We start from the raw sequence: 72,089 nt of genomic DNA, 5'->3' as shown, positions 1-72,089 counted from the left end.
CCATACAACCCTTCTGTTTTTCAGTTTCAGTATAGTATTCAACAAATTACATGAAATATTCAACACTTTATTAAAAAATAGGCTTTGTGTTAGATGAACTTGCCCAACTGTAGGCTAATATAAATGCTCTGAACATGTTTAAGGTAGGCTAGGCTAAGCTATGATGTTTGGTAGGATAGGTGCATTAAATGTATTTCCAACTTACCATATTTTCAGCTTATGATGGGTTTATCGGGATGTAACACCGTTATGAGTCAAAGAGCATCTGTATAATGTTCTTTATAGTTTCACTTGAACTTGTTTCCTGGGGGAAGGGGGAATGACGAAGATATATGTCTATGAAAGAATGAATATTGATGATACATTATGTAAGGCTCAATGCAAGTTGTGAATTCACCAGATGCTTGGAAAGTCAGCAGCTTCTTTATGATACATTTCCTTGGCCTAAGCTTGGATGTTTTCTAGTAAGCAGTTGCAAAAGCAAGTGGAAGGACCTCGTGTAAGTGTTGTGTGTGCACGTGCATTTGTGTGTGTGTAAACTCCAGCTTGCATAAATGAGGAATGTGTGAGCAACTTTCAAATCTTTTAACTGAATGATGAGCTTGGATTTTACAGGAAATCAAATTAGAAGCTGAAAAAACCCTGAATCCTTACTAAGCAAGCTGGCTTTTAGGCAATCACTTTTACAGGAACCAGGTCCTTACTGCTAAGTTTGCTTAGCAACACGTTTTCTTGATGACGGTTCTCAAAGCAGAGGGAAGTGAATAGAGGTTTGATTAACCACAGGCCATAATGGCTATATCAGTTTCTTTTGTAAGTGAAAGATTGTCTTTGCATATTCATAAGGAGGTCTCTAAGCAGCACCGCTGGAGCTGTCAAGGCCTCTAAGCTGTGTTGGATTAGTAAGTGTATGGGAGGCCTCCCAATGGGTGGCCCTGGGGACATTTTTTCACAATCAAGGAATTCAGATTGTACAGAATTTACTCACTGTAAAAGTTGTTAGGCATGGAAGGAGGTTATAGAATTTATTTTTCCCATAGATCTTTCAGAACAGGACAGAAACTCACTGAATAGGTTGGATTCAATACAATCCTAAAGCCTTTGAAATTAACTATTACTAGGATGGAAGGGCTAAAGGAAATGTAGAAACTGAGAAGCATGAAAGTCAATCCAATTATCTCAGCAGCTGGGGGTGGGGGCTAGTATATTAATTGAACATTGTGTGGGATTAAGGATATATTTGAGGATAATACAGATTTTCCTAATAATGTCCTACTGTAATAAGTTTGGCCATTACAGACCTACCCTGTTAAAAATGTATTGATACCAAAGTCCCCTGAATTAGGAAAATAAATGTAAGGCTTATTATTATTCATACCAGTGTCAAACACTTGTTAAAGATACTTTTATTTTATTTTTAACATTTTTTAAAATTTAAAGTTACTTTAAAATGCATTATCTCATTTTATCCTCTAAAGAGGTTTAACTAAATGATGAGGATATGGGATAAATTATCTACCTCCTGTCTTCGAATTATTGACATGGCTAAGATTAGAACCCATTGCTCTTCCCACTAACCCACATTGCTTCCTTCCAAAAACTTATAATCGTGGCATTGTCTAATTCTGCAGTTTTATAAAAGCTTTATTATGTCAAAGACTATTGCATTGTAGAGATTTGAATCCAGTTCATCACAGCTATCTATCTAAGAGTAAATCAGAAAAGAATTTCAATACCACGGGTTCTACTCCAGCCTACATTTCATGAAATCTAGGAGAAAGGAACACATTCACACACATTTTGCAAGGGATAAATGTGAGAGTAAGAATTAGACTCTCACAGCAGCGTTAAAACAATTCTTACTCGAGATGCAGACTTAGCTCAGTGAATACACATGCTGAGCATTAAAGGCTTTTCGGAGAGTTGGTTTTGCCTGTGAGCTCCTAAAGACCATTTTTTGATCCCTAAATTCAGCTTACAGGAACCTTTAAACAAATGTGTGCTGCATTATTCTCATTATTCAATTATGACAGTCTTTCCCCCAGCATTTTAATTAGCACTCATTTACTGAGAATTAAACTGTCATTTTAGTTGAACTCAAAGGAGTACCCCAGGGACATGCATTCCACAAGATAATAAAAGCACCATATAATTCTGATGCTACAACAATTTAGACTGAAGCCACGACAGGGTTTTTCTGTCAGCCATTTCGGATCGAACTTAATCATTGCTGCTTAATGTTGGGGGGGGGCATCATTCTATACTTGAAGATTTGATGCCTAATCCTGTTGAATCAAGAAAATCTGCTCTTTGATTCCTACCTGATGCTCTTAGAAAAGTCAAAAGGAAAGATCAGCATACCAGTGTTAGACATTTGGCTTCCAACCCTAGTTCTGCCAGGGTTGCTGTTTCCCAGGTAGTATGGGCCCTGTTTTCCCACAGGTTCAATGGGTACTGTGGTGACTGGTTGCCAGCTGCTTTCTAGACCTGCCCCTACCTCCTCAGGCAATCACCTTTTCTTGGCATCTGTGACACAAAATATTTCATGTCTGAGTTTAGCAGGAAACTCTAACAGGAATATAACCTGAAGAAGGACTGTAGAATTTTTCATTGATACCCCCTGAAAATGCCATTTCCTTTCATTTTGGGGATTTCAAGGTGGAACCAGTGGTTTTTCAGCCTACTTGAAATGTATAAAACCTTGGTTCATCTTACATACTTTTAGTTTCTACTCTGTCAGCCAAGTGGTTCACCGATTTTGAAAAACGGAATGTCCTTAGTTGGTTAAAACAAGCATAAAGTCACAGGACCACAGAACTGTAGAAGAGACACAACTCTAGCAATCCAATAGTGTCCAGTGTCCCCATTTTAAGTCCAAAAGACTGAGGGTTAGAGAAATTAGATGACTTTCCCAGGGCTAAATAACTGAATTTGTGGGAAGTGAAAACTAGAATGTTAGTATCCTCCTACAAACACACACGCACATGCATGCACATGCACGCACATATATATTTCATTCCTTTATACCTGTGAGGCTGTATATTGTAGCAGGGAGGAGCAGGAACTCTGGAGTCCAGATGCCCCGGGTATGAATTCTGGTTCCAACACTTCCTACTGAGCAGTTAAGTAAATGTCCTAACTTTTGTGAGGCAGGTGGAGTATCCCGTATCTGAAATGCTGGGGACCAGAAGTGTTTCAGTTTTCATACATACATATATATTTTTTTATTTTGGAGTATTTGCAAATACTAATATGAAAATCCAAAATTAAAAATGATCCAATGAGCATTTCCTTTGGGCATCATGTTAGAACTCAAAAAGTTTCGGATTTTTGAGCATTTTAGATTTTGAATTTTCAGAGTAGGGATGCTCAGCCTGTAGTAATTCTCAGTGTCTAACATGTAGTAAGAGCTCAAAATATTACCTGTTGTTATTCCTGTATCTCCCTGTTTTCCATGAGTCCTTAGAGGCACAGTAGAGTAGCAAGGAGCCATTTGTGTTTTGTCTGCCTCCCGGCCCTTATCTTCTGCCACACCGAGTGCCACCTCTTTGTGCTTTGTGTCTGCACCTCGCAACAGCCATGCAAGGTAGGTGATATCAATCCATCTTTAAGATGAAGAAGTGGGCACAGAGAAATAATTTGTCCGAGGTCCCCTAGCCAACAAGTTAGGATTAGAACCCAGTTCTCTTTGATTACAAAATCTGGACAGCTTCCGTATATGCCATGTTGATATCACTTATAGTTCTAATTCCAGACCTTTCTGATGCTGGCTACTGTCTTGGGGTTTTATTTTTGAGGGCGAGGGGTGGGGGGGGGGAGGTGTGCATCCTTCAAAACATGTTTTGAGAATACATTCTACTGTTGTCTGCTGAGATGGCTTAACCTCTAAACCTTTTCATCTTTTGCAATATTCATCTTTCCTTGCGTCAGCTTCCCTGGAAGTCAGTTAGGTGTAGAAAAAGTTTAGAAGTCCTATGAGATGAAAGGGTGGATTTGTAATATGAGTAAGAGCATCTTTCACTTTTCTATTTTTTCTTGAGGCTTTAACAAGACAGAAGCAAAGAGAAACCTTCTTTGAAAAATAGACAAGAAGGACTGGTCTGATAGAGGAAAAAGTAAGAAAATTCATTTCTTGCTTCTCACAAAATTCTCCAGGAACATTTGCTCTGCTCTCATTGATGGTCTGCCTCATTGATGTTCCCTGCAGAGAAATAGGCTGAAGTCCAGATCTCTTACAAGAGTTTCAGTTAGATCCTTGTTTCCTTTTAGTTCAAGTGAGTTCTCTTCCTCTCGTGTGTGATTTTGAATTTTCTTGGCAAAGCTAAGAAGGGAAAAACCCTCCCTGAACAGATGAGCATGTCTCCAGCTCATATCGATTGGAGAAGAGGCGCTTCTGCCGCTTGCTTTCATCAGGATCACACAGTTCCGACGTCTGCCCTGCAAATGCGGAACTGCAGGGAGCAGCAAGGACTGAACAATGGTCTCTCAGAAGCCAGTGTGAAGCAGGCACTGGCAAGTTCTTCTCTTGAACATAGTGGAAAAAATAACAATCGATCCATCAGCCAATAAACACTTACACATTTGAGGGGCCAGAGAAGCATCAATGAACAAAATGGCATCTTTGCCCTTAGGAGTTTGTTTGCCTCTTAGTGAGAGGAACAGTAGAAAACACATAAATAGACCAAAGATCAGATAAGAAGGTAGTCATTCTACGGCATATTAAAGGATAAGTTGCAGTTCAGTAAATGCTTTCCTATGTGTTATCTCACTTAATCCTCACAGAGACCTGCTGTGGTTTCCTAGGTAGGCACTAGGAGCTGGGATGGGAGACACATTCTCTCTGGCTCTCTCTTTTCAGCTGTATTCAGCATTGGTGCCCTGCCTTGAATCACCCTTCCTTCCTATCCTGAACATGAGTCTCCACCTCTGTTTGAGCTCTGGGTCATCCTCTTGCTTCAGTCATCATTCTCTCCCTTGGTGATCTCATCCAACCCAATGGCTTTACATGTCATTGCTGCAATGATGCTCCCCCATTATATCTTCATCCCTGTCCTCTCGTCTGAGCTCCAGATTCATATATTTAACTATGTAACTAACTATAGATGGTGTCTTTAATTAGAGGCCTCATAGAAATCTCAGTGTTTAGATGTCCAGCACAGAACCCTTGATTTTCTCCTGCTCCCAAACTCTTTTTTATGACACCCAACTTTCATCCCTCCTGGTCTTAACCCAGAAGAAAAAGGGCATCATTTCCCACTCATGGGCTCAAGCAAGAAGCTTATGAGTTGCCATTCATTTCTGCTCTTCCATCATTTCCATATCCAGTCTTTGAGCGAGTGCTGCTGATTCTACATCTGCAGTGTACGTTGAACTGTTTTCTCCTCCTCATCTCCTCTTGCCTCCATCCCAACCCATGTCACATCATCTACTGCCCGTGTTATTGCAGTGGCCACCAAATCATCTCCCTGCAGCCACTCTGCCCTCCCACCCCACCCTGACCAGCCATTTGCCGGAGTCATCGTTCAAAACAAAACAAAACAAAACAAAACAAAACCAAGCCAGTTCATGTCTTCCCCCTGCTTAGATCATTTCATGACTTGCAATTCTACTGAGAAAACATTTAAACTTCTCACCCTGCCTTAAACACCACATGCGATCTGGCTCCTACCCATCTGCTTAACTCCCATCCTCATTCCGTGTTCCCACTCCCCTCATCACGATTGCTCGGCCCTCCCTGGCTTTCTGGCAGTTTCTAGAACATTCCATACTTTTTCCCACTTCAGGAACTTTGCACCTGCTGTTTTCTTTCCCTGTATGGCTCTCAGCCTGGCTGCTCCTCATTGTTTTGTGCTTCATTTTAAATTTAACGTTCTTGGAGAGGCCTTCCTGGCTACTCTCTCCCCTTTACCTTCTCTGTCACCACATCTAGTTGATTTTCTTCTTCTGGACTTACTTTTGCCTAAAAACACTTAAACTTGTAAGTGTATGCGTAGCCCATGTGTTTCAGGCCAGTTTCCTGAATTTCTCTGCTTTGGGTTAGATGCTAAGTCATCTACTTGCCCTTATTGTACCCGTAACTTCCATAATAGCCTCTCCTGGAATCCAGTCTCACCCAGATTTTGAACAAAAGTAATTGATTTATCCAAAGCACATAGAGGCAAGCTTTCTGTTTGACAATTAAAGTTCTCTTTGCACTTTTCTTCAGCCTTGGTGACAGTGGTAGATAGTGGGTAGGTGAGTTTCAGAGTAAGTGATAAAGAATATGTCTGATGACTGCCCGTGATTGATGCTTTTTGCCTAAGTGAATTCCAAAGCTATCTATCAGTGATTTGGGGTTGGCTACTATCTGTGTCTCTTTTCACTCTCTTTAGTACAACGTAAAGAAAACTCTGCTCACCCTCATGTAGACACAGTATAAGGACTAATGAAGTCTCTGAGCCAGCGAGGCACACTTGCTACTACTCTGAGCAATTCATTCTGGTTTTATTCCACAATGATTTTAAACTCACCAGAGGCAGCTGCTCAGAACAAACATTTTGTAATGTACTTGTTTTCTTTGCTCACTCATAACATTGTCATCCTTGTTAGGTGCCCACTTCAGAGTAACCTTTACTGGAGGGAAAATGAATAGGACAAAGGAAGAAAGACATGACACCAAAAGAGGCTGGTTGGGTCAGAGTGCAGGAGAGGCCGGTATGAACAATCTCTGCTCCCGCCTGTTTTAATTATCTCCCAGCGTAGTTCAAGGCTAGCTTCCCTCTGGCTGTCATGAGTTGTGGCTTCAGCTCATGGTATTTGAGTACATTGAAATTTAACACCACCAACATGGTAATGATGTTCAGTACCACACACTAATTAATGCCAGCCAATGGCAACCATATGAACCTTATAGGAAAGAGATGATGCCTGAGAGGGAAAGGCAAAGTAGCAAGGGGGGAGTAAGGGAGAGCCAGAAACCCAAACTCTGCACAAGGAGCAGAATGCGCAGATACCGGCCACTGTCTATTCTCCTGTCCTTGCAGCTCTTAGGAGATTTTGCCACTCTGGCTTCGCTTCTTCAGAGTGAGGGCAAATGATGTGGTTCACTTTGGAAATGACTTAAAAATAAACACACAAGAAAGCTGCATTCCTTAGGGAGGAAAACCAGGCCTAGAATAGGAGTCCAGTGAAAAACCTACTCTTCACCCAGATCATTTTTCACATGACCACTTAAAGTTTAATGCTCAACAATAATTAATGAATTGATAATTAATCTGAAATTGAAAATCAACCCCCAGTGATTTTTCTCAAGGAAAAGGCTTCTACTGGCTATGTCAGGAAGGTTGTTGCATTGACTGGACTGATAAGTAGAGACAAAGTCGGGATCGACGTCATCTCTGTTGATTCTCTCCACCTCTACACATTCTCAGCATATCACAATAGATGGCACCATCCCAATCAGTTCCTTAAGCTGAAACCCTAGGAGTCATCCTTGATCCTCACTTTTGATCCATCAGAGGTCCTGTCCAACTGCCTACATGACAATTGCATTCATCCACCATCCATCTCTGCCCCACCTGGGTCCAAGCCAATGCTCGCTCTCCTGGACTACTGGACAGGGCTCCTGACCAGCCTCCCATCCACTCATGCCTTTCTACCTCCCATCATCCTTGAAGTAACAGAACATGGTTTTTAATGTCAATCAGATCATGTCACTCTCTTGCTTCACACTCTACGATTGTTTCCCATTACATTTAGAAAAACATCCAAACCCTTCCCTCTGGTCTGTGTGCCCTTGAATGACTTAGCCCCAGCTAATTTTTTCTGACCTCACCTTGTACCCCTCTCCACTTTGCTCATGATCCCACAGCCACACCAGCCTTCTTTCTGTTTCTTGACTATGCTAAGGTCATTCCCTCCTTAAGGCTTTTGTACTAGCAATTCTCTCTGGAATGCTCTTCCCTGAGACACCCTCCAGGCTGACTTCTCTTTATTCAGGACTCAGCCTCAAATGTCACCTTCTCAGAGAGACTTTCACCCTCTACCACCTTGCACAGACACTGTCATCCAGAGTCATGATCACATTACCCTGTTTTGTTTTCTTTGTGGCACTTTCCACTCTCTGAAATTATTTTATTATTTCTTGTTATTTTTGACTCTGTTCTCTAGAATGCGAGGCACACACAAGCTAAGAGATTGTCTTATTACATATTTTATTCTAAATGTCAGCAGCAATGCTGGTTGCATAGAAGGGCTCAGTAAGTAGTTGTTGAATGAATAAATGAATGAAAAGATGAGGCTCATATCGTTTCCCTCCTATCATAGCAGCTATTGCTTTGCATGTATCTGGTGCATTACCTCAATTAATCCTCACAACAACTAAATGACAAAAACGTTACTCTTGCCAATTTACAGATGAGAAACCAAGGCTCAGAAGGATGAGGAAACTTCCCCAAGGTCACAGCAAGTAGAGAAAGAAACCAGTCTGTCCAACTCCAAAGCCCCTGTTTTTCCAACCTCCCACTGTAGTTATATTATATGGATAATAGGCTTTGTGGGACATACTCTAAATCCATTTATTCATTCTATTATTTTTGTCAGCTATTTATTCAGTATCCATCATGTGCTAAGCACTGTATGAGATGTTGTAGATATTGCAGTGAACAAGGTAGAATCCTGGCTTTCATTTATCTTGCTCTCCAATACTTATTTGGCTAATGCTCATAAAAATTATTCTGATTGTATTAGGCTGCTAGAGCTGCCATAACAAAGTACCACAGACTGAATGGCATCAAGAAGAGGAATTGATTTTCTCACTGTTCTGGAGGCTTGTCTTAGACCGCGGTGCTGGCAAGGTTGGATTCCTGTGAGGTGTCTCCTTGGCTTGCAGACGGCTGCCCTCTTGCTGCCTCTACACAGTCGTCCTTCTGTACATACTTATCCCTGGTGTCTCATCTTCCTCTTGTAAGGACGCCAATTGGATTATGGATAATAAGGACACATATTGGATTATTCCTCACCCTTAGGACTTCATTTAACCCTGACTACCTCTTTAAAGGCCCTATCTCCAAAGTCACATTGGGGATTAGGCCTTCAACATAGGAATTTGTGGAGAAGAGGGAGACACTATTCAGAACGTAAAACTGACCATCCAAAAATATGAATTATTTACTTAAAGGTATGAATAAAAGCTGTTTCCAAGTGATTTAGTATTGACATTGTAAAAGTCCTAGATTGGATTCATTTATATCAGTATGTGATACCTATATTATTACAAAGCCCAAGACTATGTTTTATAAACAGCTACAGTCAGTTATTTCTGAGAAAGACCTGAAAAAATCTTATTGTAGATAATAAGGGCACCAGCACCCACAGAGTTCCCATAGCATGGCATGGTGACAGAGGAACACGTTTAATCTCTCTTGAATATAGCCAAGACTATTTCTACCATCCATGTCTTCATAAGTAGGTGACAGAGTTACGCTCATATTGGATTTTCATACCATATCTTCCATGGAAAAAGCTTATAAAGAAGGTTCCAGAGGGATAGTGACTGGAGGTATGAGGCGTGTTCCAGCTGGATTTAGATGGAAAGTTGAATTATCTTTCACAACTGATTTTATAGAACAGAGTGATCTAATAGTTGGCTAAGGCTGGACTATAGTTATGCCCTTTGCCTGGAATACCAACGTAGAAGATTAAACCTAATATTAGAGGTTGCACTGAGAGGTCCCTGGGGAATAGTCATCATGAATAACCTGTAGTGTGCATAATCTACTTGTATTTAATAGAGACCTGATTGCTTATGTTAATTTGGGGAACTTGGAGCATTTCTGATTGGTTTTGGATTGGTGGAAAATGCTCCCCTCCTAACTGATCTAGCCCAGGACACAGAGCTCAGAGGAAGTAAGGTGACTGCCTAAACAGAACAGAAACAACAGCAGCCATCGGTCCCTGGCCCTGCCATGGTTCCCCACAAGGGAAGACCCTGCTGATAACACTCTCTGGACAGGGTTCTTGGAGTTGACAAGGCTTCCAAAGTTTTGCTATGCCCCTGCCCTTTTATACAGTATTACATTAGCATTCTGGAAGAATATACATTCATTACAATTGCTTTCATTGAAGAAAATACACTTGCCAGATTCTCCTGGATCTTGAATCCAACTCAACCCCAGCCAGGCCACATTCTTACAGGACGGGGGAGAAGGAAGTCAGTGCTCAGATGTTCCTGGGTCAGGGAAAACCATCTCCTAGAAAAACTTTAGAAGTATTCTGTGTGGCAAGAAGTTGATGTGGAAACTAGCAATCTATCTGTTCCCTGTACCAGGACAATGCTGCCCTTCCAGCATTTTCAGAACTGACTCCTCATGGTTCAGGTCAGCCATGGTAAGTAAATTAGCCAGCCAAATTGTCCAACACCATGGCAAAGAAAATGTGAGGAGAACATAGCACAATGAGGCACATGGGTTCTGGATTTTGGGGTCATAAATGCATATTAGGAGCTTCATACCAATTGCTACTGTCCCCTGACACATTTCCATTTTAAGGTTAAGTAGGTTTAATTACACTGCTCCTTTTCCCATCCTTGCTTCCTTTTGACATTACATAAGATATTTTAGGAACAGAGAAAGGTTAATGGGCCTATGATGAGGCCTGGAATTAACTTCCTTAATTAAGCCTCCAGAAGACATCTTTTTATTTCTTTTAATGATCTGTCTAGGTTAAAAAGGACCCAAAGCTTCTGTAGTTCCATGTGGGTCCTGCTTGTGTAAGACCTGCACAATTCATCACATGACCGAAGCTTTGTCTCAGATGATGTCTCAGATTCAGGCAACTGTTGTCACCAACAGTGGCGCAGAAGTTGACAGGCAATGGGAAGAAAAACCTGATCAATGTTGTGACTTCTGAAAGTTCACCTTTATGGGTATGAACACTTAAGATTAACTTATTTTTATAGAGTAGATGATTGAATATGAACCTTCTCAAATTATGTTTGTCAAATATTTGTAAGTTACATTACCATGTAAATGTATCAGATAGTCAGTGGACTGCAGTCTAAAATCCTGCCACGAATCTTCTCTAATACTTATGTTCATACTTCAAATTCCTAACTAATCTCTTATTAGTCAGGAATTTTTAATATGTGTTTTTCTTAGGTGGGTGCCAGCTAAACATTCATTTCTTCCCTCTTTTTTCAAATTGGATATCTTTGCGGAGTCATCGTTTACAAGATTTTGCAGAACCCATTTCAACATGATTGGAATTTTTCTGTATTTAAGAGCACTCTTTGTATTCCTAATTCTCTTGGTTTACTTTATCAGTATCTCATTTACATATCCTGATAATATTGGAGAAGAATATATATGCTATAAGCATTCTTGCTCTCCCAAGATGATAATTTTATCAGTATTTCTTAATCAGCGATATGTATCAGAATCATCTTTTTAAATCCTGGCTTTATGTATGTATGTACATGCAGGTCATACTTGGGAAATTCTGATTTGGAGATACAGATTAGAGCAATAAAATTTAATCTGTACTTCTCTAAGTTCCCCAGAGGACATGCTATACATCCCTATCTTATAACTACATTACATGTGCCTGGAAATACAGTTTGCTTTAGAACTCCCAGCTCTGCGCAGTAGATGGCTTCAGCTCCCACTTCCGCAAGTTGTCTGTCCAACCTGATCCTAGAACTGACTGAGAAGAGAAATAGTTAAGACGGCTTCTTCTGACATTGACCTCAACACTGAGAATGAAACAGAGAGCTATTATTATCTGAATTATGCGAATGTGAGTGTAAGTGTGTGCAGTTCATTGAAAAGGCTCATTAGGGACCAATAAAATCCTGAATCTGGTGTTTCCATGGATTCTGCCTGCCAGGTAATAGAACAGTGATGGTTTTTTTTTTCTTGTTCTGTGTGGATACTTAAGTTTGTTAATGGACATCCTGTGTTGTATTACAACGGGAGTTTATGGAGCCTGGGTGTCTAGGAGAATTCTACAGAATGACACATTCTTTAAAACAGTGCCTTATCTTTCCTTTGACCCCATTCAGATATTAGACAGTGTGGATGCCTGTCACCAGTAGGTGTTTTATTCATATTACATACCTTGAGTTTAATTCTTTCTATCAGCATTAATTATGTATTTATATTAAATAGAGCGGAGAATTAATGAGCTTAAGTCTATCTTTTCTTCTCCTATTCGGGACAGGGCTGGAATGAGCAGGTGAATCAGTAATAGGATGGCCAGAGTGGGAGGTGGCAGGGAGCATGGGGTCTGGGGACAGGGAGTGTGCATACCCAGCTGCAATCATTCAGGGCATAATACCTGAAGGGTCAGGTAACTCAAAGCTCTCAGTATCATGGAGCCTGTGGTTATTAGACACAACACCATAATGAGAAACCAAAAAACAGATGATGTACAGAAACTTTTGCATGCCTTGGTTTTCCTCATCTGTAAACTGTAGATAATTCAGTATCTAGTGAAACAGTTTGTTTTGAACATTAAACTTGTAAATACATGTAAAGTACCCAGAATGGTACCTGGCACATAGTAAGGCTGTGCTAATGTGAAATAACATTATTATTATTGTCTTTATCAACAGAAACTGGGATATAAGGTGAGCTCTGGGCCTCAGGAACAGGGAAGGGGAACATGAGTAGGAGACAGTGGTGTGCTAGTGTAGCCTGCTCTGAGAAAGAATGCTGGGCTGGAGCTCCTCAATCTTTCCTGTTCAAAGCCCAAATGGATCTTGGATACCCTTTGAGCTGAGCTTCAAGCAGAGAGTTCAGTGAACCTCAGTGGGGAGATATGGAGAAGCAGAAGTCAAGACCCAATTTCTAGAACTGTTTTCTCCAACTGAACTGACATCTTATCGTTCTTTTATTCTGACAACACCATCAGGCCCCAAGGAAAGAGTTCTAGGACATCTGGGGGCACTGTGGCTTGTGTCCATGTTAACTGTCTTAAGGTTCTTTCCCTAGAAGGTAGGGCTTGGTTGTGCTTTTGGTTATAATTCTGTTGTTCATTAGATGTCACAGGTGATCAGATGTTTAATAAATGACTTGAGGTAGATTGTTTCCCTTTAGGGTAATGGCAGAATTCACATAGATCATTTTCCATATTAGCATCAGTTCAACTCCTTAGTACTCATTATTGGAGAAACTAAAAGATTAATACTTTGAAGATATTTTCACTAGACCTGTGGTTGCTGTGCACTTTTCACAGTTCTCAGGAGTAATTTGATAGCTATTATGGACAATTACTATATTCATTTAGTTATTTAATTCATCAATATTTATTGAGTGCCTATTACATGTTGGCAATGGCACTTGATACTCAAGATACTAAAGAAGGAGGTGACATGGCCCCAAGGTCTTGTAGAATAGTGGAAGGATGTGGACACATTTAGCAACACTACAGTTCCATGAAAGCTCTGCTAATAGAGCAAGTATGATGTGCTATCAGGCTCTGAGGAGGAGCAACTCAACCTCAGCAGTAGAGAGTCATGGTCAAGAAGAGTGTCACAGAGGTAATCAAAAGAATTACCTGGTTTTAAAAGAAGAGGTTTATCTGGGAGAGAAAAAAGAAAAGTATTGCAAGCAAAGAGGCAGCCTGGACAAAAGGTGAGCATGGAACATGTGTGTTGAGAGGTTGTAGTCAAAATAGGAAAGTAGAAGAAATGGGATTGGACAGGTAGAAAAATGCAACATCACCAAAGGCCTTGCATGACATACTTGAACATATTGACTTTATCAGATACCATTGGAGGAATTTAAGCAAGAAGGTAGTATGATCAGATTTGCCTTTGAGAATGTTCTTTCTGATGACAGTTTGGGGGATGCATTGGATGAGAACAAAACATGACACAGGGAGACCAGTTATGCAGTTGAAAGACTATTTTAATGTCCATCTTATGGATGGTAAGAACCTGAACCTAAAGCAGGGCAGTGGGGATAGAAGAGAGGACTCAGATTAAAAAATCATGTAGGAGGTAAAATCCAAAAGGTTTGGTGGCCAACTGGATGTCTAGAAGTGAAGGAGAGATCCCTTAATGCTAAACATATTTACTCGTGGTTACCACAATCCACAATGCATATCTTTCCTCCAAGTCCCCACTAGTTACCCCCCCAAAACTATGGTCCAATAGCTCTTAGAGAAAAAACGGAGGTGATAAACCTGCTAAGGCAAAAGAGAATTCCCTTTAAGGAAGCTTCAAATTTTATTGGGATCCTTTCCTTTTCTATTTAAATACCCCAAACCAAGGTGATCCACTAACTGAAATTTTACAGATGCCACTAATGGTGAAGCCATAGGATCATGTCCTACTTTCTAGACCAGTGCTTCTCAAATTTAGTGTGCATACAGATCATCTGGGGGATCTCTAAAAATGCAGAATCTGATTAAGTGTGTCTGATTCTGTGAAGATTGGGGTTCCCCTTATCTAACCAACTCCCCAGGGGATGCCGATGCACTTGACCAGATTGTTTCACAAGGAGGGAAATATAACTTAGTCCAACAAAATGACCACAACCAGATGGCTGCAATAGAGGGAAACAGCACAAGTCTCAGAAGATTATGCTGCTTCCAATCTTTCCAATCTTGCTTTCAGATCATGCCTGGGTGTGGACTCTTGGGAATGCCATCTGTCTCAAGAAGAAAGCTGGTAAAGTCATATATACTTTCAGCCAATAAGGTTATCATGGTGTGCCACAAAGGGTTTTCTCATCACACTGTCCCTGTCTGTCCACTGAGTAATCAAGCCCGTACTCAAATCTAAAAATAACTCCAACCCATTGGCCTGAAAGCAGTCCCACCTAGCCAAAATGGGATTGGGTAAGTTTTGTTAAACTTGCTATGGGATTGAGGGATATTCGGGGCTAAGAGTTACAAAAAACTGTCACAATTGCAATATTTATGTACCTGTTGCCAGAGGCAAATAAGACTGAAAATTTGTAAACTGTTTCCTTCTTACCTTATGATTCCACAGTCATCCACGTTTGGCCTCTCCTCACTGACTGTGCAGAAAATAAGTTACGGTTTGTTGATATGTGCTTAAATTACAGTTTGTTTATATACGTCAGCTCTTTAATTATGAGAGTGTAAGTGCTAGAAACCAGGAGCAGATGCTGAGGTTGGCATTGCCTGGTGGGAGACTGGCACTGACAAATGGCCTTGGGTGGCTCAGACCCAACCTGGCCTGCTCTGACTGCCTGAAATAGGAAATTTTGCTGTAGGGAGATTGCAGTAGGCTCGGAAATTGACAGGTGTCTGGTATGAGGAAAAGTGCTGTCTTGGGAATTGGGTAAATAGTTCCAGCTCAGCGATAACTGGTTACATGATATTGGACAAGCCATTTTGTCTTTCTTGGTTTCTTTCTCTGGGAAATGAGGAGGCAGGCTATGTCAGTGGACCTCGAACCGTTCTCTGCAGAGCCCCACAGGCTTTCTGGAGGTGCCAAGAGGAGCAGGCAGAACCCACCCAGCTCCTTTCCAACTATGAATCATGCAAATTGCTGGGTCTCCAACGTACATGCCCTTGGTGTCATGGTAACCTTCATCCAGTCCATAGACGTGGTCCTGTTTGTGAGACCATTGATTTAGGTTTTGGACTTTCTACAAGAGTGCTTTCTACACTCAACACTGATAAAATGCTGGAGGATAAGACACCTCCCCCAAAAGGGTAACTCTCATCCTGCCCTCAGGAATACTATGATCACAGATCACACACATGGAAAGTGCTTAGAAGGAAGCATGTTAACTGTAGGAATGTGACGGCATCTGACTGACATATCTCAAAGGTATACCTCATTTTAAGGGCATTGACCTCTGGAAAATCAGCTGCAAGATTAATTTTAGTAAACTAAACCAGAATCAACATACTTAAAAAAAATGCATTTATTTAGGTTCCTGTATTATGAGCTGGGTTTACTTAGCTTGTACAAACACTGGGCTTGTCTTTAGCTCAAAATATTTTCTCTGAGTAGCCTGTAATCTTAGCAATTCATTTAAAAGAGGTTTACCTGTTTTCATTAGTCACCATTGTGTGTTTACAAATGTTAAAATTCTTTCATTGGACTGTACTAAAATGAGAGTTACTATACTAGGATTTCTCTAACCATGATTGTTGCAGGTGGGTTTCCTTTCTCAGGATGTGCAGACATACATGTGCTGACGTGCCTAGGAACAGAGTGCAATCAACGTGGCTATTTATATACAACTTGTACATACACGGAGAGCTTCACAAAGGATTTCCCTTTGTAACACTGGCAACGGTGACTTGAAAATGGCAGGTGCACTTGTCAAATGACTGAATGACCATTTATTTGTTTACTCACTCCATGAAGCTGACCCCATTGCAGAACTCTGTATGAATTATGTTTTTTTCCCCTTTGCAGAACTGAAAAAAAGCTATGTGTATCCTAATAGCCATACCTCCATCCTAATTAACTCAGCCAGCTGGGGCTTCGTGTTTACCTAGCTTAGAAGATCAGTTGTTGTTTTTTTGGCAGAGGTTACACAGTGTGACTCGATTGTCCTGTTTCTTCAATAGGATTTTCCTCTTTGGCTCTTCCCTTGACCACAGAAGAATAATTCAACACTGAGGCTGCTGACAAAAAGGGGCATTTTTGGTGCAAATAGGGGTGAGTCATGATTAGTTAATAGAAACTTGATTTTCAAAAATACCATGAAATCTAGGAGATTTTCCATCATGCTGAATATTGTTCTTTATAGGATTGTATCAGAACATACAAGTGCATGTGCACACATTTTGAATTTGTTTAGATTTTTTCCATATCACAAGCAAACATCTGATTGAAATTGACATCAAAACACTAGTAAATTGTACTCAGTTTCCAATGGGCTTGAAAGCATCTCCAGAAAGTAGAGTTATGTTTCTACCATCCAGGAGATGGGGAATTGGTATTTTCATGCATGATGTATGAGAAAGGTGATTTGTAAACTTTAAAAACTATGGGATTATAGATTCTAGGAAATCTGTTCTGGAATTCAATGAATAAATAGGTCCAATTCACTCAGCTAAGAAAAACATAGGTGAGGTAGCATAAGTTTCTAGTGAAGACATACTGGTACAGGGGAGAAGACTGGGTCTTTCCTCTCCTGCTTTACCTTGAGTCTCCTTGGAGCTTAGTGAACCCATCCAGAGACAAAAATAGGAGGATCAGCCTTACACTTTTCAGCAATCTTTGGAGTTTGTTGAGATGATAATAATGAGAGGATTATAAAGTCTGAAGTATCACAGGTATACAATGGTTCACCATGACGTGACTATGGTACAAGAATAGACATTGAAACCACATGGTCTTTGCAACAATAAAGGGGAAACATGATAGTGGTTTGGACTTGAATGCTATAGTGAGAGGTGGTGGTAAATGGTTAGATTCTGGATCTGTTTTGAGCGCGGAACGACCTACAGGATTTGCTGGTAGATTAAAATATGGTATGAGAAAAAGAGAGGAGCCAAGACTGATTCCAAGGATTTGGTCCTGAGCAATGGGAAAAATGTTGCCGCTTACTGAGATGAGAAAGACGGGGACCAGGAGGAGCAGTTTCGAGGGGAAGATTAAGGACACACTTCTATAAAGCTTAAATTTGTGATGCACACTATATACCCAAGAGAAGATGAACAGTGAGAATTGCACATGTGATTTCAGGAGAAATGTTGGAGAAGGAAATAGAAATTTGACAATCATTGGAGTATAGGTGGTATTCAACATCCAGGGACTGGAAGAGATCACCCAGAGAGTAAATGCGGTGAGAAAAGAAGACAAGGTCCTGAGACTGAGCCCTAGAGTATTTCAACGTTTAGAGGTCAGGAAGATGGGAAGAAACCAGCAATGGAGAACAAAAGGCAACTGATGGGGAGGAGGAGAACTGAGAGAGAGAGTGGGGTCTTAGAGACAAGAAAGAAAGCAAAGAAGGTGTTTTAAGGTAGGGGAAGTGATCAGTAGTGTCAAAGGCTGCTTATACGCCAAATAAGATGAGGACCGAGAATTGATCTTTGGATTTGCAAAGTGGAGGTTATTGATTACCTTGACAAAAGTTGCGATGCTAGAGATATTGGGAAGATAACCTGAATGGAATGGGTTGAAAAGCAAAGAAGAAAGGAAATGGAGTTGGTGAGCATAGATGACTTCTTTCAAGGGTTTTACTCTAGAGGGTAAGAGAGTGCGGAGCAGAGGAATGGCTTGAAGAAAATGCAGGGTCTGAGTGGGATGGTAATTGAATGACTATGGCATAAGCACTGATGAATCAGAATGGATGCTGGTTGTAGGTCTGGAGCAGGGTCTTGGAGGGCCCTGCGGATCCAGGCATCAACCCTTTGGATGCTGGATTATGGGATGTTCAGGAGGTCCCTGGGAAGAGGCTAGGTTAGAAAAGGTGGGAGGTGGGTACTTAGGAGGCTGTGGGTAGCAGTGCTTACCAACACATCAAGACTGTTTCAGTGTTTTAACAATCAGCATGGTAGTGCCCATTTGTGCCAGCTGAGCATCAGCCATGGGTCTATAGAGTGTTTTTTCTTTATTATCTTTACTTTTTAAGATAAGAGATTTTGCAGTATATTTTAATAATGATGAAAATGAGCAGAAGAGAGGGCACATTTGAAAATGTGATGATGTAAGAAAACAAGGTGAGAATTGTAGAAGATCCTTGAGTGGGCAGATGGGGACGGGGCTAGTCACAAGTGAAGGGTTGATTTTGCTAGAAACACAGCCTCTTTGTTCTTTATAACAGGAAGGAGCACAGAGGATAGGAGTGCAGGTATAGGTTAGCTGCTAAGTGGTGACAGGTAGAGGGCAGGTGGAATATTTTTCCTGGTTGCTGCTGTTTTCTCTGTGAAAGACAGAAAATGTATTCCCAATTATTTTCTCTTCCTTAGGATCGCTAACTATCCACATTGTAACAGAGATTTATGTAGAATTCTAGGGAAACCCTGGTCCCGAGACCAATTTCTGCTTTAGAGTCATCAGGAGACATCCATCTCTGGAATGAGTCCCATCTCATTCCATAGATGATGATCAGAGCCCAATTTTCTTTAGAGGCAGGTAGTTTAAAATGGGATGACCCCTGGCCCTCTAGTGCACTGCTTTGATGTGGAATGGCCTAGTAAGGAAACATTTCTTGACTGGCACGGTATTGTATCTAGGACCATCACAGAACCTGACTCAGAGTAGGTGTTCAATAAATATTTGTTGAATGAATGCAGGAAAGAAGGAAGGGATGGACGGAGGGATAAGGTTTTCATCTAAAAGGGCCACCACTAATCTAGCTTAGTTAAATATGTTTCTGCTCAGGAGATTTGCACCTTGTTTATAACTAATTCTTCTGTTGCATGTTCGTTGTTCCCAGATTTTTGCCTAGGCTCAGGAACATGTCTGCAATGGCTGAAGGATGACAGTGTTTGGTTGCTTGCCTCTCTCTCTATCCCTGAACTTAGTACGATGCTTATCTGAGAAGAGAGGCACAGACAGAGAGAAATTTAATGGAAATTTTGCCAGGAGTCTAGTGCCACTTCACAAAATATTGATTAGATGTCTGATTTGCTCTCCCCTGACAATGGGCTACAGGAATAAACCAATGACGTGGGCTCAACTCCAGCTCCTCATGGTCATTCGATAAAGCCAGGCAGCCAATGAGGAGCAGTTACCTTTTGATTGGGCGAGGGGCCAGCGAAGGAGGAACCATCTTAGCAACAGCAGAAAATACTGCACACGCCCTTGCACACACGCACAAACTCAGACACCACGTTACCACCCTGCCACCGTGAACGGTTGCTGATTGTGTCTCTTAAGCCTTTTGTTTTGCCACTGCCTCACTTCCAAAGGACACGTTTCTGTTCACAGATCACACTGCTTACCTGGTCAGACAGCCTATAATCCCTTTTTAATAGAATGCAGGGGCAACATTCCTCTCTCTGCCCTCTGCAACGCACATGTTATTAAGAGCAAACTTTGATCTGCAGGTAAAAGGCACAGGCTTTGTTCTTGAAACGTTCTGTCCTGATCCCTTCCAGGGAGCTGGTCACACTGCCACCCTTCCTGACCCAACATGCGGATTGAGAAGGGGCTGGAGCGTGGGGCACCGGCCCACAGGCTGCACTGTCATTTCTTTTGCTTCCTGGAAGAACTGCAGAAGGGATTTTGCCAGGCTAGAGCAGCCTTCAGTGCCGTTGCTATTTTCCTTACAGCTTCCCCTTCCCATTGTTTCGTGACCTCCACATCCATGGCCCAGGAAAGCTTTCCTGTTTTCAGTGTGACATTTGGCAATGTCTTTCTCAGCCACCGGGTTCCAAGCATTTAACATTCTCATTTGAAAGGCTCCCCTCCTCTGGTCTCCACTGTGTTTTTATGTTTCCTGAGCAGCTGCCCTTGTTCCCCAGATGCCAGGGCATGGGGACTGCTTGCCAATCTCTGGTTTCCCCAAATTAGTAGCTGCCATGGCCTTCTGCCTCATTTCTGTACTCTCTCACCCTGTATCCTGGCTCTAGTCTATTTTGAGGCCAGCAGTGATGGTGGGTAACTGGGGGGCACATTGGTTCCCAATATCGTTTTTTCCTCCATGAACTTTGGGGTATTTTTGCTCTGAGGACTGGTTTCAGCATGAGTCTTTGATCCAAGAGCATCTGTTCGTGAATTATCCCGTCCTGCTGGTGGCTCTTACTAGTGTCCTCTGCTGACAGCTGTAATTTTCTCTGGGTAGGAAAGTCTGTCAGTTAGGACAAACTTCACCTTAACAGGCATATGGCTATATTTTCTTTCTTTTTAAAAAAATTTTTTTTACCTTTTTTTCTTTTTATTGTAACAAAGTTGATTGTACATATCTGTGGGGTACAGAGTAGAACATCAACACCCATGTGTAATATGTGATGCTCACATCAGAATAATTACTATATTCAATAATACACACCATCATTACTATTCATGCTCTTTACCCATTCCTCTCTCCCCTCTCCCTTCCCACTTCCAGTAACCTCAGTCATCCTTTTGGAAGTTCAATGAATTATGGGCAATGTTGAATCTTTCTTTCTTTTATTTATATGTTTACTATTTCATACTAGAGAAAAGGAAGCTGAGATGATGTCATAGGAATTTTTCAGTCCACGAGGGATTATTGTCTAGGAAATGGTAGCCAGCTGTTTTCCATCTTCTCAATGACAAAACAAAGGGAAATGGCATGAAATGGAAGCAGGAGAGAATTAAGATGGACATGAAGAACAACTTTCTGAGTGTTAGGGTTAACGGAACCTAGAATGTATTACTGGATGACCACTTGGAACTTCTTTCTGGGTCAGCTACGCTACCCATACACTGGAGGGTGTTTAGGTGCATTCTCTCAGATGCCACAGAATGAGCGTGATCACGAGCATGCAGGAGAGTGCAGCATGGGCTTTGGGGTCATGCTGGTCTAGATTTAAGTCGCAACTCTGCCGCAATCTAATAATGTGGTGCTGGCAAATTTCTTAATGTCTTTGGGCTTTTTAAAAAAATCTGTAAAATGAAAGTCACCTTATCCACTGTATAGGTTCAAATAAAATCATGTGTAAAATGCCTAGTTTAGAGCTTAGCATGTAGGAAGCATTCAAAAATGTTGATTCTTCCTCCCAGTTCTAGAATTCTCAGAGCTACATTCCATCAGCAGTCCTACAGATGAAGTATTGCTGCTCAATTAAAAAAATCTTGAGCATCTACCTAGAGCTTAGCAGTATGAGATCTACACATGATTTCTGCATATGGCAACTTACATTTTGGGTCAGAAAAGAGGCCAAACAAGTTATAAAATGGAGCAACTGAGACAAGGCAAAATTAATGCCCATTGCGCAGAGGTAGTAAATACAGTAGGAGTGGGATATCTACCTGTGTTAGAATCATCTGTGAAAACATTATGGGGAAGTTGGGACTTGATTAGGGCCTTAAAGAATGGCTAGCATACGAATAGGTTTAAGGGACAGAGATAGGGAGAGGGGGTATCCTTCCAGATTGAGGTGATAGCATTGGCAAACTCTCAGGAGAAGAAATTAGTGCAATTGCAGTAAGAAGTGAGGAGACTGGTTGGCAGGGAAGAGAGACTCTTAAAGTATACCTGGCAAAGAGCTCAGGCCCTAGAATTAGGCCTATCTTGGTTTCAATTCAAGAACTGCCATTTATGTCTTTATGACTCACTTTCCTTAGCTGTAAAATTGGCATAATAATAGTCAGGATTAAATGACATTGGAAGCAGAGAAAATATTTCAGGTATGTCTCACTGCCCAAACCATGCTTTAACCAACACACACCCTGTCTTTGTAACATGGCAGCAGGGAAAATATTTTAATGTGAGAAATTAATAGATAGAAGATGTAGTTATGAATGATGACTGGAGAGCAGTAATTCTGTGCTTCTAGGACCTCCAGAACAATGACTCTTGGTGTTCTCACTTCCAGACAGCTGCTCAAGCCCACTTCTCCCTCTGTGGACTGTGATTCAGCACATTAAATTTTCCCTTTTATCTCCCCATTTGCATGCTTATATTAGACATGGATTTGGTTAGACCTTCATCTGTTGAGACGGCTAGCCAATAATAGAAGCTCCACGGGGACTAATGCAGTCTGGTTTCAGGAGTGGGTCTAGCAGGTGAGGTCTAGGTCAGGAAGTTATTAGCTGCAGAGTCAGGGAATATATTAAGCTGTCATCACTTTTAAATTAAAAATAGCTTGGTGGCATGTACATTCCAGCATTCTGCTGTAGATAGTTGATCACCATCCTTTCCCCATGTGCTGGTTCCTCCCACAGAAGAGGGTAGGTATCTTCTCCCTGGTCCAAGGTCTCTGGTGCTTGTCCAGAGACCATAAGAAACTTGATCTTTAGAAGGAAACAGGCACTGTGATATCCTGGAGCCAGCTCTCAGCAGCTCATGAAAGCTAATTGTATGCATGATCCCTTTCCAGCTCCACCTTTGGTAATGGCAGGTTGGTGAGAGTGTTTACATACAAATCTGCAAATGGTACAAATCGGGGCTTTTTCTTCCCTGGATATCAGCATGTTAAACATTGACCATTACACCACTGCAAGAGAGGTGGGGTAGAGTCCTGGTTGGTCATTCCTGCAGATGACCTTTGTGAGGTAGGATTTTCCATATTCCAGATTTGTTCTTTATTTTCTATCACATTGAGTCCATTTATTTCATTGCTTATACAGAATGGAAATTGAGAACAAGATGAGATCATGTTAAGAGCCCCTTCAGCTGGACCTACATTAAAATCCCTACTCCTTCATCACTTGTCACATGGCCTTGACCATGTTTATTTAACTGCCCTAAGCCTTGGTTTTCTAGTCTGTAAAATGGAGCTAATAATAGTACCAGCTACTTAAGGTCACTGTAAACATTCAACCAAATCTTTCATGTAAACCACTGAGCACTTAGCACCCAGCATGAAACAATTATGCAGTAAATGTAAGCGATTTTACTAGTCAGTATTTATAATTCTGGTTGGGGGACACAATAAAAATTGATTGTGTACAGACTATGATCTGTCAGGCTTGTAATGAAGGTAGATGTTTAATAAGGACACAATTTGACACACAGTTATCTGAGCCATGTCACAGGGAAGTGTACTAATAGTGTACCTCAGAGCTTAAATGAAATGCTTAATTCATTACTCTGATGTTTTTGCATTTAAAAATGTTGTGCAAAACAAAATACAGCACAGTCCCCCATTCTTTTAAATTGGCATAATATACAATTTTATATTCAGCACCTATGGCAATACGTAAAGTATCAACATACTTGGAGATTCATCATCACAAAGCATTTGTTTTGCACTTATTTTTGGTAGGCACAACAGAACAGAATGATTTTTGACAAATACAGTTTCCACCTTTTTGGAGTTTATTGTATAAAAGAGACAATACTGATATCTCTCTAGTAGGTAGACAGACAGGTAGATGAGAGAGAGGAGGAAACAGAGAGAGAGAGAGGAGACAGAATATTCTGAAAGCAGAATACCATTTTTGTACCATGTTAACTTATAGATATGAAGTTATTCACCTATGTGATGAGATGTCATTTATTTCAGATGAGTATAAGTTGACCTCTTTGGAATCTTACACATGACAAAGAGACTTTTAAAAAAATTTAGTTGCCCAAGTTGACTAATTTTAATTTGTTTTTCTTTAACATGCAATTTTCTTTTTTCAAAGTTAGCTGGACCGTCATGAAGGGCCAGTTTAGCAGAGATCAGTAGCAACGTTTACCCATATTTAACAGTCTATTTATTCCTATCCCTCCTTTCAACCCTCCTCTAATTTCCCTGGTTCCAGCAGTAGCTCTAGAATCAATGTTTCTCCACTGGACTCCTCTCTACTGTGAATCTTTACACCCTCCGGATGAGCATCCTTTATCAAGTTGCATTGGAATTACCTGGAGTGTTTGTTAAAATGATTCCTAGGCCAAAGTTCAGACACGTAAATCATGCAGGCGGGACCTGGAAGTCCGCGTATTACCACGGCTGGATCACTGTTACCCACCCTGAATTACCACTCTAGATCCTACACTCTCAACCTTCCTCATATCTTACGCTTCCTTGTTACTTCTGCTGCTTGCTGCTGCCTTTGTTCAGTCCCCAGTCTGATTACAGTAATGGTTTTTTAATCAGTTTCCTAGTTATCCTCTCTACTACATTCAAACTAAACCAAAGAAAATTCAAATCTTATAATGTCAGATCTTGCATGAAATCTTACAATAGCTCCCTATTTCCTATAGGATAACTGAGTCTCTCTACTAAGACAAATAAGGCCCTTGCCTGCCTTCCTCTCCTGTCTCATTCACTCAGTTGCCCCTTGGATGCTCTAGCTGCACTGAAGGGTTTTGCAGTTCTCTGATAACTCTCTGCTGTTTCCTGGCTCCAGCCTCTGCTCCTTCCAGAGCCTCTGACTGGAATGGCTGCCACTCACTCCACTCCCAGCTCTCTAGCAAACACCTGCTGGCCTTTAACATAGCAGCTTACATAAGAGTTACCTCTTCTGTGATGACTTTTCCAACTTATTTCCTTTTTCAGGACCGACTCCTACTCCCATCTGTATTTTGATGATAGCAGTTATATACTTTACTGCAGTATTCGTTGATACGTCTGTTTCTCCCTTGAAGGCCTGGCCTGTCTCTTACCATTCTTGAGATCTCAAGGAACATTGTAATACTTTTGAGATAAATGAATGAAGCAATGAATTGTGTGACAGGGGGCCAAAAATTATTTCCAAACTAAATTTGCAGCTCAGGAATTGGTTGTGCTGTCTTTCTTTTGGTGACGTATATCTTATCAGGAGTTTTGTCTGAAGATCACAAACTAATTGAAACAACTCAGAGCTTCCAACGTGTAAGTGGGTTCCATCCAGCTTAACTAGTATATACTCAAACTCAATGAAGCCATAAAATGTTCCGTCCCTCCAAGATGTGGAGATAAAGGAAGGGAGAATGAAATAAATAAAACCAGTGTCTTTGTTATATAAATCTCAGAGTGAATTTGGGAAATGAGCAATCTATATGACAAATCTAACTGATCTTTCTGGAGGGTTATTTTACTTAATTGGTTGATTTAATTTTCCAGCAAATGAAAGCTGAAAATACTATCCCTGAGAACACTTACTTGCTACAAATCCTTCCTCTTATCTAAACCTCATTTCTTTCAATTAATTTCCCATCATTTCTTCTCTTTAACAGCATATAGTCTGATTTGGGTATTTCACAGTTTTCTTTCAAGGTTACAGTTTAAAGACCAAATGTAAAAAGTTGAAGACTTTTAATTCTACCATCTAAAGCAATTTCAAGAATCAATGGTTGCCTGGGAATGTTGCTGGTGGGAGTGTATAATGGAACAGCCACTTTGGAAAACAGTTTGGCAGGGTCTCAAAAAGTTAAATGGAAACTTAGCATAAGACATACCAATTCTACTCCTAGGAATCGACCCAAGAGAAATGAAAATACATGTCTATATAAAGACTTGTACGTGAATGTTTATAGCAACATTGTTCATCATAGCCAAAAAGTGAAAACAAACCAAATTTCCATCACTGATGAATGAATAAACAAAATGGAATACATCTATACAAAGGGATACTGTTCAACAATAAGACATAAAATATAAGCACAGGCTACAACATAGGTGAACCTCAAAAACATGTCAAGTGAAAGAAGCCAGACACAAAAGAATACATATTGTATGATTCCATTTTTATAAAATGTCCAGAAAAGACAAATTTATAGACACAGAAAGTAGGCCAGTGGTTGCCTGAGATTGTAAGGGGACAAGGGATGGAGTGAGAGAAGGAATTGATGGCAAACAGGCCTGAGGAAATGTTGAGAGGTGATACAAATGTTCCAAAACTGGATTGTAGTGATAGCGGCCTAGATTTACAAATTTACAAATAATAATTGAATTGTACATTTACAATGGGTGAATGCTATGGTACCTAAATTATACCTCAATAAAGCTATAAAAATGGTTGAAATTGTCACTTGGTTACCTTAATATTTTTATTTCAGTTTCAAAAAACTTCCCCATGTAATGTAAAAAAAAAAAGTCTTTAATCACAGCATCCAGATTTGTTTTTTCTTTTGGAATTTTATTTTTTTATTTTTATTTATTTATTTATTTTTTAACTTTTATTTTGTCGATATACATTGGGGTTGATTATTGTTGTCCCTTACCAAAACCTCCCTCCCTCGTCGTGCTCCTCCCTCCTACCCAACAATGTCCTTTCTGTTTGCTTGTTGTATCAACTTCAAGTAATTGTTGTTGTTATATCTTCTCCCCCGCCTCCCGGTTTGTGTGTGTGTGTGTGTGTGGGTGTGTGTGTGTGAATTTAAATATTAAATTTTAGCTCCTACCAATAAGTGAGAACATGTGGTATTTCTCTTTCTGTGCCTGACTCGTTTCACTTAATATAATTCTCTCAAAGTCCAACCATGTTGTTGCAAATGGCAGTATTTCATTCGTTTTTATAGCTGAGTAGTATTCCATTGTGTAGATGTACCACATTTTCCGTATCCACTCATCTGATGATGGACATTTGGGCTGGTTCCAACTCTTGGCTATTGTAAAGAGTGCTGTGATGAACATTGGGGAAGAGGTATACCTTTGACTTGATGATTTCCATTCCTCTGGGTATATTCCCAGCAGTGGGATAGCTGGGTCATATGGTAGATCTATCTGCAATTGTTTGAGGAACCTCCATACCAATTTCCATAGAGGCTGCACCATTTTGCAGTCCCACCAACAATGTATGAGAGTTCCTTTTTCTCCGCAACCTCGCCAGCGTTTATCGTTCACAGTCTTTTGGATATTAGCCATCCTAACTGGGGTGAGATGGTATCTCAGTGTGGTTTTGATTTGCATTTCCCGGATGCACAGTGATGTCGAGCATTTTTTCATATGTCTGTTGGCCATTTGTATATCTTCCTTAGAGAAATGCCTGCTTAGCTCTTCTGCCCATTTTTTAATTGGGTTGCTTGTTTTTTTCTTGTAAAGTTGTTTGAGTTCCTTATATATTCTGTATATTAATCCTTTGTCAGATGTATATTTTGCAAATATTTTCTCCCACTCTGTTGGTTGTCTTTTAACTCTGTTAATTGTTTCTTTTGCTGTGCAGAAGCTTTTTAGTTTGATACAATCCCATTTGTTTATTTTTCCTTTGGTTGCCCGTGCTTTTGGGGTCATATTCATGAAGTCTGTGTCCAGTCCTATTTCCTGAAGTGTTTCTCCTATGTTTTCTTTAAGAAGTTTTATTGTTTCAGAGTGTATATTTAAATCCTTAATCCATTTTGAGTTGATTTTAGTATATGGTGAGAGGTATGGATCTAGTTTCATTCTCCTGCATATGAATATCCAGTTGTCCCAGCACCATTTGCTGAGGAGGCAGTCCCTTCCCCAGTGAATAGGCTTGGTGCCTTTGTCAAAGATCAGATGGCAGTAAGTGTGTGGATTGATTTCTGGATTCTCTATTCTATTCCATTGGTCAGTGTGTCTGTTTTTATGCCAGTACCATACTGTTTTGGTTATTATAGCTTTGTAGTATAGCTTAAAGTCAGGTAGTGTTATGCCTCCAGCTTTATTTTTTTTGCTCAGCATTTCTTTGGCTACACGTGGTCTTTTATTATTCCATATAAATGTCTGGATAGTTCTTTCCATTTCTGAGAAAAATGTCTTTGGAATTTTGATGGGGATTGCATTGAATTTGTATATCACTTTGGGTAGTATGGACATTTTCACTATGTTGATTCTTCCAATCCAAGAGCATGGGATATCTTTCCATCTTCTTGTATCCTCTCTAATTTCTCTCAGCAGTGGTTTGTAGTTCTCATTATAGAGATTTTTCACCTCCTTGGTTAACTCAATTCCTAAGTATTTTATTTTTTTGGTGGCTATTGTAAATGGGCAGGCTTTCTTGATTTCTCGTTCTGCATGTTCACTATTGGAGAAAAGAAATGCTACTGATTTTTGTGTGTTGATTTTGTATCCTGCTACTGTGCTGAAATCCTTTATCAATTCCAAGAGTTTTTTGTAGAGGCTTTAGGCTGTTCGATATATAGGATCATGTCATCTGCAAACAGGGACAGTTTGACTTCATCTTTTCCAATCTGGATGCCCTTTATTACCTTCTCTTCTCTGATTGCTCTGGCTAGTACTTCCAACACTATGTTGAATAGGAGTGGTGAGAGTGGGCATCCTTGTCTAGTTCCTGTTCTTAAAGGAAAAGCTTTCAGCTTTTCCCCATTCAGGATGATATTGGCAGTGGGTTTGGCATATATGGCTTTAATTATGTTGAGATACTTTCCCTCTATACCTAACTTATAGAGGGTCTTTCTCATGAATGAGTGCTGAATTTTATCAAATGCTTTTTCAGCATCTATAGAGATGATCATATGGTCCTTGTGTTCGACTTTATTAGTATGGTGTATCACATTTATTGATTTGCATATGTTGAACCAACCTTGCATCCCTGGGATGAATCCCACTTGATCGTGGTGGATAATTTTACATATGTGTTGCTGTATTCTGTTTGCTAGTATTTCAGTGAGGATTTTTGCATCTATATTCATCAAGGTTATCGGCCTGTAGTTTTCTTTTTTGGTTATATCTTTACCTGGTTTTGGTATCAGGATGATGTTTGCTTCATAGAATGAGTTTGGGAGATTTGCGTCCGTTTCAATCTTTTGGAATAGTTTGTAAAGAATCGGTGTCAATTCCTCTTTGAATGTTTGGTAAAATTCTGCTGTGAATCCATCTGGTCCTGGGCTTTTCTTTGTTGGGAGCCTTCTGATAGCAGCTTCAATCTCCTTTATTGTTATTGGTCTGTTCAAATTTTCTACGTCTTCATGGTTCAGTTTTGGGAGATTGTGTGCATCCAGAAATGTATCCATTTCCTCCAGATTTTTAAATTTCTTGGTGTATAGTTGTTTATAGTAGTCTTGAATGATTCCTTGTATTTCAGATGAATCAGTTGTAATATCGCCTTTTTCATTTCTAATTTTTGTTATTTGAGTCTTCTCTCTTCTTTTTTTTGTTAGCCATGCTAATGGTTTGTCAATTTTATTTATCTTTTCAAAAAACCAACTTTTTGATTCATTGATCTTTTGTATTGTTTTTTTGGTTTCAATTTCATTCAGTTCTGCTCTGATCTTAATGATTTCTTTCCGTCTGCTAACTTTAGGTTTGGATTGTTCTTGTTTTTCTAGTTCTTTAAGGTGAAGTGTTAGGTTGTTCACTTGCCATCTCTCCATTCTTCTGAGGAGAGCATTTAATGCAATTAATTTTCCCCTTAATACTGCTTTTTCAGTATCCCACAGATTTTGGTATGATGTATCATTATTTTCATTAGTTTCAATAAATTTTTTGATTTCCTGCTTGATTTCTTCTTGGACCCATATGTCATTAAGTAGAATGCTGTTTAATTTCCATGTGTTTGTATAGTTTCCAGAGTTTCATTTGTTATAAATTTCTAGTTTTAATCCATTGTGGTCTGAGAAGATACATGGGATAATTCCAATTTTTTTGAATTTATTGAGACTTGATTTTTGACCTAATATGTGATCTATCCCAGAGAATGATCCATGTGCTGATGAGAAGAATGAATATTTTGAGGTTGTTGGATGGAATGTTCTGTAGATATCTGCCAATTCCAATTGGTCTAGAGTCTTGTTTAGATCTTGTGTTTCTCTACTGATTCTTTGCCTAGATGATCTGTCTAATATTGACAGTGGGGTGTTCAGGTCCCCTGCTATTATGGTATTAGTGTCTATTTCCTTCTTTAGGTCTAATAGAGTTTGTTTTATAAATCTGGCTGCTCCAACATTGGGTGCGTACATATTTATGATTGTTATGTCTTCTTGATGTATCAGTCCTTTTATCATTAGGTAGTGTCCCTCATTGTCTCTTTTTATGGTTTTTAGTTTAAAGTCCATTTTGTCAGATATAAGAATAGCTACTCCAGCTCGTTTTTCTTTTCTGTTTGCATGGTAAATCTTTTTCCATCCTTTCACTCTTAGTCTATGTGAATCTTTATAGGTGAGGTAGGTCTCTTGTAGGCAGCATATAGTGGGGTCCTCCTTTTTGATCCAGTCAGCCAGTCTGTGTCTTTTGATTGGGGAATTTAAGCCTTTTACATTAAAAGTTGTTATTGAAAGGTGTTGATTTATTCCTAGCATTTTATTGGTTGTTTGGTTGTCTTAGGTGTCTTTTGTTCCCTGCTTTCTGATTTACTGTTTGGTTTCTGTGTTTGTTGGTTCCTTAGGTTGTAGATAGCATTTTTGTTTGTTTTCTCTTCATGAATGCCATTTTTATTATACTAGTGGGTTTTGATTTTACTTTGGTTTTTATGGCAGTGGTAGTTATTTTTCGGGAACCAAACCCAGTACTCCCTTGAGGATTTCTTCTAAGGGTGGTCGTGTGGTAGTGAACTCCCGCAGTTTTTGTTTGTCTGAGAAATATACTATTTGCCCTTCATTTCTGAAGGATAGCCTTGCAGGGTAGAGTATTCTTGGCTGGCAATCTTTGTCTTTTAGTATTTTGAATATATCATCCTATTCCTTTCTAGCTTTTAGGGTTTGTGATGAATAGTCTGATGTTAGCCTGATTGGGGCTACCTTATAGGTGATTTGACGCTTCTCTCTTGCAGCTTTTAAGATTCTCTCTTTGTCTCTGAGTTTTGTCAATTTAACGATAACATGTCTTGGAGAGGGCCTTTTTGGGTTGAATACGTTTGGAGATCGTTGAGCTTCCTGGATCTGAAGATCTGTGACTTTTCCTATACCTGGGAAGTTTTCTGCCACTATTTTGTTGAATATGTTTTCAATGCAGTCTCCGTTTTCCTCCCCTTCTGGGATACCCATGACTCGGATATTTGAGCGCTTAAGGTTGTCTGATATCTCTCTCAGATTTTCTTCAATGTCTTTGATTCTTTTTTCTTTTTTTTTTGTCTGCTTGTGTTATTTCAAACAGCCCATCTTCAAGTTCAGAGGTTCTCTCTTCAACTTCGACAAGCCTGCTGGCTAAACTCTCCATTGTGTTTTTTATTTCGCTGAATAACTTCTTCAATTCAGCAAGTTCTGCTACATTTTTTTTTCAGGACATTGATTTCCTTGTACATTTCCTCTTTCAGGTCCTGTATACTTTTCCTCGTTTCATCATGATGTCTAGCTGAGTTTTCTTGTATCTCATTCAGTTTCCTTAGAATTATCACTCGAAATTCCTTGTCAGTCATTTCAAGGGCTTCTTGTTCTATAGGATCTAGAGTTTGAGGTTTATCAACTTTTGGTGGTGTACTTTCTTGATTTTTTGTTACTTGATTTTTTGTACTTTCTTGATTTTTTGTACTTTCTTGATACTTTCTGATATCTTTTTTTTGATGTTTATTCATTGTGGCAGGGGGTTTCACAGTCCACCGGTTTGAGACTATTGACTAACTAAGATGTTGCTGTGGTTGCCAATTTGGTATGGCTACCTCTGTGACTGCTCAGTTGGCCTCTAGTGCTTTTTGTGTGTGGTTGCCTCGGGTCTTGGACCTCTCCGGGGAGCCACCTCTCTGGTCAGCTTGGACTCTGCTGGGCTGCTGGATCATGGGGCGGTACCGCAGGGTGTGAGATCTCTGCTGAGCTTCCACTTCCCGTGCAGGACTTCTCCCTGTTCCGTGCACTTTGGCCCGGGCTGTTGGATCATGCAGTGGCGACCCCACAGGGTGTGTGGTTTCTGTCGAGTCTCTGCCTCCCTAGCCGGACGTCTCCCAACTCTGTGCGCACTGGGCTGGGCTGTGATGTGTCTTCTGCAGCCCTCGTCTATCAGCTGGGCCTTCAATACCCTGCTCAGCACCGCCTCACCCAGGAAGTCTACCAGGTTTCTGCCAGGCACAGACGACTGGTCACTCTGGGTGCCTTTGTAGCACTGTGTAGATCTTTCTCGGGACTTATCACCTTCCCCCTGGTATCGCGGTTATTTGTGTACTTGTCTTATCTCCCACACCAGAGTGTGAGCTCCTCGGGGGAGGAGCCTGCAGCACACAGTTCACCTTTGAATCCCCCTGGCACGTACTGAGTCCGGTGCCTGCCAGCAGTCAGCTCTCCGGCAGGTTCAAGTGAACTCGGGAACTCTCCGACCACACTATTCCTAACCAGAAATCAGTTAGGCGTTTCTCCGAACTAGTGGCTGCAGAGATGATATCTGCCTCCCAGTAACAGGAAGTTTACTGGGGCCGGAGCCCTGGGTGCGGTGGAGTGACAGTCGGCCCTGCCTGTACTTCCTTGCCCTCCTGACGCTGGCTGGGGATGCCCTACGCCACCAGCCCCGCCAGAGAACTGCAGAGGGAGTGGGAGGGGAGGCCGGCTCGCAGGCCCCGGGAAGCTCCGTGCTGGGGCAAGCAGGTGGGAAGGCTCTGTGAGGAGCCGAGCCGGGCGAGGAGGACAGGCTTGGTCGAGCCGGGCCGGAGTCGCCACCACCTGAGGAAATGGAGGCAGCCCCGGGGCCTGTGAGTGGCCTGGTGGGGCAGGCGGAAACCGGGCGGGCATCCAACCCCCTGAGCAGGGCCGGACCGGGGGTCACTCACAGGGCTGTGCCGGGTCAGGCTGCTCCCTCTCTGCCTCTGCGTCGTCACCAACCCCGTTCTTGGCCACTGCCACCTTGGGCTGCTCACTCGATCCTGTGGCGCGGCTGGGGCGCTCCCAGGAATCTTCTTTTATGCCGGCCTGAAACTTCGAATTCTGCATAGGGCAGCTGGCCACCTTCAGCGCGGCCCCGGCCTCCGGGATCCTGGCAGCGTCAACAGCAGCCCCGGCGCCGTGTTCCCTGTTTAGAGATTCGCTTTTGCAGCTAAGAAACAGTTCTTTTCCTGCTCCACACTTCAAAGCTGTTGCCTGTAAATGAGGCAGCCTCTCCTGCCAAGGGCAAAGTGGCGGTCAGCCCCCACGACCGGCTACAAGCAGCGGTCCTCCCTTAAGAGATGGCAAGAGGAAGGTCCACAAGTTTCCCGGCTGCCTAAGGCCCAGGGGCCGCCTTTTCCACCTCAACTACTCCGCGCCAACCGCCGCAGTCACTGCCATCTTAGGATGCCAGAATCCAGATTTTAAGTTAGTTTCTTTCCTTTTCTACAAACCCTTGAAGCCCTCCACCTTTATGCCAATGGAGACATATTCAGACTGTAAAAACTTTTTTCTCATTTAAACTAATTGAGTAAGTTCTGATAACATCAGCTGTATTTGTGGCACACCTGATTAAGGATGTGATAACTAATTAAATTCTCCAATAATTAGAAATGCAGATTTTCAGACTTGATTCAGCAGCAGGCATTGCCACCTAGCTCCAAAACGGTAAAGCAAATAACCAGCCTCATTTTGGGTATTGAAAGGCTCTCAAGTTTAACCTGAATCTAATGAGAGAATAATATTAACTACGAATGGCTAAAACTTAGCTATTCATATGTGGCAAAATTTCATTAATAGAGGTAGCAACTTTCTAGGTTTGTGTGCATTGAATAGTGCTGTGACAGAGCAGAATGACCCCTGAGCTTTGAAGTTACACAGAACTGCGTTCAAATTCTGCATCTGTCCCTTACCAGTTGTATGATTTTTTTTTTAAAACTAATTTAATTTACTTTCTCTGAGCCTGCATATCTTCATCTATAATATGGGATTTGAGTCTCTATCTGAAAGGTTTTGGGGGCTGATTGAGATCACTTATGTATCACTGAGCCCAGCATGCAGAAGGTGTTTAATAAATGGGATCTATTCATAGGATGGTGTAGATAAGGCAGGGAGTCTTGTCTCTTCATTCGTTCAACAGATATCAACTGAGTGGCTATCATTTATTTATACATTTAATTCCCCAAATATTTCACGAATACCTGCTATATTCTGTATATTCCTAGTATTCAGGATGCAACAATGAATTAAAAAAGGCAAAAATCCATACCATAGTGAAGCCTATTTAGACGATAGCCATAAACATAGTAAATAAGTTAATTTTATATGTTAGATACAGTAATATGTCCTATGGGAAAACAACAAATAGGATAAGAGGGATCTAGAGTGATGGAAGCTGGGGAAAAGATGGGTTACAATTTAGGGTGAAGGAAAGGGTTCCTGGGTAGGTAATATATGAGCAAAGCCTCAGAGGAGGGGAAGGAGTCAGCCATCACCCAGCAGCTGTCTGGGGAACAGCCTCACAGGCCGAGTAAACATCCTGTACAAAGGCCCCCAAGTGGAATGCACAGGACACCTTCAAGAAGCACTAGGGAGGCTGTGCTTTAGTTACCACACTAGACACTAAATATACAGCAGTCATACTGAGTTCAAATTCTTCCTCTGTCACTTGCTTGTTGTGTGATCTTTGGCTAGTTATTTAATTTCTCTGCGTTTATATCCCTTCATCTATAAAATTAGATTTGAATATCTACTGCAAAGGATTATCTGTTTCAAAGGATTAACGCATTCATTTACCCCAGTCATCTCTGAAGCTAGAATTTATAGGTTGTGTTTCCGCAGAATAGGAAGGGACGACTATTTTATTTCTGTCCGGTTCTGACCCATTTAGCTGTCTATGGCTTCCTCTTACACTGACCCTATTTCAGTACTGCACCAAGGTTGGTGGGGGCAGCTAAAAGATGGGACTGGCTGAAATAGAAGAAGGATCTTGAGATGTAAAAAGAAAGATGCAGCCATGAGAGAGAGATAAGCACTAATTTATTCATTCTGCAAATAGATATTGAGCTTCTACTATATTCCAGGCATTTATCACACAATGTGGAGCATGGTAAAGAGTGTTAAATACTGGGATGATGATACATTTTATACATACCATGAGTGCATGTGCATGTGTGTGTGTGCATGCATGCATGTGTGTGTATAGTTTTTCTCAGAATCGACTGTGTGTCAAATGTGACACAGACATTTAGGAAACTTTTGTCAGAGAATTCTGGTGAATTGCAGGTTGGAGGTTGAGAGAACAAGGAAGGGATGTGGTGGCTTCTTCAACATTAGTCTTCTCAAACTTTTTTTCTGGTTGCCTCTGGCTGGATATGAATGGTGTAGTGGAAAGGATACCAGATTCAGTCAGAAGACCTGGGTTCAGCAGCTGCCTCTTCAAGATTTAGCTGTGTGACTCGGGCTTGTCATTTAACTTCCCTGGCTTTATTTATTTTTTTTATTTACATAATGGCAATAAAACATCTATGTCCTCAGCCCCCCAAATGTCAAGGTCAAATGAGGAAATGCATTTGAAATCATTCTGTAAACTATGAGAGTAAACACAAGGTGAGGTGAGGTGCAGGTCACTGTTGAAGAAAGAGGCTGATGGGAACTGGGGGGTGGTCAGTTATCTGCTGTAGGAAAGAATGGTTTTGGCATTTCTCCACAGAGTAGACATTTGGTGCTAATTTATGCACATTAGTTAATTTTGTTTTGCTGTGGGCTCAGATGGGACTCCCTGATGGATGTGGCATCCATGACAGAGTCAAGAAAACCACATGGCTCAATACTGTGATCCTTCCAGGCTTGGAACTAAAGGAGACAGGCTCTGGAGAGGTTTGGCTGACAATTTTAAGTCATCTGCTCCAGGAAGCCCTGCTGAGGCCGAGGAAATGGGATGAGTGAAGAAAACTCATTTTCCTTAAACACTGTAGAGTTTGTTTTCAACCCAGCTCTCCAGCCGTCTGGGTTTTACATTCTATGCATGTAGGAATATAGTCACAAAATGGTAACTGTGGGGCTGTGCCCTTCTTCCCAAGCTCGGAGACCATCTGGGCTAGCTGAGGGTGAGAAGGAAAAAAGTGGCATACTCTTCCGTAGGAGAAAAACACTTTTAAGAGTCAAACTTAAGGCAAGTTCTTGGGGGAAGGAGAATTATTCCAGAGAAAGGCAGCAAGATGCTCTGTAAAATCACATGTCTGGTTAGAGCATAAATTGCTGGAAAGCAGAGGATGATCACTGACTCTTAAGAATTACTGAACCTTATTGTGGACAAGATGCATGTAAACCATAGATTCCCTTGCATCTCTATTTACGTATTAGTCTCACTCTCCAAACTGCAAGCTGCTCCTAAATAGAACCAAGGATTTTGCATTTTTTTCTCTCTCCAGTGCTTCCCCCAGTGCCTGCCATTCCACAGTCGCTCGGTGTAACTTACCTCAATGTCCCACAACCCCTGATATTTGGGGAAGATTTTCATTTGGGTAAAGGATAAAAATATTTCTCTTCTTTAGCTCCCATTCATTTTAAATGTGCTTGCAGCACCAGCAATGGGCTAGGTATGGACCAGGTCATAAGCATGTGTGATCTCTTTCTAAAAAGCAGAACTTCCCAGAGGCACTGTGTGGTCCTGGGGTGCCTGGAATGTTGTAGTGGCAACATATGTAAAATCAGTCTGATAACTATTTAGAATTTTTTCAGTTCTGTTTGAATATTTATTGTATGAGTTTTTCTATAAATTTTCTAACTTCTATAGTGATTATTTGGGTGTATGAAACTCTATGAATAGCCCCTGCCACCAGAGAGGTTCTGGGGCAGCTATACTACATTTTACTCCCTGGATCTTCCTGTTCAAACGTCCTGGTATTAGTTTGATTATTTTTTAGTCATGATTTGTTTATCAACAGTAAAGTTCTTTGCTTTACCTGCAATATAAAATATCAGATTTTTTTCTGATTTAATTTGCTCTTATATTTTGTATTTTTCTAATAATACAGAAGGCATATCTGATATTTATTTTTACCTTTTGAAATCAGGTATTAGGTGTTCCTAAATAGAAAATAACTTACTGGGAGGTTTTATACAAATTTTATGTTTAATATCTTTCATAACATTTAAAAAATATTTTTTATCAATTTTAATGAATATTAATTAGTTTTGTCACTAAGCCTCATATAGAATCTCCCAAATGCTCTCCAACTTACCCCAATCATACAATTATTATGATTTTCTGTGTGTGTCATGAAATGGAAAAGGTAGGGCAACAGTGCTATAAGTAATCCTTTTTGCAGTGTTTTACCATGGAAGATTGGTTGTGAGTGGAGAAAATGTTAATCTTGGTGGAAGAAAATTGTTAAAGAGATCCAAGATGTTTCTATTTTCATTTTTAGAGCTTCATTTGCTAAGATAGTGAAATAAAGAAGTCAACTTTAACGTAAGGTGTTTCACAACGGGGGCACGCTGATGGGATTGGATGTGTTTTTGCAGGTGCCTACCTTCCTGGATCACCTGTGCTTCTGATGGAGAGAAGGGGTAGAAAAGGCAGCAGGAAGTAGAAAGGTAAATGTCACTACATCCAGCCTGCCATACTTTGAAATTAAATATGGATTTAACAGATTGTAAAGTGTCATAGTCATACAATTCATACAATTCATTAAATTGCATTTAAATGAAAAATAAGTGATAACCCTGCTATTTAAAAATTAATTGAACAAGTGCTATTACATTGAATTGAAACACTTACACTTCATTTCTGTTGAATAAATACAGCTAGTACAAGAGAAAAAAACCACAAAATGGATCTGAAACTGACCTTAGATGACTCTTCTGGCCTGCTAGAAGTTTGTTCGAAGAGTGCCCCCTTCTTCTGGAGGGCCAGGGAGAGAGGCCAGAGTGGAGAAAGTGCACCTGCAGCTCTGAATGGCTGCCCTGGCCAGGGAGGGGCACCAGGCATGAACTCAGCAGTCTCAGGAGTAAGATCGCACAGTTAATAAATGAAAATACAATACATGCAAAAGTTGAGAGACACTTATACTAAAAAATTATTTCTTTTTTATCCAAAGTTCAGATTGAACTGGGTATTCTGTTGTTAGAGGGGATGGAGGGGAGAGGGATCTGGGAAACTCTTAAGAAGCAAAAAAAAAAAAAAAAAAAGGAGTCTCCCAGATGGTGAGTGAATATTATAATGGAGGGATGGAGTCACGAAAATCATGCCTGGGTCATATATTTGGGATGTGATTTGCACAGGATTTATAAGGAGCAAGGTGCTGGTCAGGGAGGGCTCTCGAAGATGTCAGGACCGATACTTGAAGAAGACCAGAAATTACCCACAAGAGGAAGATGGTGTGAGCATTTCAGGCAGAACAAACAACATATGCAAAGGCCCAGAGAGTAAAACAACTCCTGCATCTTCCTCCACAAAGCCTTTCCGGTCTCACCCAGAGGGAATTCATTTTTCCTTTCTCTGTACTGTCATTACCCTTTGTTGGAGCCTAAATCATGTTGCCCTTATTCTTTCTTCTACTGGTACATCTGTGATGTGGGCCCCATCAAGTTGGCAACTGGGCCATGGGACAGACACTGGACTCATCTACTGTCCTAGCTGAGCAGTGAACCTAGATGCTCTTTGCAGAAAGCTGAGAAGGAACATATCAAATGTTTCAACAATTTTTCAAGCAAAACAACATTTCGCTATATATGTTATGCACTGAAGTAAATACTGAAAATTGATTTATATAATATCAGAGCTTAGATATCTACTTCCCATGAGCAAAGTAACAGCATGAAAGTAGACACAATGGAAAAATAAGTAAAATTCCTTGCATTCCCTAAGATTTATCCCCAAGCCAACCCATACTGCTTAAGTATATGAAGAAAAATTCCCCATTGCCCATCTCAGCAGTCTACTGCTTTTGAATGTTATCTCACAGAGGACAGAGGTTGTCTCATATCTTGTTTGTGCTGCATTTATTCCAGTGCTTAGAATCCTCAGCTCCTTAAAGTTCTTCACCTTATGGTGCTGTGTAAATAGACAAGTAGGGCTATGCTTTCTGTCTGTTGAGGCACAGACACAGAGGAACCTCGGGCATTTGTGGGAGGGGACCTTTCTAGCTGTCCTCTTTCCCTGATGATGTGATTTGGAGGCAAGCTTATGCAGAGATAAGAACATCAAGAAGGTGGCTAATTCTAATATCTTTAAGATGCCGATACATTTCCATTTTTTTGTTTGTTTGTTTAGAAATGTTGATTTCCAGAGCTTTGCCAACCATGATAGGTGATATTTTGTTGTTGTTGTTGTTTTGTTTTTGTTTTGTTGCTGGAGGGAAGGGAAGGCTATTTGGGGAATTATACTTTGTCATCAGCTGTCTAAAGGTGAAAAGTGGCTTGAGCCTTTCAACTCTAGGAACTTTTATCTTTTCCCTGAAGTTAATGTTATGTGTTCTTTTTCCCTTTCATTTTCTTCATGCATTTCCTAAAAGTGCCGGCCATCCAGACCTCTGAAGACCTACGTTGGCTTTTCTTTACCTAAGAAATGCCCATATCTGGCTCTATAATCCATGAAGGCAATTTGTCTTTTTCAGGACTATGAGGAGAGCATGGTCTCCTTTGCCTTTCTTGGCCATAGTATCTCTGTTGGTGCGGAATTAATACCATCCTTTTTTTTCAGGGTCCACTGAAAGCTGGTTTCTGCTCTCCTGCGCCACCTGCTGTAACCAGCTCCAAATACAGGTTTCCCAGCCTCTAGCCCCAGGCTCCCAGCAGGAGCCAGAGCCAAAACCTCAGACCAAGCAGATGTTATTTAGGTTGCCAGATTTCTGTCCAGGCCTTATCTATACTGCCTCCACTGGCTCACTAGATCAGAATCCCAAGTGTCCCCAGATGACTTGCCTCAAGTCACGCAGACCCTGAGTTCCTTGGCTAGAAGGAGAAAGCCTGCCAGTTTGGGGGTTGCTGACCAGTGGCTCCTGCCAGCTTTCTGAATGTATGGTCAGTGGAGGCCATCTTCTCCTTAGCAGTGGAAATGCAAGTGGATTTCTTTCAAAATGTTAACAGACACATGCCACTTATTTTTTAATGGATGTCCCCATGTGTCCCCTGATTGGGCCACTCAGTTTCTCCCAATTTGCTCAGGAATTGGAAACTTGTTTTTGCTTTTTAGCACTCTGGGCTTTTCTACATTCTCACAAAAGTTGGTGATTCTAACCTAGGAACCACAAAGAAAGTGAAGTGCTGCTTTTTATTAGTTAAATTCGGTGTCCCGCTATTCCCTGTCGCAGGTTGGAGATCTCTTGACAGCAGAGACTTATGCATTTGCACCTTTTCCGTCACACACAGTCTGGCACATAGTAGGTGCTTCACAAAAGCTTGTTGAAATGAGCAGACTCTATCTGGACAAAATCCTTCTTGAAGGTCCTTTTCTATTTGTCTATTAAAATGAAAAACTATTGGAGCTGAGATTCTGAAAGTTCATTCCTGATTTAAGCCCCCAAAGTAAAGCTGACTTGGTAAAAAGACATGATGACTGATAGTAGTGATTTCTATGACTACTCTGAAAAAAATGAGGATGGTGACCAGCTGCTGTCTCATAAGGTTAGAGAAAATAGACATGTACCTATGCATGAGACAATTGGGTTAGATGTGAGGTAGAACTTTCTAAGAGTAGAGGTTATGTTATACAAGTGGGGGTTTATGCCACCAACTGGAGAGAGAGAACACATCCATTTAGTTCAATAAACACGTATTAAGTTCCTGCATTGTGCTGCACTATATTAGATGCTGTAGTTAAGAAGATTAATAACATACAGTGCCTGACCACTGAGAAGACAGAGACAAACAAGCAACATCAATGCAGCTTCCTAAGGCTAGGAGGGAGAGGGGCCAAGAGTGATTTGCGAGCACGGTGAAGGAACACTACTGATTCAATACGGGTAGTCTGAGAGGGCCTCTTGGAAGAGGGGATGCTTGTACTGTGTACTGAGTCTTCCCATTGGGTGAGAGATATCTAGATAAATAAATGCAGTCAGCACATTCCAGGAAAGGTGGACAGCTAGATTAGTTGATATGTAAACATCCTCATATCATAGGAAATCCTTTCAGTCTTTCTGAGTTGAATCATCTGGAAAATGGTATTGTCCCATAGGATATGTCTTACAATCCTGGTGGCAAAAAGGAGTTCAGTTTCCTGTTCCATGTCTGGCTTGTCACTTCATTGGGACAGCCTCTTGCAACTTTAGGAGGGAAAGGATAAAAGAGGGAATCCTATTTTCCTTTGCATCCAAGGGCCATGGTCCTTTATGCAGCCTCTCTGCTCTAACATTCAGAGTGCTGCAGAACTGGCACATCTTTGATGCATCAGATCTGACCTATTTGGGGGGTTGTCCACAGAGTCATGCTGCCTGAAGTCCTAGACCTGGAGTTCTTCACATGATCCAGGAGGCCACAAAGAGGAGGCTAGGGCCAGAACATGCCTATTGGCTTTGAGAAAATAAACTGATTGCTACCCAAAAATTCTCTCACAGCAGCTACTCTTTGAATTCCAACAAATTGTTTTACCCAGCTCCATTGTACAGATGGGAAAACTGAGGCCAAAGGACATGGAGCCACTTTCTAGGTCCTGGGGGATAACAGGTGGCTGCTACATATTCATTTAACTTCTTATTTCTCACTTCAGTGCTTGTTTTTCACAGAGTGGGAACCTCTGAGAGGCATTTTTCCCAGAAAGAAGCATGTTTTGAAATGGCAGGCCAGTTAGTAATAGCCTGTTTCCACTGGGTATCCTGCCTATTGGGCTGGCAGTATGGGGGGGTGGGGTTTTCCAGCCTCCTTGGGGGAGGTCATTCAGTTCCAGTCATGGCAGCTGGTTTCCTTGATGCCCTGGACCACCATCAGAGAAAGGAATCTGAAGAGGGACAAAGAGTGCAGCCAGCAGACCTGAGCCCTCCATGCCCACTTGGCCAGGGCGGGGCCGCGGGGTCCGTGCCAGGCGCTATGCTGCTTCTCCACCCCCTTCCCAGGCCCCTCGGCTCATCTGCGGGCTTTCAGAACTCCAGCCATCCTGAATGGGTCTTTGTGTGTGCCCCAGGAGCTGGCTCGGAAAAGCCCTGATCGAAATGCTGGACAGAGATGTCTCCCGGGCCCCGGGCGCAGCTCGGCGCGGTGCCCACCCTGCGGGAAGGCAGGCCTTCATTGCGCCCGCGCTGCTCTGTCTGGGAGCAAGCCGGGACCTGGACGCCTGTGGCAAATGTTCCGCACCCCTGCACAGTGGGGTCACCGGCGGGCCACGGGGGCGGTAGCTCCTCGGCCGCTTCTGCAGGGCTCTCTTCTCTAGTCTTTCCTTGCTACTTTGCCCCCAGAGATGACTGTAGTAACTTTAATAACAAGATGCATCATCGAATGGTCCCTCTGTGGGTGTCAGGCATTGTGCTCATGGTTTAATCCCATTTAATTAAACCTTCTCAATAATCCTGTGAAATATGTGGTTTTATTATCCCCATTTTACAGGCAAGGACAACAAGGTTTAGAGATGGTAAGCAATCTGCCCAGGTAATTCTGAACAGGAAAGTGATTGGATGGGTCTGTGCCCTTACCTTCTTTGAGGCTTCAAGGTGTCTCTGGCTGGACGTTGAGGTCCAAAGGCCACTTATATGCCTGATGACCTGAGAAATTCCCTGTGCTCCAGGGTGACAGTGGAGGTAAAGGCCTAGTTCTGGCGAAATGTGGAAAGCCTCGTGGCCTGCTCAGGCCCTGTTTTGTTTACACTGCCACCCCTCTGTGCTTTTCTTGTTTTTTATAGCAAGGGTGACATTTTATTTTATAAAATAGGAGAAACTATAGATGCATAAGGAAAATGTTGGGGTACAGCTCTATATTGAAAATGTTGCTAAAGAACCTCATCTCCACCCCGAGAAACGAAATGGTTTTATGTGACAAGCGTCACGGGAAGGCTCGAGCACAGGGTTCATTTTAGGTGTCGGTGGTCCCGGCTCTGTCACTAACTACATGGTTCAGGCTCAGTGTCTGCCTCTGTACATGAGGGGATAAGGGTTCATTCCAGGTGTCTGACTCTGAGGCCGTCTTTGCTTGGGTTGAAGAGTAGGTGGGAATGTTGCTTTCATTTATTTCTTCCTAGTAGATAGAAGTGGCGGTGACGACGTTATCTACACTCACCCGCCTGGCTTATATGTGTGACAGGACTGTCGCTCAAGAGGTGTGATCGATAGCTCTCTTAGGGAGCAAAGCTCAGTGGCCCTTTTGGGGGACAGAAATTTTAACCATGACTTTCGGAACAGCACTGTGAGCTGGGAAGGGCTGTGAGTATTTTTCTGTTTGCAAAGAGGCTATGAACAATCTATGGTAAGCAAACAAACACAGACAGCAGAAGAAATGCAGGTTAGATCGTAAGATGAACTTTGTAGCTGTGCAATATGGTGAGATATCAGGAAAAATTGTAAGATGTCCTCCAGAGTTTGTTCCTTTCCTATCTTTTTAAAGAAAAGTTAGCTTCTCACCTCTCTAGGCTATTATCTGTACATGCCGTACTCTTCTGGAAATAGGGGAATGACTGTCGACTATCCTAGGCCTTATGTATTTACATCAATCCTTCTTTAACACATGATAAAAAGAAACTTTCTAGAATTGGAATCCTCAGGTTGTGCGTAGTATGGTGTATTCTGCCCCACAGTATGAAGAGTTAATGTCATCTCTGAGCCACTACGTCATTCGAACCCAGAAATGGCAATGTTGTAACGGTGGGTAAAGTGACTGAGGCGTTTTTCTATGCAATATTCTCCAAGTTGCTTTCTGTGATCTTTATGCATCTCTCTGATATCCAAGGATGTTTACCGGAGCATGTTTGTCCAATAAACCATTGCTGTCATCATGGATTATTATTACAGTCTAATTGTGGTGATAGATAATAAATACAATTTTTAGTAACTGAAGCATAAATGTAGCAGAGAAATACACGTCACGATCAAGATAAGAATCTGCAGATGATTAAGGTCCTAAGACGTAGGGTGTTGGGCAAACAAAAATCATAAACACCATGAACTTACCTTCCAATTTCAGCCTTCTCAGCCCGATATGCTGTCATTCCTGGTGCTTTTCTTGGGAGTCATTTGCTTCTTTTTTACTTTGCTAGTCTTATTTCTGAGACTGGAACTTGCTATTAAAACAAATAACAGTTAAAGATAGCAGAATTTAAGAGCTTAAGGGATAATTCAGGGCAGATACTGGAAAGGACTTTTTGACTATGTCAAGGAGGATATATAGGACAGAAACCCATTTGGACAGAACAAGTGAAACTTATCTCTGGTGCGTGGACTACATGAAGTTTGAGTAACTTTCTGGATCTCAGTCCTTTATTAATAGGGTAACATGTGACTCATTGGATGATTTAATCTTTGTGAATAAAGCTGTCCATTTAGTTGTTGGACTTTGGTCAGTCGGCAATGCAGAATCACTTGTCTGGGCTGTAGATAATAGTGGGTCACCCACAGAATAGTGACACAATCAGAGCCATGCATTAGGAAGACTAAACCAAAACTCACGTGTAGGATGGATCACAGTGGGTAAACACTAGCATTAAGAAACCAAGTGGGAAGATATAGCAATAGTCCAGTGGAGAAAAACTGAGAACTTCAAGGATAACTGCATCAGGAATGAAAGAAAGGGACCGATTCAAGAAACATGATGGAGAAAAAGAATAGACAGAGCTTGGCAATGGAGCAGCTGTGAAGGAGGGCATGGGTGAGGGAGGAGAGAGCCGTGGCACAGTCACTATCAGATTTCCCCAGGAAGCCCTGGGCATCTGTCCAGCGGCCAATGGCAGCAACTGAGCTTTCTGCACTTTTCTTGCGGAGAAACAAGCGGGGAGTAACTGTGGCCTTGTAGCTGTGCTAATTTACCCCCACCACTCATCCTTACAGTGGACAGTGACCCTGACATAGCATGAGCAGAGATCAGAAATAGAGTGGTGGACACAGGTGTCTATTTCCCTGACTGATGATACCATTTTATCGCTTCTGATGTCACGGGTTGGCCCAACTCTTAATGGTGACGATGTCTAATGCTCTGATTGCTTTAGTTACTGGGGCTGTCTGCCCACAGAAGTGAGGAGAATTCTGCAAAGAATTGGGAGGAAAAAATATCTAATAAAAAATGACATGGCAATATCCTGCACCACCAGCAGTATTGGGTGACTTTCAGTGTTCTGTATTAGTTCCCAGCCTCACTCTTTTGACACCATAACCGTAGTCATAAATCCAAGGCTCTGGTGCCAGATGCCCTCAGCTTTAACAATGAGACGGGGAATAACTCTCAGTTAAGTTCTGTGTTCACTGTTATCATGCCACCTTAAGACAGTAGACATTTGGAAGTGTCGTGAAGAGGGCATCTTCTTGGTCTTTAAGATGAAAGATTTCGGTGTGAGACCATGGCTCGTCTCATGGGCATCTCCCTGTGGGCCTCTGAGATCACTTAGCATCATATTCTTATATGTTGACCCTAGGACAAGAAAAAACACTTTTGATAAACAAAGCCCAGCCGACTAAAGCTTTCTTTAGAGACCTACCTGGGCCCAGAGGGTTTCTTCCTTTTATGAGCCAGGTCGGTCCCTGGCCAAGGAGCTATGAAGTCTCCTGAAGATGAGCAGCTCTTGAGGGTCCAGCTGTATTCTTAATTAGAGATGAGAAATGTGACTCTTCTCACAACCCCCTCTGGCTTCCACACTGAAGGCTGCTTTTAGCCTAAGAGGATCTTTCTCTTCTTGGTATGGAAATGTGAATATCTATGATTCATGAGTTGACAGAGAAGAACTTAACATCCTTGTAGTTAAGCTGGGCAAATTTCAGTTTGTGAATTTTCCTTAAAAGCATGGAGATGTGGTGACTTCTGATTGCCACGTCCCCAGCAGGGGCTGGAAGCTCCTGGGTCCAGTGGTGCTGGGGGCTCTTGGAAGAGTCCACTTTTAGGACAGTTATCACCCTAGACTCTCTTACCTGTATGCTGGGCTTTTGGATAAGGACATTGAAACCAGCTTCAGTTCGCAGAATGTATTTACCCATCTGCAAATGAGATTTGTGCTAATTTCTTTGTCTTCTAAGTTAAAAATGGAAGTTTTGACCTTGTGACCTTTTAGTTTCTGTCTGAGTAGGAAAGGTTGGTTCTGAATGACTGCTCTCAGTGTCTCTGGGACACATGTAGGTCATCTCACCTGTGAGAATGAGTTCAGATTTTCCTTTTGGAGAGACCTCACTTTTCCAGTCTGATGTATGCCCTCAGACTCAGAGCATGAACGTGCAGTGCTGTTGCCTTGGCTAGCCGTGAGTCAATGCCAAGAATCGAGGACACACTTCCATGATAACTTTTTGTTGTTGGAAGGCCATCGTTTGGCTGCTCTTGCAGTACCTCTCAGAAGTGGTCAGTTCTCAATGTTCTGCACATGGATTCTGCATTTTGTAAATTTTTCATGGATAATTTTTTAATTCCAAACTGGCTATGCCGCTATTTGACATGCTTTCATTAAGATATCCCACAATGTCTTCCCCTAAGCTAGGGATGGCTGGGGAATACCATGCATTCTAATGTTAGCCTGACAGGAGATAAACAGAGAGGTCAATTTATTGAAAAGTCATAATGCGGCAACTTCGAAATCAGGAGAAAACAACAACTTTGGAGTAATGCCTTCTGGAATTGGATTATTTCTGCCCAGACATCCCTTCATGATTATTAAAAAAATCAAGTCTTGTCTATACTGACTCCATTTTCCTCCCAGAGTTTGAACTCACAACAGTGTAATTGCAATATTGAACACTGAACCTAACAGAAGTTCAGGAATGGGAGGGAGTATTGACACATATAAATTCTTCTGCCAACTTGAGATCCCACATGGTTTGCACTAAAAGCCTCTGTAGCCTTTTCTCAAGACAGTCTTCAAGGGAGTAGACCCTGACCCATCTTGTCCACCCACTCAAACACAATGAAACCAAATCAAAACCCATGTAAAATCAAAGTGAAAATGGCTTATGCCTCACGCCCTCTTTGGGGCAAGTGCCCTGTGTCTACTGCACCTTAAAAGTGAAATATGTGCCGTTGTGTGCAGAGCCTGTGCAAAGCGGCCCCCTGCTCTTTTCAGGGAGGGAATGTAAGCAGATCTCTGAAGAAACCACTTAGCTCAGCAATTTTAGGGCTTGTTGTAATTGGCCCAGCCTAAAAGAATTTAGCAAGCTTGTACCTGTGCCAAGGCAAATGCAAATGCATCCCTGAAACAGAGGTGTTTAGAGCAGATGAGAGGAGCTGGGCTTATCTGCAAACCTAATAGAAAAGCAAGGTGGACACACAAGCTGGGAAGTGGGAGAGGCTCTGGAGAGGCAGTACGCTCGCTCAGCTGCGGGAGAGGCCACACAGCTGAGCTGGCCATGCCAGCAGGGTGGCAGGGCCCCCGGAGAAGGCTCTTGGGTAGGAGGCTTCCTCCTTCCATTGCAAGCCTCCCATTTCCCTGAGGACCAAGCAAAGCCAGCCTTCCTGCCCAGTCTGGCTCCCCACCAACTGCCCGTGGTCCTCTTCTGGGCTCCACCACCTTTCTCTGGACATGGGGGGCTGGGAATATTCTCCAACATTCTCAGGCTGGGAAGAAGCTTCCTATGGAAATGTCTGATTTGGATATTCTGTTATTTTGTTATACTTCTGTTATTTTTCTCCATAGCACCCTGTAATCCTTTACAGGATTTTTACACTTGTCTTTCTCTCTCCCCTCCCACCTATTACTCTGGGACCTTCATGAGGGCAGGCCTAGTCACCCGATCAGATTCCTATTGACAACCATGCTCCTTGCCCCACTGTAGTTACTGAGCAACTGACTGTTGACCTAGAGTAATTCAGGTCACTAAGGGACATTTTAGAGCCTGTTATTTTTCTAATATTTTAATTCTACTTCGATCACATATCTGAGCATATCAGAAGAGTGCAGTCAACATGTGACAGACTCAGATTTTTCTGATGAACTAACAATCTTTTGCAGCCAGGAGGATGCTCTTAGCTGCCCTCCCTTGAGAAGTGAGCCAGTCAGAGAAATGGAGAAACTAAGGCCTGTGGTGGGTGGGTCCAGCTTCCTTTCTGTTGCTTTTCCCTCAGAAGATCCTCGCCTCCTCCTTCTCTCTCCACATTGACCCTTATCCCTGCCTCTCGTCACCTCTTGACACCCTGAGATGGTTTCGGAAATGTCCCAGGTATTTTGGACATCCCATGGGCTCTTTCTTCAAGACTCCCTACTTCTCCACTTCCCTTACTGCTCCCATCTTCCTCCCTGCCTAAGCTCTGTCTTTTCCTCCTCCCCCTGAGCCCTTTCTTCCTTTTGCTCAATCAAAGGTCCATCTCCGAATGCTCCATTTCTCCCATCTGCCACCCTCATCAGCTTTGCATTCTTTTTTACAACTTCGTCCCAGCTCACATCATGCAAGTGTCTCCAAACACACTAGCCCTGCCCAAAGCTCCACAGTATTGATTTCTTCCGTATTAGCAATCTGCACCCTTTTGGTCTCTCCTGCCCCTATTCGTCTGCCTACCCCAGCTTGCAGGGTAAGGCTCGCATATAGATGCAAAAGGTAACAGAACAGGCAGCAATTTCACCTATGCTTTTGACCAGTAGCATGTGTTCTAAGTGTGGTCCTGCATAGTAGAGATGGTGTTTTTTTTACATTTACTATACTTCTAACTTTTAAAAATCCTGGTTAATTTTAGGCTCTGTCTTTACGCTCCGATGCTGTACTGTCTTTCTCCTCTGGTACTATCTTAAAGGCACCCTTTTCTTTTCCTTGGCTGTGTGTGTTGCTGATACACTTTGCATGTGCATGTTTTGCTTATTCTTGAGCCCCAGTAGAATGGCCTACACCAAATTGACTTTGGAGGCTGAGTTCAAACAGAGACCAGGCAGCCACTCAATCGGGGGAGATATGGAAGGAATTCAGACATGGGGTCGGGGTGGTGATAAGATGGCTTTTAAACATCTTTTAAAACCTGTGATGATCCTTAAATTGATCATTCAGCATGCAGGAGCTTTGCCTTTTCCTTTGTGTTTTCCACTATCCTAAAGGGCATTTGCCCCATCTAGGAGGTGCTTGAATCCTGGAATTACCTGAGACAGTCGAATAAATAATTCTGTTCAAGGGAAACAGAGGAAAAGGCAGTAAGCACATTTTGGATTTAGCTAATCATTGAACATGTTAGACCACGAGATCTCTCAGTAGGAGTTAAAATGCTCTGTTTGAGAATTTCATGTGTTTCTGTAGTTGATTTTCTCCTTTTGGACCCCAGGTCATTCATAGACTCAAGGGCTCTGAGAGCTGAAATGATCCCCAGGGGTTATTTCAGTCCAGCTGGCCTCCATGCTTGGACCCTCTTTTTATACCAAAGAACTTTCAGTGACAGAGCCCTCATAGCCTTCTGCAGACAGGAAGTGACCTTTCCAATTCTGACAGAACTAGCAGAAAATTTGGAGTTTCTTCCCACTGCTTCCATTCTATTTCCTAAAGCCGTGCAGAGTAAATCCCATCCCTTTTCTACCTGAGAGCCCTTGGATATTTGAAGATAGCAATTCCAGACCTGTGTCTTCATCTGCCTAAATACTTCCAGTTTTCCAAATTCCTCATGACATGGTTTCAAGTGTCCTGCTCTATTTTCAATGTACTCCGTTCCGCCTGGTGTCAGGTCCAGAGCAGACTGGGATATTCTGATGCTTCCAAAGGGGAACAAGACTCTCCTTCCCTCCTTGTTCATTTTCCTGTTTCTCAACCCCTGACTCAGTGTCCCTCGCATGCTCCAGACCCTGACACTTTCTCCTTGAGAACTATTTTTGGATTTTGATTCCATCCTTCAAAGTGGCCCTGTCACTAAAGTTCCTCAGTTTTAGTTCCATTTGCATAAATGGGAATCTTATTGTTTTTGCAGCTGTCCTTTAATTCTCTAAATCCTTATTGCTGGTTTTTATTTGACTTGAGTTAATGACAACGTTTGCATATCTTCAGCACAGGTTATCTCTTTCATATTCAGCCCAAGGCCTAACAGAGTTCTGGGAAATATTTATTGAGTCTGTGGTCAGTAACCATAGCACCAGTTGACTTGTCTTCTTTTTTATCACCATCATCGTTTTAGTGGCACAGCTTCTTTTGCTTAAGGTTATTGTTGGTTTCTTTTTTTTATTCCTATAGTGTCCATGTTGCCTATGGAGAAAGAGCCCATGAAGTGTCTGTGGTTTTTAATAAATGGAACTGTATTATTTTAATCCAATTTCAGTCCTCTCGTATGGTTCAGTACAGAGCTCCCATCCATACTGGGGAGGTGGTGGAATTTAATAGTGACCAGTGGGAACCGGTTTGAGATTTGGTTTGCTGAAAGTAATATGAACGACCCCCCTGGCAAGAGCTCCCCTCCCAGGACTGCTAGAAGAGTCAATGAGGCAATGTGACAAGCTCTAGGCTTAAACAGATTTAAGTTTGAGTCCTACCTCTGCCGCTTATTTTACGGTCAGTTAATCACTCTGACCTCAGTTTCTTCATCCATAAAATGGAGTTAACCTAATTTCACAGTTAGGGTCTTGGAACTGGTATGATGGCAAAATGAGATCATGTGTCACAAAGCATGTGGTGACCTAGAGCTCAGTTCCAGAGCACGGTTGTCATTTTGCAAAGTTTCCTTGTTGGGTCTCCACTAACAATACTGGTAAATAAAGAACTTCCCACTAGGCCTATTGTTTGTTTCCTCCATGTTTGACATCATGATGAATTCTGTCCTGCAGGCTCAGGCTGGGTCTCTCTGTCTGTGTCAGGTCCAGCATGCTGTCCTCATGACAGAAGAGCCAATCAATACCCCTTAATGTGTGGCTCACTGCCCCGCACTGAGGACGGTCAGTGAGAATGACGTCCCTCTTCTCCATAGACGGAGGCTAGTCAGGACACACAAGACAGGGCATGAGGAGGTCTGAGTTCCGATCTTGGCTTCACTGATGGGTTTCTAGTGCACTGGAAATGTCACTTGGCTGCAGGAGCCTCTGATTCTGTTTGCAGAAAGAGAGTGATATATTTGTGTCCTACCTGCCCGGCGGGATGGGTTACAATCAATGAAATTGCATCTCTCTGAAGAAAGATACTATGTGGGTGCACAGTCTGTTTTCATAAGGTGGACAGCAGGGAGTCGCCGGGGCTCCATGGCACCGAAAGGCCAATTGCCACACTGGAGAGACAGTCCAGAAGACTGGACCATTACTCTTTACTCAAATAGCAGAGGCCGCGCCTGTCTCCCCAGAGCAGCTCTGTGTCAATGGCTGACTTTAGGATACATTCGTGCTATTCAGGGAGTGAAACAGAGGCAAACGGCTGCCAATCTCCACTTGCCATTCAGAGCACAAGCCGTGCAAACTTCTTACTCATACTGTACTCAGCTGGACTCAGAGACCTTGTCTCCCTGCAGTGTCTCCCTGATTCATGGCAGAGGACCTCCACACTGCAACTCACGCAGAGGCTGTTCTTCGTGGCTAGAGTCGGACCCCACGCCCTCTGGGGCACACCCCCCGGGGATGTGCCCTCTTCTCTTGCCTTCCTCCCACCAGGCCACTGTCCCAGCTGGGAACTGCCCTGCCATGCCCCACATTTCCCACAAGGGGGAGCCCCCGCAGGGCAGCTGGGGCTGCGGAATTTTGGAAAGCGCTGAAGTTTTCCCCTCTTGTCCTGTAACTGGTTTTCGCTCACACAACTGTGAGACTTCTTTGTTGCAATGTTGGGGTCTGAGATAACATTTCTGGAGGCTGCGGGTGAGGACCACGGCTGATACCATCTTTTCTTGCATGTTGCTATTTACCTAGCATCGTAAACTAAGGAGGAAAAATAACAAAGAGCTTGAAGACAGGCACAGCTCCCAGGCCGTGGATGGAGCTGGCGGCATCAGACGGGCAGAACCAAGGCTTCTGAGGGGCAACCAGGAGGTGCCTGCAGCTGCAGAGCACAGGTAGGCACCAGAGATGGAATGACCAAGGGGCTTTCTGGGTGTGAGGTGGCATCGGGGTGGGGAGGCACGGAGCCCCTGACGGGGGTAGGAGTGGATGAAGCAGACATAGCATGGTCAGCAGGGATTAAAGGGGAAAACAGTGCAGAGAGGCCCTTGAGAGACAGGGAGAGAGAAGGGGGAGGAGCCCCAAAGGAGTGCAAAAGAAAAAAAAAAAATGGTTACAGGGTATGATGCAAAAGGCTGACCACGGAGCAGGCAAGCGAGGGCTCAGGAACTGAATCAGAGACTTCAGGTGGTTTGAAGTTGGTTCCAACTCGGCCGCCCCAGAAACTTCACAGGACGTGAGAGGACGGGAGATTGACAGCCAGTGCTGAACTGCACAAGAACGTTCAAAGTGGAGAGGTGTGCCTGAAAGTCCATCTGAGCATTGTGGTTGTGTGTCATATAGCCACACCCACTCCAGACTTTGACCTAAACTAGAAGGAATTCTGGTCTGATGGCGTTTTCAGGTTGTCTCCACTCTGAAATAATGTTTCACACTTTCCCTTCTTCCTTCAAGTCTTCTAGTTGCTCCAGGTAATGGACGAGGAGTGAGAAATTCTGCGTTCTAGTCCAGGCTCTGCCACTTGTTGGCGAGATTAGCTTAAGCAAGGAAACATCTGAGTTTCCTTTTTCTTTGTCTATGAAAGGGAGATAATAATATATTACTGATGAGCCTTACAGGATTTTTCTGAGGATTGAATAAGTAAGATAATGTGAATAAATGCTCTTAATAGATTATAATTGCTAGCTGAATAAAAGATGGCATTAATAATAATTAATCAGTTAATATACCCTTACTACTCTCAGCAAGGGATTTGCCTACTGAGCTTTGAAAGGAACAGAAATATATATGTATATATGTATATTAATCTTATTTTACTATTTGTGGGAAAGTTTAAAGACATGACTGCTTATTTCCACAGCACTCTTTGGCAGATAAGTGGGAAACTTTATGTTCCTTCTCCGTGTTCAAATGTTCTTTTTCCGCAGCCTAGGCTACATTTTACCTTTTCTCAAACATGCATAGATAATGATTGATAGTGTCTGCTTGGCTACCTGGAAGAGTGATTTGTCTGTGTCCTAGACAGTGCTGCTAGAGTAAATGTCAAATCGTGTCTCAGGCACATGATCAGAATGAATATACTTGGAAGAAGCAAATAAGAAGATGCGTTAATAATCCCATCGCTATGTTCCCTGCCTGGGAAGTATTTTCTCCAGGTCACTTGTTACTTTATCCATTGACATGTCTCAGATCAAAAATTGGGTTCTGCACCCTGCATCAGGTTGGTTGAGTCTACCTGTGAAGACTGAAGTTCGTTTTGATACCTGTAGACACATTCACCCTTCCTTCAGGTTCCAGAAGCATTGCGGTGTATGGGGAAGGCCAGGTAGACCATGGGAAAATCACTTGATTTCTCTTCTTCATCTGTCAGATGATGTTGTTACTGCTGTTTCTTCCTGTATCACAATGGAGATGTGAGGAGCACATGAAATTATACTTGCACATGTCTGTAACTCTGCAAGTACCGTAAAACTGCAAGGCATTGTCATTATTATTCTGCTGCATGTTTCTTTCTAGTGATTTGCACATAGTTCACAATTTAAATTATTTTAAAGGCAGTCTTTCTCCACCTGTTAAAATATATATATATATTACTTTTCATTTCCACCAATTAACTGGTAAATAAAATATTAATGGAGATGCTAAGTTTAAGTCATACACCTACTCACCTTCAAAATGTTGGTATCCTATCCAAATTACATGTATAGATACACACTGTGTACATAGGCTACTTGTACTTTTCCAAAACCACCAAACACATGTGTACATTCCTTATACTTTCATATACATATTTGAGCAAAAAACAAAACAAAACACCAACATTCACACAGCACTTAGAGAACAGATTTAATACGGAAGAGGAACGAACACATCCCTCTATCATCATTGCAGCTGGTTTAGAGTCTAGAAGTGACCACAATGCACAGTTCATGTGGCTAAAAAAAAATCATGGATCAATTTCCACCCTGTTTCTAGTAATGAATATCAATATCTTGCCTCTTCTAGACAGAGTGTCAGCAGCTTCAGATATTTTTAAATGAGTTTTTAAAAATACATTTGCAAAGTCAATTATTTTGAATCTCATCTGAAGCAATTAAAAAAACATCCTGACATTTAAGGTGATATTTTTTCCCAAGTAAAATAATTATAAATAATACTAATTATGAACAAATCATTCAGTTACTCTCAGTCTAGTTCAACCTTTAGGTTAATAAACCAATCCATTAAAATTCATTTTGCTCAAAGGACCAATTTGTTAAAAAATGTAGTGACCTTTCACCACAAGAATGATTGATATTTTCTTTAACAATAATCAGAGCTGTCTTTCCCAGAAGAGAGTGTGATCAAATAGTAGGTATGGAAAACTTGGGTTCTTTTATGCTTCTCTTCCCAGTACTTCTCAGATAGACACAAAATGATGTTGATGGTGATGAAGAGGGTGATGATAATGTACAAAATTAAAACTCTAATTTCAAAGAGTCCCTTCAAGACATATCTGAAAGTCTCTGGACAATTGCTCACAAAACCCAGCAATATCATTCTTCATGCCATAAAAGGAGTTTAGATATTTCCCTCTGCCTCTGATGTTTCATTTTCACCAAAGGTGTAGGACAGGGATTTGCAAAGATGGCCCATGGGCCCAATCTGGTGTGCTACCTGTTTTTGTAAATAAAGTTTTATTGGAACAAAGCACATCTACCATTTACATATTGTCTATGGCTACTTTCCTACTAAAGAGGCAGAATTGAGTGGTTACAACAGAGACCATATGGTCCACACAGCCTAAAATACTTATTATCAGGCCCTTACAAAAAATGTTTGCTAACCGCTGGTATAGGGTAATGGGGGGGAGGGGAAGTCATCTTTGAATTTATGACAGCAACTAATATTTGAGCAGGACTTTAGAATTTATAAAGTCTGACCATGTTATGTTGTAATAGGTACTATTTTCCTCACTTAACTGATGAAGAAATTGCAAAATTTTCACGGTCATTCAGCCAGTAAGTGGTTTGGGTAGAACGTGGCCTCTGAAGAGTGGAGAGCCCTGTCCCGATGGCCGCCTTTAGAGCAGCAGCAAAGGAGATGGCACTCAACCTGCAGTGATTGTCCACCAGATGTGGTCATTGCCAAAAGACAGGAGAGGAAGCAAAACTCTTGACATTCTGTTCCCTCTTTATCTGACCTTGGCCTGGGTGATTTTAACCTTGCCCGCTTCTATGTCCCCATTCTCACAGCCAGAGTTATACTGATAAACAGAATGGAAAGCAAAGTGTTTTGTAGTTAAACAAAGCTAAGCTTGACTGCATCGACTCTTGCTTATCCACACTGGAGAAATGTATCTACCCTGAAATTGGCACGGTGGCACGGATGTTCCGCAACAGCAAATAACAGAAAAGTCTTTGTTTGGGGACTTTTATTTTTTTTAAAAGTTTGCTTTTTGAAACAGCAAATCCCATCTTAATTACATTTCTTATTTATTCAAGTAAATACAAAATTATATTCTACCCCCACCTTCCCAAGCTTGTGATATCTACTAGCAAAGTAGGCCACAAAGTGGCCTGGATATCAGGAGGAAAGAAGTCTTGTATGAAGACCTTGCCTTTGAGATCCATAGACATAAAACAATAGATGTTTGCAGAGACTGAACATTTTCTTAAACTTGTATTTTCCTGTAAAGGGAGTGAGGAATAAAATGAAAGAGATTAAAAAAAAAAAAGAAACTCCTGCATTGAAACTTCCCTGAAGATTCCAAACCAAAGATAAGGATTTAAACAATTGAACTAATTCAGTTGTCCATTCAACCAACTTTCCTTTTGAGTGTCCACTATGCCAGGCACTGCTGCAACTTGACAGAGAATCACATTGACTCATATTGAATCACATTGACTCACATTGAATCACATTGACTAAGGTTCAGATTTTCTCCAGTAAATGATTTATTAGAGAAACGAACACATGTGAATGTGTTTAAAATACACATTAGAGATAAGCAATGGGATGGAGTACAGATGTAATCCTAAGCATCCTTCCTTATTGAACAATCAAAGATATTATAGAAGAAGTGGCATCTTGGGGAGATGAAAAATACATAGGTTTTAGATATTTGGAAATGGAAGGAGTGGACATTCTAGGAGGAAACAGAGGGAACAAAGTCATGGATCAAAGTGTAGGGTTTGCACATGTGCAGAGAATCATTCATTCTACATGGAGCATGCGGTTATATGGGAATGGGGGAAGATAAAGGAGGTGAAGCAGCTCAGAACCAGATTCTGGAGGGCTTTGGGTAGAAGGGTAAGTAGTTGGGTCTTTATTCTGTAGATGGTGAGAGTGACACATTGAATAATCATGTTCAGGAGAATGACATGATTGTACCTATGACCTGGAAAATAACCTGGAGGCAGGTCACCGGTTTGAGACAAGATGAGAAAAAATGACTCCTTTATCTTGCGCTACAATTGCAAGGCTGCTCATCTATCATGACCCCGACTGCTGCAGGTTAGGGCACTGGCTGAGGGCTTTCTGAGGGCATTTATTTAATGGCATGCCAGTGGCATTTACTCATAAAACCAAAAAGCCATTGGGGCCAGAAATAGGGGTTTTGGTTACTTCTCCAAACAGGATGCAGTTCGGGTGATTACCCATGTGATTCATCGAGGTCGGGAAACAAACCCTCCACAAACAAACACCCCTCCCCTCCAAGTCCAGTGACTCATGGCTTCTTCAGTTCTATCCATGGAAAGCTCTGGAGTCCAGGCAGAACGTGAGGCATGATGTTAAATCATAAATCTTTAGCATTCATCACTACAAAAGAATCACTTTTGTTCATTCTTTCACTCGGTCGAGCAATAAGCATTTACTGAACTCCTACTGTTTTAGGCGCGAGGAATAAATACGGCATTAGAAAACACAGTCCGTGCCATAAAATATTCCTCAGTTGAGTTGGGAAGACAGATATAACATAAACAATAAGGAGAGTATCCCGTAAGTATTGAAATAGAGAAATGCAAACAGTACTAAAGGATCAGAGGAAAGACCCATAACTGCTTTGGGAGAGGAGGGGTGGCATTGGAGTTGGCCTTAAAAATAACTATCATTATTCATTCACTGATTCAACAAATCATCTTTGAGCACTTACTATGTGCCAGGCACTGTTCTAGTATGAGATTTAATGCTTTTATGGAACTTACATTCTAGCAAGAGGACCCAGATAGTAAATATAGTTAGGAACCAACCGAATAAATATCTACCCTCAGGCAGCTCACATTTTTTTGTAAAAGAAAATTTCAGAGAGCAGCACCAAGCACCTCATTCGAAGCAAGATCAATGTATGCAGAAAGAAGCATGAATTTAGTTAGCCCCTCGAAAAAAATGGAGAAAGGAACTTAAGGTTTGGGGTGCCCCATTTGACAAGAGGGCTTATTAATAGGCCTGAATCGAGTTGGGCTAATTGCCCTGACACTCTTTGGTTGGAGTGGACAGACATAAGGTGGATACCCTTCTTACATGGAGGTTCATAGCACCGAGTTCCCAGACATTCTGATGTTGCAGTGTCTATCAGGCAAACGGAGTTACTGATTCAGGATCCTGAATACAGACGTTTGGACCCACTGATCATTTTTATATACCTTCAAGCGGAATGTTCTGCAATGGCCCAGTGCCATGAAGATGAAAAACTCAAGACACTGGCCACTTCCTTGCTTAAATAACATTCAGGTCAAATTCTGTAACAGCCAACTCTGGCTTGGAGGTCATACTTGATTCTCATTTTATCAGATGGTCTAAAATAACCAGGCCATGAGGTGGTTATTGTTGTGGTACTCATTGGAATGCGATTTGACCTATATAAGGAAAAGAACCAGGACAGAAATAGCTCTTCAGTCCATCACAGGCTTGGAGAAATCCAGTATAAGCAATCGCAGAATCACAGAGCTGGAAGAGACTCAAGGTGACTTAAGGTGATGCTGGCACCTGCCTCTAGGCAGATGTATGCCTGTCTGGAAATTTAATATAGATTCTAGAACTCATTATTTTAACAAATGCATTAAAAACATGCCCATCTTGAATAGTACACTTCCGCTCAGGGCAGTGATGCTGCCTAGCCGTGGGCAAAACATCTTTGAACCTTCCGTCTTTTACAGTAGACCTCAGTACCTACAGCATATTCTTTTAATACACTTTATGGGACAAAATTATTGTCTTTGCAGGCTGTTTTGTGTTTTTGAAAAAACATGAATGCCATATCCAGTTGGTCCAGCTGGATGATACCATTTTTGTTTAAAAATGAATTTAAATGCAGCTATAAAATTGTGAGCTGACATTTTTGTTTACTTCATAACTGGTTCAAAAAGGACTTACCAGCAATTGCAAAAGTAATAAGTACATGTTCTCCCAGATGTCCAATTTGAGGTTATATGAGCTCTGGTAAGTCTTACTATTTCTCACTCTACTTGGTGAACTACTTTAGGTCAAAGAGCATGCCTGTTTGTCTTAAAATACCCACCAACCACAGAGGCAGGTACACAGCAGAGGCTATCTGTTGAATGAATTAAAAACAATAATGTCATTATTTCATAGTCATATCGTGAATCCTTTGTCCATTTTAATTTTTTCACCAAATATGAATCCTATGATTACCTCTTACCTTGAGGCTAGTTATCCATCAAATAGCAAGGAAAGTAGTCAGTGGTATATAGAACACTGTTCTGGGAAGAAAGTTGTGGTTCTAGTGTAAACTGAACTCTGTTATGTGTAGGGTGGGGGGCTTTGGGAAAGGTATGTAAGCCTGACTCCATCTTTAAATAAAACAATTGAATTAGATGATGGGGAAAGGTCCATTTGAGGAATAAAATCTTGAGTCGCTACTTTGTGCCTTTCTCTAGGTGCATGTTGCAGGAGGTATTTTCAAGGTCTTAGTGTTGGTCAGGACTTTTGTTTTTGCAAGTGACAGAGACCCATCTTGGCTGAATTTAGGCAAAAAAACCCCAAAACTCCAGGAAAGGCTGGGGTACACCAAGCTCCAGAAATTACTAGAATCAGGGACTTGAGCACTTTCTTTCACTTTGTCTTCAGCTTTTTTCTCTGGGTCAGCTTTATTTTCTTAGATACGCTTCCTCCATGAAGCTGGAGAAATTTGTAAAGTCTCTGGAAAGTCCTCTGAGCCAGGAAAGCAGGGTAACATGACTGGCAGTTGCTATAGAACCAAAAGGCCAGGTAGAGAGAGGGTCAGCTCCCCAGAGGAAAGATAAAATAAAATAGAGCCCACCTTCCCCTTTGGCTGCCCACTCCACCCCACTCTGCTCGGCTACACGAACACTACGTGGTGACTTTACACTCTCTTCTCAAGACCCTGTTCAGCTGGGCTTTCTCTGGGGCCTGACTGCCTAGGCAGCCAGTCCCTTCCTGCTTGTGCTCTCAAAGCACCTTGAACCCATCTGTACCAGGGAAGTACACCTCATCGTGTAGCTTGTCATGGTCTCTTTACAGGTTTTCTCCCTCATGAGTCTGGGAACTCCTCAAAAGCACCAACTGCCTTAATGAATTTTGTTACTTTATTTATTCAATCATTTATTTATCAATTATTGACAGCCTACTACATGCTGGGTTCTGGGGATTCAAAGAGAAGTGACATAAGACTCCTGTTGTCAAGGTGATCAGGGCCAAGTAGAAAACATATGATGAACAGACACTTGCACGGCAATGCAGTGGGATGAGTCCACCCCAGACATCAGTGCAGGGCATGGAAGGAGCATGCGGGAGAGACTCCTGAAGCAGGGATGGCTTTGGAGGAGGCCGGAGGGAGTTTCCCAGAGATGGGAAGGGGTCTCCTCTGGCCAAGTCCTGTTGCGTAGGATTGAGACTGATTGTATAGGATCTGGAGGGAGAGAGCTTTCTTTGCCATAAGAACAGCGTACGAGGAGGTCAGGGGATGCCTGAAAGTGCTACAGAATCAGGCTCGTGTTTGACTGGGACAGATAAGACAGAGACACAAAATCATTGGAAAATAAGACAGTTTCCAATAAAGTGCTAATTTTACAATACAATGCACTAGGAGGATAGGGAAGATCAGGATCAATGTGGACTCTTCCCGGAAATCTCTCAGAAAATGAATGTAGGTTTTGACTCACTCCATGAGAAGTTGACAGTGTTAAATCTGAAATCAGAAATCTGGGTTCCAATCTCCCTCTGCCAGGTATTAATTTGATGATAATTTCTTAATCTCTAATTTCTGCATCATAAAACAAAGACATTAAGATCCATCTCTCAGAGTTAAACTGAGGATAAAATAAGGTATGTAATTGAAAGTACATAGTAAACTGTAAAGCGCTATACAATATAAGTTATTTCATAAATCTGTTTATCTGTAAAATAGAGAATTCTCCATTGACAAGGATATTTGGAAGGTAGGAAAAGATGTATGAATATAATTATATGGAAAGATACAGTATTTACATTAAGAAGGATGTTAATTTTACTTACCAGCTAAAAATCTTGGTTAATGCTATTGCAGAATGAATAAAGTGTTAATGAGTTGACTACGACTTTTTGTACATTTCTGACACTGAGGAGAGGGTAGAAAAACACCACTTCAGGGTAGGCGGTCTGACTCAGCTGTGCATGTGACGTGTTAGGAATTAAGTAGTTTGGGTGTTCTCATTATAAGGTATTCTCTCCACTAAGCAACGTGCATTCTTGCAGACAGAGGTTTAACCTGAGGATTTTCTTCCCCCAGTAGAGCTCTGAGAGGTGCAACATTCCCTTCAGTGTCTCCATTTCCTCCTCTTTAAATGGTCATAAACAATGGTGGTATCCTCAAGTCACACTCACAGGAGTGATGTGTAGAGGAATGTGATTCCATCACATTCTGAGTGAGTCAGTCTTATTCTCTGATCAGGTGTGGGAGAGAGCAGGGAAGTACCTCCAACAGATGCAGAATGGCATGCTAAAGGAATCTGAACCTTTCTGAGTGCATTTCAAAGGCTGTGGGTGAAATCCTAAAATTTAACTGACACGGTGTAAATAATCTTTCGCTCCTTGGGCTCCTTCAGATTTGGAGAGCCCTTGGCTCTTGTGAGGTAAGAAATACCTGCCTGGCTTCCCCGTTCTCCACTGACACCAACACAGAGCCAATCATTACAAAGGGGAATGACTCCAGTGCTTTTCCCTGTTGCTGTGAAAGTGGCCCTGAAAAGCTTGGAATGAGATATTAGAGATTTGTCACTCACTCTTGTTCAGTGATGAATCCAGAGAACCTAAAAGTGGAGGCCTATCGCTACAGGGTATGGGGTCCGAGTCATGGCCAACTGGTAGTCCTCTCTGCACCCCTTATTCTGCTCAACTGGATCAACTCTTCTAAGAGCTGCCTTTCTAAAATTTATGTAAGGAAGAAGAGCCTGGCCTCTTCCTTGGAACATGATGTCTATGAGATATCAATACAAGTTCCTCAAAATAAGGAGGTATTCTAAGGTCAGACAAGTTGAACAAATGCTGAATATGTCCCAATTGGAGACAAAGGCTACAAAATTAGATGGAAATATTTGAACTCAGCTTTTCCAAAGTTATTTGACTTTAGAACTGTTTTACTTAGTAATACTCTTTAACATCTTGAATACTCCTTGTTCCTAGATAGTAGGAAAATGCTATTCTTAGAGAAGTCTCAATAAATAGTCCTATTAGAGGCTGAAGTCCATGCCTCAGATTGAAGAAAAGTTGAAAATAGCTTAGATGAATCTTGTAAATAGTGAATACATGTTTATGTTAACACAAGGGTTCTTTTAAACATCCTATTTTAAAAAATTTATTTGTACATATTTGTGGGGTACAGTGTGCTGTTTCGGTACATGCCTATACTGCACTATGATTCACTTAGGGTAGATAGCATCGTGTTTTTGTTTTAATTAAATTGGAGGTCTGTGGGGGAGGGGCTGAAATAAGCAATCAGCATTTGAGTTCATTCATGCAGCAAAGCCCTATCCTCTAGGTTAATTCAGAAAAAAAAAAAATTATTCTTTTCTATTAGATTAGATTGGATAGATCTCATGGAAAAATCCCTTGAAAATGTTGGAACTGACTCTTCCTCTCCCTCTTCTCTGCCCTTTTTCCTTTCTTTATAAAGAATGAGTGTGGGTTTGATTTATAACTATCATAGTTTGTATTTGATGGGATCCTATGGAAACCTACTAGCCAAAGGAAAGAGTAATCCCCAGTAGTTTTAACTGTAATCACAGAAAAATCCTTTGCTCTTCTGCCTTTTTATTGCTCTGTGATCATGAGCCATATCTTTAATTGAACTTTCCCAATAAACGCTAAGATTGTGTTTTTTTCCCATAGTCTCGCCAAAGTACTTTTTTCTTTATATCTACAAAATAGCCAGGAAGATATTAGGCCATGGGATCAACTCTGCTCATCATATGCGTCATTTTATACCTCCTCTAAGAAACTTTCCTTGATTAACTTTCTTCTCCTCTAATCACTCCTTCCCCCAGCATCTCTTGAGAATGTGCTCAATTCATAGGATGTTATTTTACCTATGGTGACACAGTGCTTCACAACTGGACTCAGTCCATTATTTCTGTTTTTTTCTGCCACCTAGAATCTAAAGCTCATTAGAGGCAGGTAAAATATGTTTAATTCTTTCATACTATCTTCAAAGTCTCACATGCGGTGTTCCACACAGAGTAGGCACCTAGCATACTTGATGCCAATGGACTCAAATAATCTTTAGTTCTTTCTCCTGCTAATTCCCATCTTTAAAACTGTTGCCACGGCAGACGCACTTTGTAGATCTGTTGGCTACAGGAACTTAATACATAGCTTTTATCATATGAATGGCATTCTAACTGTTTTACTTATCTTAAATGTTCTGAAGAAAAGAAGATAATGAATATCTGGATGAAAAAGGGCTTACATTCTTAAAGTGTGGGTTGGAGACATTTTTTTATTGAACACAACCATTTTGTGTCCTACTGATTTCCTCAGGATATGAATCAGAGAGAAAGAACTGAAGTCTTGTCCCAGGAAAAAAGGGAAAGATAGGCAGAGGATTTTTCACTGGTAAGGCAATTTACACACTTGTCCTTTTCATCGTGAGTCATGGCCTATGATACATTTCATAGCAATGTCTATGAGTTTCCAATTCTGGAATTAAACATGACAGCCAAATAAGGGAGAGAGAAGAAAACAGACTTTGAATCCACCTAGTTACCATTCACAGAGTTCTAGAAGTGGATCGTGAAAATGACTATTCTAGCACTCCACTTCTAGTCATATCTTCAAACCCACTGAGAGAGAGAATTAGCTAATCACTTTCAAAATGTCCTCAGCAGAGGAATTCAACACAGTTTTTTCAATGACCTGCTCTAGTGTTCCAGAGAAAACTCTTTCTAATCTCTTCCCTACATCTTTTTCTTTCTTTTTTTTTTTTCTTTCTTTTGCTATGACTTGAGGCTAACATTTTCTTTCTTTTCACTTTCATATTGGCTGACCTAAGCTCGTTTAAAAGTCACACTATAAACTTTTTTTTGAAAGTTATTAAAGCATACACACCTTAGTCTTTTTATTTATTTTTTTATTGCTTTCTAATAAAGCAATCCCAGCTCATTTTAAAAGTTCTCTTACATCTAATTTTTTCATACTTCAGGTCATTTCTCAGGGTGTTCCCTAGCTATTCTAATAATAGAATAAAAAACACAAATGCTTTGTTATATTTGCTTGTGAATCCCAGGACCTAGAATACATTATAGGTGCTTAAAATGCCAACTGAATGGATAAATATGGCCTCATATTTGTGTAGTTTTTAATGCTTTATGGAAAATTTTAACTTCCTAAAAAAATTATTTATTTATTTTTATTTTTTTATTTTTTATTTTTTAAATTTTATTTTGTTGATATACATTGTGGCTGATTATTGTTCCCCATCACCAAAACCTCCCTCCCTCCTCCCTCCCCCCTCCCCCCACCGATGTCCCCTCTGTTTGCTTGTCGTATCAACTTCAAGTAATCGTGGTTGTTATATCTTCTTCCCCCCCACCCCTGGTTTTTTTTTTTTTTTTTTTTTTTGTGTGTGTGTGTGTGTGTGTGAATTTATATATTAATTTTTAGCTCCCACCAATAAGTGAGAACATGTGGTATTTCTCTTTCTGTGCCTGACTCGTTTCACTTAATATAATTCTCTCAAGGTCCATCCATGTTGTTGCAAATGGCAGTATTTCATTCGTTTTTATAGCTGAGTAGTATTCCATTGTGTAGATGTACCACATTTTCCGTATCCACTCATCCGATGATGGGCATTTGGGCTGGTTCCACCCCTTGGCTATTGTAAAGAGTGCTGCGATGAACATTGGGGAACAGGTATACCTTCGACTTGATGATTTCCATTCCTAAAAAAATTCTAAAGTTGTCTTATATCTACTGTCACCTCCCACACCCCCAAGATCTTACCATTGGTTATAAAGCCAGTAAGTATCAGTATCAGTGTGGAGAACTGTTCCCAATCAAATAATTGTATTGACTTAACCTGAAAATTTGCTAAAGCAGAACTGCTAGTGTTTTGAAAAATGTAGACCCCCAAACTCAATTTCATAGTCAGATAATGAAGAGAATAATAGAAGGAACACATCCCAGTTCTAGCAGGTCTTTGTTTTGGAGGTACATCCGAACATCAAGTATTTCTTAATTATAAAATACGATTTGTTCAGAGTGAGCTTTTATTTTTCTCTGACCCTGAACTCCAATTCCCATTGCCTTTCTACCAGCTTCTTTTTTCACGTGCTATTTCTATAATTTGCTCAGGATATGAAATAGTAATAGCACTTGATAAGGCACTTTTAAACTTTTCATCTTCATGATGTGGAACATCTTGGTGCTTTGATTAAATGATACGTAGTCAGTGTAAGAATCTTGGTGCACCTTGTGATGAAGCCCTTGCTGCTTCAGATTTCTTCAGTCCAGGAATCAACAGCCTTTTTTTTATTCCTTTCATTACTTCACTGGAGTTCAAAGTTAGCCAGAGGTGGGTATTAAATGATAAGGGGGGAGATAGAGTCTCTTGCATTGAGCTCCTTGAAGGCAGGGACTACATCAGAAACTTGCATATTCCCATCCCCAAATTCACGGTCTGGCATAGAGCAGGTACTTAAATACATATTCATTATATTAAATTGACATCTGCAAGAAATTCAAGAACTCCGAGGCTTAATTGTAACTCCGTTCATTAAAATGTGGCCTTAGATAAGTCACTGAGCTTCTATTATTTCATCTCGAAAGTGAGATTCCTATCTACCTTTACAGGACTAATGAGAATGTGAGAGACTAGGAAATTGGCCCTTGAGGAATATTTGTTTTAGACTTCACAGACCAAATGGAGTTTTACTCTTTAAATAATTTACAAAGTAGTGGTTTTTGTGTAAATAATCAAAGCAAAGGGGCTCTTGGTGATCTACTTATGGATTAATATTTTAAATTAGTATGTCATTTCTTGACAAATTTCTGCAATTCTCAATATCTGTTTTTTCCATTAATTCACATTCCATTGTGGTCATCTTTACTGTTGAAATGGAACTGTCCACTTGAAGATATGTTGAGAAATGGTTTCTTACAATCTGGATTCATAAATCTTAACGAGAAGAGCCTGGAGCCAAGCCACTCAGAGCATTGTGAAATCAGTTAAACTAGGAAGTTAAACTTCTGGAATATGTAAGCAATCTACCACTTTCTTGTTGATCAGAGGCAGAAAGCCCAGAAAGAGTATTTCACAAAGGTTAGTGCAAGAGAGAAGTGCATTGAGTCATTGTTGAGTGCTGGATGGCCTAGAAAATTTATTGCATTTATCAAAGAAAGAAGTCTGTATTCTAATATTGTCTTGCTAAGAAATTAATCATAAAATTGTATATGAACGATTTTATTTCCTCAATGTTTCTCAAACCTGAGTGGGCATCAGAATCACCTGGAGAAATTGTTAAATCACAGATGCCTGGTTACTACCCTCAAAGTTTCTGGTTGCATAAGTCTAGGGTGGGGTAGATCCCCAGAATTTGCAATTATAACAATTCCAAGGTGGTGCTAATACTGTAGGCACAGGGACCAAACATTGAGAACATGGTGCTACTTGATTTTCCTTAAGATTGCCAAGGCTGGTAAAAATAAATATTCCATGAACTGCTACTCTTTTCTGCGACTAGTGTAATGAAATAGGACTTGGATAAGCTATCAAAAGCACAAACCATAGGCAGATGTCTATGGGTCAGAGTGTCTTACAGACCTACAATGAACACTACAAAAAGAAAGCCAGAATTTATTTTTTTTCTTAAAGTTAACCTTTCAGCTCCTTGATGACTTTATAGAACACAGTATTGTGGTCTGTTCCAAACTCCTCCTTCAGTCATCTGAAAATATATTGCCTGAGTCTTCAAAACAAAAGAAGAAAGATATGTCTCAATTTTCTTTCGGGTTGTTATTTCAGGTTGTCATCTCTTTCTCAACAAATAGGCCATGCATTCAGGTTTGCTACTTTCTTGCTTTATGATCTAATTAGATACTGGACAATAATCCTCTATCCAGCTATTTTTAAATGAAGTTCTTATTTTGTATAGGCAAAATATTATTAATTCAGGTTCTTTTCCTGGAAGCCCATTTCATTCAGTTCTATTCAACACCCACTGAGTGACTTCACATGCCAAGCACTATTCTAGATGCTTAGGAAAAGACATGACAAAGACGGACATCAATCCCTTTCCTTGCAAAGTCTACATTCTAGCAGGAGCTGTACAGACAGTAAACATAATACAGAAATAGATATATTATATTCCTAGTAGTAGATGCTATGGACAAGAGGAAATTAAAGCAGAGTAATGAGGTTCGAGACTGCAGGGTCTGGCAGAGGACGGTTGTGTGCACAGTTGCAATTTTAAATTGGGGTACCATTTGAACAAAGACCTGAGGCAGGTGAGACTATAGGTATATATCTGGGAAGAGTGACACGGGCAAAGAGAACAGCCTGTGTAAAGGCCCAAACATAGGAACATGCTCAGCACATCCAAGGAACAACAAAAGTGCCCGTGTGGCTGAAGCATGGAGTGTGAAGTACAGTAGGAGGTCAGAAGGTATATTAGTCCATTTCTTTTGCTTATAACAAAATACTCAGAACTGGGTGATTTATAAGAAAATGAAGTTTATTGCATACAGTTTCTGAGGCTGGGAAGCCCAAAGTCTATCTGGTGGTGGCAACAATGACCCGGGGGTCTCACATTGCGAAATGGTAGAAGCAGAGAGAGCAGAGAGACAGACTGTCAAAGCCCTCCAAACCACACCTATGACCACCATTTTTAATCCATTCACTACAGCACAGTCCTATAATCTAATCACCTCTTCAAGGCCCCACCTTTCAGTCACCATAATAGGATTTCCCACCCTCTTAACAGTCACAGTGGGGGCCAAGTTTCTAATACATAAAACTTGGGGGACACAATTCAAGGTTCAGTAAGTTTTGGGGAGACATAATTCAATCCACTACAGACGGATAACAGAGAGGCAAGGGGAAAACCATGTAAGGCGTTGTAGGTCACTAAAAAGAAAGATTTTGGTTTTAATCTGAGTGAAATGGAAGACGCTGCAGGATGTTGAGGAAGAGCTGACATTTTAAGAGGGATCTTCCAGATATCATGTTGAGAAGAGACTGAGTAGGGCCAGGTAGAAGCAAGAGACTAGTTAGGAGAATATGCCAGTAACCCAAGCAAGAGGTGATGTGACTCAGGCCATGGGTCGGTCAGTAGAAGTGGTGAGAAACAGTTCAATTTTGGATATATTTTGAAATTATAATTCAACGAGGAAGTAAGGTTATGTCATGAGCAACCAGAAAGATGAATTTGCCCTTGGTTGAGATGCTATATATTGGATGCCTGTAGTAAGAGCTGGTCTGTAAGGAATATCAGGATTTTGGTTGGGCATACTTAATTTGAAATGACTATTAGACACTTGATTGTAGATGTTGAGTTAGTTGTTGATCGTGCATATGTGGAGCTTATGAGAGTATGTCAAGTACGTCTGGGCTAATGATGGAGATTTGGGAGTCGGCAACGCATTAGTATTACAAGCTGTGAGGCTGAATGAGATTATCAAGTGAGTCGATGTAGATAAAGTAGAGAAGAAGACAGGGACTCAGTCTTGGGGTTCTCCAGCATACATTATGGGTTCAAGAAGAAAAGAAACCATCAAGAAGAAAGTGAGTGTGTATGGAGATAGGAGGAGGAGGAGGAGGGTGTCGTGTCCTAAAAATCAAGAGAGGGAAGTGTATCAAGTAGAGAAAAGTGAAAAAGAGTGCTAAATGCTGTTGATGGACCCAGTAAGATGAAGACTGAAAATGGTCCATTGAATTTCACCACTGGACATCATTAGTGACCTGAACAAGAACGTGATCTGGTGGAGTGGTGATGGTTAAATCCTGGTGTAAGTAACTTGAGAGAGAACAGTAGGAGAGGAATTAGAAACAGGAAGGAAAGCCACTTCTTGAGGTTCCTGCAAGAGAAAGGAAAGAAACAGGACAGAAACAGGAGGGGAGAGTGGGGTCAAACTATGGGGTTGGTTGGTGTTTGTTTTTGCTTAGGAGAAATTACAATATAGCTGTGTGCTGATGGAAATGACCCACCAGAGAGGGATGGATTAATGTTTTAGGAAAGATAGAAAGAATTCCTTAAGCAATTTTGTTGAGTTGGCAAATAGTGATAGTTTCTAGTGTCCAAGTGGAAGATTTGGTTTCAGAAAGAAAATAGGATATTTTCATGCCTAGTCACAGGCATGTTTAGTGTACTGACGCTGCTGGGGACTGAGGGGAGGGCAGGTGTAGTGGTGAGACCCTGTGTAAAATTCCTTTTGATCACTGGTTTCTTCATGAAATAGGAAACATTATCTTATGAAATATCAATAATTGTTCTAAAATAAATAAATAAAGCCTAAGCATATGCCTCCACAAATATTTATTCAAAGAATAAAACAAAGCCAAACACAATACAAAAAGTATGTCATAGATATTTCATTTTAGGAGTTTTTCTGAATAAAAGTTGAGGTTTTTAAATAGGGATCTAATGTCTTTTCAATGAGGAACCCTTCCTGGCAAATGTCTCTGTGCATAGGCATTCTGCGTTGCTGAACTAACCTTAAAAATTACCCAGAATTAGGAGTATTTGTACAGAAAATTTTTATTTGCCAATTCAATGTGCATGAATATCTATAACATTTGCTAAATGTGTTGAGGTAATTTCCATGATAAATCTTCAACAATCCCTTGCTCTTCATATCAGTGAGATGACTGACCTCTACCATCATGTCAGTGTTGTCAGTCTGGCACTTTGTAGATTTTGGCTGCAATTCTTAAACAGGTGTGATACTTTCATAAACTTAAACCCGAGATAGGAAACACATATATGATTTTAAAAAGAGAGATAGTGGACCCTTTAATATAAATTCTGTTTCTTCTCTGCGTTAAAAATAAATGTCACTTGCTAGGGGACAGAAACTGTATCTTAGTGCTTTGCTTGAACAAAATTAACAAAACCCAACTCAGTAAAGCATTGAATAAATGTTTTGCAATGTAAAATTGTCTTAGTTCAGGCTGCTGTAACAAAGTATCGCAAACCAGGTGGCTTATAAACAACAGAAATTTATCTCTCACAGTTCCAGAGTCTGAAAGTATAGATCAGGGTGCCATCATGGTCATGTTTTGGTTAGAGACTTCATTCCAAATTATACACTGCCAACTTATTGTTTTTTCACATTGTGGAAAGAGGGCAAGAAAACTGTCTGAGGTCCTTTTTATAAGGGTATTAAACGCATCCATGAGGGCTCCACCCTCATGACCTAATTTTTCCCGGAAATCCCACCTCCTAACACCATTACATTGAGGGTTAGAATTTCAACATATGACTATTGAAGGGACACAAACATTCAGCACATTGCATTAATAAAATTTACTTAGGTAGATGTTTAAAAAATATTTATTGGGATTCTTTTATATTGGTGATCAAGTGAGTTTGAAGCAGAAGAGAAGTAACCATTGTTTTGAATTCACTGGGTTGTAAGAGAAATGAAATGATTGTCTATGTAAAGTACTTAATATGGTGCATGGTCCCATGGTAAGTGTCCAATAAATTATTTTAATAGGTGTAGGTGACAGGGTTTCTTAGAAAAGATTCAATAAATTGTCAAAATTAGGGTGCTGTTCTTATCTGTGTGTGGATATCTTTTCTTTCTTTCTTTTTTTTTTTTTTTGATGGGGTAGGGACATAATGTTTCTATAACCAATATTACTTTATTGAGAACCAGGTGAACAAGAAACACTCATTCAGCTTTTATGTGCCAGGCTCTATAGTAAACATCTTATATTCACATTTTATTTAGTCCTTATGATAGCCCTGCACAGTAAGTTGTATGAGTCCAATTGCATGTGTAAGGAAATTGAGTTGGGGAAAAACGATTAAGTGCTACAATGGGAAAGCTCTCTGCAAATTGTTAAGTAAATTAAAAGAGTGACCCTACCTACTAAGCTGCCCGTAAAAGAGCAAAATCCTCACCAAGGTCACTATGCGATTAGATTCCTAAGCCCCCAGTCTTCTTTTCACAATTCTAAGTTATTGAATTGGTCATCTAAATCCAACCCAAATTCAAATGCATGTTGCTGGGTTGGTCCATATCACGGCATCAGTTTACTTTGCTTTTGGTTGTGGGATTCTGTTCCTGCTTCTGAACGTGTACATAGAGATGGTTCACTCTTGGGTATTGATAAAGGTTGAAGACAAAGGGAAGAATCTCACCTTATGTCCCATGAGAGAAAAGCTCTTCCTATTCCAGAAGATCATAGTAGTTTCTTTGGAAACCGGCTGTGCTTCAAACGCAAATAAGTTTTGTTCAGGTTGATGAAAAACAGAACATTCCCTCTCTCTTTCTGTAAGAATGCCAAAATGGAGGGAGGAGAGAGAGAGAGAGAGAGAGAGAGAGAGAGAGAGAGAGAGAGATCATCCTAATTTAAATTTTTTTCTATTCAGAACAAGAGAAAATCGATTAGAAAAGTAACTCTTTCTTTTTTCAAGGGGAGAACCAAATTGTGTAGCTCGGTTTTGACAGCTTCTTGGAGAATTCAAAGGACACCATACTCCATTCATGGTAATCGGTCGTTGAACACTGAGCAGTTTCATTTATGAATGAACAGTTTGGCTGGCAGAGCAACTTACAAATATAATATTTTACATTCGAGCGTGTTTCAGGAAAAAAATATATAAGCATTTTAAAAATTTAATATGAAAATGTCAAATCTTCAGTTGTTATCCCTTTAAAAAATTTTTTCAAGACGTGAAAATGTAAACTCTTCACAAAGTCTACAGCTGGCCACGTGAAACGGAAGCATAGTCAGAACATGGAAATGATTTTTTTCTTTCTATAACCTGGGGTGTGGTGGGCAGTTCTCATTCAGGGAGGCAGAGGAGAACTGCTTGGGTTTTCATTATGAATTTAGTATGAGAATAATTGTGTGCAAATAGATGAAGGATTTACAGTTTTAGATAGTAAAAAAAAAATATATATATATATATTCATTCACATCCACAAAGGTCTGTTTAGAACTGGAGAAATTTAGGACAGGTGTAGCACAGAGCTTAATAGCTGAAAAAGTAGCTAAAGATAGAAATTAGTTACTAAGAGAAATTGTGATTTTTCTTTTTCCCCAAAGAATTTTTAAAAATCTGCTCAGGATTCATCTGGGATAACGTAGGTACTCTTCCACCCAGAGACAGGCATCTGCACTA

This window comes from Cynocephalus volans, chromosome 4 (assembly GCF_027409185.1).
Source record: "Cynocephalus volans isolate mCynVol1 chromosome 4, mCynVol1.pri, whole genome shotgun sequence".
Lineage (NCBI taxonomy): Eukaryota > Metazoa > Chordata > Mammalia > Dermoptera > Cynocephalidae > Cynocephalus > Cynocephalus volans.
The sequence above is the reverse complement of the archived record's forward strand: the minus strand, read 5'-3'. Positions refer to the sequence as shown.